The following is a 72089-nucleotide window of genomic DNA, read 5'->3' on the forward strand; positions in this document are numbered from 1 at the left end:
TCTATCACTCCAGACCCCATCTTGGAGAAAATTTTAAATCAGGTTTATGATATGGCACTAGAAGATTAGAACTCTGGGAAAAGGTAGAGCTCATTAGGTAAGACATTAAACATAGATTCACTTGATTATAGCCAGGTCTACTGGGAAGAGAATCTCCAGGAAAACCTTCCCTTCTCTACATTGGTGTCCATGGGGAAAACAGGTGCATGAAGGTTGGAGTAATCAGGGGAAACCCATCTAATGAAAAGGACAGGGCAACTGTAAATGATACCAGTGCTGCTTTGCATGGGACTTGGTTGTTGCTTTTGGATGAAGGACGTAAGTTTCATTTCCTCCTGCTGAAGACAGAGGTGGAGTTTTCCTGATAGACCTTCTCTATCATCAACCAACCCGGTGGAATTTAACTTCTACTCAGAACTTCCCTGGGCTGCCCACCCAGGTGAGTCCAACAACCCATTGAAACCTGCAGGAAAGAGTCAGAATCAAAGCCACAGCTTTTTTAACCGGCCTAGGTTAGGTACTAATGACAGTTAGGGTTTTTAGCTTGCACACCTGCCCATTATTGATTTATGAATAATGCTTAAAAGAAGAGTATCGAGTGCATCAATGCAGGGATGATTGTTGAAAAAGGGAGGGATTCACATTGGAAGGGGAAGAGGACAAAGAAAGTTATTTCAGGTCTAAAGACCTATCCAAGGAACACACAGTGAAAGATGTAGGAAGTAGAGGTATGGCTGGGTGTTTAGAGAAAAGAATTTCTTTTTGATATAGTGCTCTTTGGACTAGACAGATAGTACAGTAAGTAGAGGCTTGCATTGCCTGGGACCCACCTGAGTTTGATCGTTTGATCCCTGGCACTCCATATGATAGATCCCCTGATTTCACCAGAAGTGATCCCTGAGCACAGATCCAGGAGTAAGAAATAATTTGTTCTTGAAATTTCTTGTTTTTTTTTTTTTTTTGCATCACACGTGGCTATGCACAGGGGTTACTCCTGGCTCTGCACTCAGGAATTACTCCTGGCAGTGCTCAGGGGACCATATAGGATGCTGGGAATCGAACCCGGGTCAGCCAAGTGCAAGGCAAGCGCCCTACCCCCTGTACTATCGCTCCGGCCCCTCTTGTTATTTTTGAGATGTGATATATTCTGGCTTCGTATTGAAGACAAAGACCTAGGCCAATGTACTTCCTGCAAATGATCCTTAACAATAGTAGTGCTGGAGAATCCATTTATCATTAAATTTCACTCCCTGAGCATTCACATGAAAAAAAATTTTAATAAGTGACATGAGATATGCTATGCTGCTTTCATCTGCAGTTTTTTTACTGCCTGTGTATATGACTATATTTTAGATGATTACAGTTTTCCCTACTGTAAATATCTGCAGTCATTCTTACAGGTTTAAAAAATTTAGTATAGACTAAAAGTGATAGTAGTTTTGAAAAGTGATAACGTATTATATGGTTATACAAAATTCTTGTACCCCAACTAAAATGCAAAAATGAATTATCATAGAATACAAATGATATTCCAGTCAGTAGGTAAGGCCAGTGGTGTGAGAACACTAGCTACGTTTCATGCTATTTTTCTCTTTCCTGCCAGTCCTCATCAGCATGGAACCAGGGAACCTCACAGGAGTCCCAGATTTTCTTCTTCTGGGAATTTCAGAGGAACCAGAACTTCAGACTCTTATATTTGGGCTTTTCCTGTCCATGTACCTGATCACCGTGCTGGGGAACCTGCTCATCATCCTGGCCATCGGCTCAGACCCCCACCTCCACACGCCCATGTACTTCTTCCTGGCCAACCTGTCCTTTGTGGACATCTGCTTCACCTCCACCACTGCCCCCAAGATGCTGTACAACATCCAGACACACAGCAAGGCCATTACTTATGACAGATGTATCTTCCAGATTTATTTTTCCACACATTTTGCAGGACTGGACAATTTTCTCCTGACTGCAATGGCCTATGACCGTTTTGTGGCCATCTGCCAACCCCTGCACTACACAGTCATTATGAACCCCCGGCTCTGCGGACTGTTGGTTGTGGTTTGCTGGACCATCAGTGCCCTGCATTCTTTGTTAGAAATTTTAATGGTATTGCAACTCTCCTTCTGTACAAACTTAGAGATCCCCCACTTTTTCTGTGAACTCAATCTAGTAGTTCAACTTGCCTGCTCCAACACCTTTCTCAATAACTTGGTAATGTATGTTGTAGCCGTAGTTTTAGCGGGGGGTCCCTTGACTGCTATCTTTTACTCTTACACTAAGATAGTTTCTTCTGTACGTAAACTCTCCTCAGCTCAGGGCAAGTATAAAGCATTTTCCACTTGTACATCTCACCTCTCCGTGGTCTCCTTATTTTATTGTTCAGCCGTAGGTGTGTACCTGAGCTCTGCTGTCCCCCACAGTTCACACTCTATTGTCATTGCCTCCGTGATGTACACAGTGGTCACCCCCATGCTGAACCCCTTCATCTACAGTCTCAGGAACAAAGAAATAGAGAGGGCTATAAAAATTCTTTTAGGGAAAGTCACAGCAAGAGGATGATGGTCTAATGGCTGAAAAAATTACTTGATTTCAAGGATAAGATGAAAAGAAAGGGGTTGGAGCGAAACTATAGCAGGTAGGGCATTTGCCTTGCACGCGACCATCCCAGGTTCAATTCCCAGAAATCTCATATGGTTCCCCAGGCACCATCAGGAGTAATTCCTAAGTGCAGAGCCAGGAGTAGCCCCTGTGTATCACCAGGTGTGACTGAAAGAGCAAAAGAGAAAAAAAAAAAAAAAAAAAAAGAAAGAAAGAAAGAAAGATAGAAAGATTGCCATACTTTTTTCCAGGCTCCTGGTCGTTTGTTTCTAAAATTAAAGTATTTTATTACAACTATTCATTACAATTTATATGAACCTCAAACTAAGATATTTGCTCTCTTTTTAGATGTTTTTCTTCTTGTAATTAAATATTCATTTAAATTACCAAGTGAGGGGGCTGGAATGATAGCACCGCGGGTAGGGCACTTGCCTTACACGCGGCCAACCCGGGGTTGATTCCTAGCATCCCATATGGTTTCCGAAGCACTGCCAGGACTAATTTTTGAGTGCATGAGTCAGGAGTAACCCCTGTTCATCGCCGGGTGTGACCCAAAAAGAAAAAAAAAATTACAAAGTGAAATTAACCTAAGACCTAATGTGTTTATAAACCTTCATTTATATCATGATTTTCTTAAAAACAATCTTTTCCAAGGCCATAGACTATAACAAGTAAACTTTTTCTGTTTGAGAAATTAATTGTGATGTGCTTTACTGATCATATGAAAATCTAAACAACCAATAAATTTGTATGATTTTTGTTAAAGTATAATATATGACACACCTTAATGTCTAACCTTTATTTCTATGTTGCCGAATTAATTATTAGTCCTGATTATTTATATTGTATTTTCTGGATAAATATGCCATTAGGTTTGAAGACAATCATATATATAGGTATATAAAGATTTTATTTAAAATTTAGGGATATTAATACTTCTGTGATGGCTAAAATTTATAAAATCCATAATTATTATCTCTATCATATCTACTTCACATGTATTTATAAAAATATATACATGTGATATCGTTGGGCCCCACGGGTGACTTATGTGAAGCGGGGAGGAGAAAGACTGTCACTTTCTCCCCACCCGCCTCTGCCACTCGGGACCCAGGGTTGCTGGGTTCTTGTCTTGCCTCACAGAAAGGAATTTCAGGAGTAGACAAGCAGTGAAGTAAATAGATTTTATTTGGAGGATTTTTAGGTATGGAGGAAGGGAGAGGGAGTGAGAGAGTAAAGTTAGACATGAAAGCATGAAAGTACACATCTTAAGAGGGGAGATGCGGGTGACACATGTGCTCGGGAACCACATGTGCTCGGCCACGTGGGTGCAAGCAGCACATGGGCTCAGGCAGCATATGCGCGCCCTTCCTTTGTTCCAGGTGCCTTTATAGGCATTCTCCAACCTGCCCCCACGTGGGGCTTCTTTACAGGTAAAAGTTTGTTGCTAAGGAGTTTACCAGGGAGGTCCAAAAAGAGGAATTTCATGGGGAGGCCTATATCCTGAGGGTCTGCGGATGGTCTTATCAGGCCTTTGTTTTCTGTATCCACAAGTTGGGTCATTCCTAGAATTCTTCCATTGCAAAGGGCCTTTCCCTATCTACCTGCCTACATCAAATCCCCCCTAGAGATTTCACCACCTTAAATCTTTAAGGGAAAATGGCAGAAGGTCCATCTTCTGGAGCTGCTTCATGCTGACAATGGGACGCTGGCCCTGCCTACACAAGGAGTGAAATCTCATGCTACCTCAGATTTTTAGTGGCCCTCAGCAATGAATTGGTTGGGCTCCTGAAGTTATCTGAAAGAAAAAATCAGTTTGATTAGATTGAGGGATATCACTTTGAAATGGTTAGACCCTGGGAGGACCCTCTGACCCAGTAAGGACAGAGTTGTTTGCTGTCTTAAAAAACAAGAGTTAAAGCAACAGAAACCAAAGCAACATAATGCCATACCCATATCTATCATTAAAATAATGGAAAGGAATAACTCTACCCACAGGTTTGGCTGATAGAAAAATGACTTCCTGTGTCCAGATTTTTCTACTGGACACAGAAACACCAAGCTTTCTCTGGCTTTCTCTGGCTTTCTCAGTGCAGATTGGAAAAGCTTCTGCCCATACACTGAAGCTATCAATAAGAACCAATAGATATTTATACCTTGAACATATGAGCATTTGATCATTTGCATAAGGTCAAGCTGCTGATCATCCTCTAAGTTCCTTGATGCTGAACAGGTGTTAGGAGAGGAGGTTCATTAATGGCACAGAAAGCACAGGTCTGAGTTACATCTGCCTTACTTCCTGTTCAGTTCCTTCTCATGGAAGATGGTTCTCATTAGTGTTAAAACATAACCCTTTAATAATATTCCATTGCATTGGTCCAGGAGTTAGCAACTTTCCTTGTTGGGTAAATCATCCACCAACTTTCTTTTGGAAACCTCCAATGTCCAGTATGTCCACTGTTCTTCTTCTGCAGAACATTCTGGCTTAGAGGAAATACTCTCTGGTGTTAATCCCATGATGCAACAAAAATTAAGAGCTGTTAACATCCTTGTTCTCTCCAAACGACTGTTCACAGAAAATGAGATGCAATACAAAAAGTATAGAAAGAAAATTCACAGTATTTTAGAACGAGCTATTAATCCATTCTAACTTAACCAGTTTAGATGCCCTTTCTTGACACTTTGGCCAATTCACAGACTGGGGGAAATCAATTCTGCACTTTGAGATGAGCTTCACCCTAGTAAAGCTCTGATCGAACTAGTGACAGCATTCATTTCTCTCCACCTTCATTTTAAAACTTTGCAAGATAGCTTAACAAATCTAGCTTGTTCTTTTGCATAAACACAGTAAGATTAGAGAACTCTCCATTTGGGATACCCCATTATTTACTGAGAAGTCCTGGGGATCGGCTAAAGACAGGAGACACACCAATAGTGGCATTAATCTGATTTGGCACGTCAGAGCTACCCAGGCCTGGCCAGAAGATGTCCCACGACGAACTGGATGGCCTCGAGCCTTCGGGCCTCATTTTCCACAGAGATGTCCTGGCAGAAAGGAGTCCATCCCATCCCTTCTTCAGGGCTGGGAGAAATCCTGATTTCCAGGTTTTTCCTTGACGCTGAGAGTAGGCCCAGACTGAGTTAGTCATTGCGGAGTCCTGAATTCCTCATTCTCCGTAGCAGTGATGATTTCCAGTCTTTCCTTGAGCTGGCCTGCCTCTAGGGTCGCCCTGAGGTTTGTAGGGTGCTTGAAAACAGTACCTGTTAAATCCCTGCTCCTGTCATTTAGACAGATCCCCTGACTGTTCCCTGGACTATGGGGTCCCATAGTTGGTTTTTCCTGTCTGCATGAGGGGTAGACCCTATTACAGAGAGGACAGACTTATCTGGATTTATGCAAACCAACATAGTGCCATGAAACATCAAAAAACATACTGAAGGTACAAAAGAAGAGAAAAGCAAGCATTTCACTTTACTCACAGAGATGTAATACACCTGTTTGCTGTGGGTCTTAGTCAGAGAAGCTAAAGTCTGTAGAAATAAAGCACACCATTTAACATGTTTTAATCCCATGTGGAAAAACTTTAACTTCCCATTAATAAGAGCACTGTATCAGGAGCCCAGTGTACAGTTTAACATGTCTAATTTAATCCCATGTCAAAAACTTGATTTCCTGCAACTTTTGAAAAATTCAATTATCTTAAGAGCACTGTAACAGGAGTCTGGATAATCCGTCCAGTATCTTTCTGACTTAAGACACACGTCTATATTCCCAAGAATCATCCCACAAATTTAAACTCTTATTTTACTGAATTTAGCACAACATGATCTCCCAAGTTTGGATACTAGTTACCAATCATCTCATTTAACATTGACAAAAATACTCTGCAGTACCATTTCAAAAGCATTATATCAGTTCTATAGGTATGTAAAAAGGCTTTAGAAATGCTCACAACTAAAATTCTTACAACATACATTCACTGGGCAAAAGTTCACTTCACATTAGAAATTAACCAAGAGACATCTTAGAATCCTGATTTCTAGGAAAACACAAATACAAAAAGATTAAACACTCAGATTACCATAGAACAGAAAGCATTTCACACTTGTGTACAAAGTTCTCTGAAGGTCAGGACTAGGTTGATACCTGGAGACAATACTTGGCATGAAATAAAGTTATCATAATAATAGCATGCGTTTTCACATACAGGACAGGCTGATTAATAATCAGTAAAAGTTCCCACATTTCCATGAGATTCTCCATTCTTATCTCAAACTCTATACCAAGGCACAATGCTATGGCTTAACTCTATCAAGATGACATCTGAGATCACTTATAATTCTTTGCTAAGTACCTCTAGAAATTTTAGTTACCAAAAGTCTCAGAGATCAAATAAAAACACTAGTAGGATAGGTTTTGCAACTAACTTTATAACTCTAGAAACTCATATTTTAAAATAAACATGAACCTGTTTTTATGTACCACATTATTTCAACTCACAAGATTTTCTAGGTCAAATATTCTAATCCAATGCAGATACAAATATGTGCATTGATATAACAGCATAAAACCCTTGAACCACCAATTAATATAAAACATGATAAAACCCTCTTTGACTTAATTTCAATAGTTCTTATATCTTACTTATTTAAATCATAAGCTTTCTACACCAGATACTTTTACCAATTCCGGAAGAATACAAACATGTTTTCAGGCACAGAAAAAGCCCTTTAGTTTTTTCCCAAACTTTGATATGAGCATAATAAAAAGCACTTGGACTTTCAATGTTTATGGAAACATAAGAAAACTATTAATGAATATGAGGAAACTTTATTTTAGTGGCTTATGTACCTCTGTTGTTTGTAAAACAGCTAAATTCCTCATTACAATTGGCTGAGGCTTGTAAGATAAAGCCTTTCATTCTCTGAACTTTATTTCACTTTAGTTTCAGGCTCTAGTTCCACAGCTCTTCTAGATAGTACAGATTCTTAAGTTCAAAAGGATTTCAACTGTTACTAATCATTAACGTTCTTCTAATAAGAAATCTAGATTGAGAATTCTGCTTTCTCTGTAGGCTCAACCTTCTGATAAGAAATATTCCTTTAAACCTTGTCTAACAAGTTCCAAAAACAACTGCATTCCTTAAATCACTGAGTTGCATATCACTGACATCTCTAGAATTTCTACTTCTGATTTCAACCTGGTTCCAGCACTCGAGTGTTCCAGACAGACAGACAGACAGACAGACAGACAATGAACTGACTAAAGACCACCACACATACATGTGCACACATCTGCAGTTGACCGATCTGACCCTTCAAAAATGGCAGGGAGGAAACTGATGGACTGAGAAAGGAAGAAGCAGTCCCCAGGACAAAGATGCCCTGTCGGCCGATTGGGTACACTGCTCCCCGTTTCCCAGCCTGACCAGCCAGTCTCCTGTTTGTTAAAAATGGGTCAAGAAAGCGCTTTTGTTGATATAAGCCGGCAAAATAAACTATGACAAAGATGTTAAAACCTAAGGTGGTCAGATGTTAGATGTTACCATATTTTGGTCAAGGCTAGTTCTGAGGCAGGGAGCTAGTATCATGATCTTGCATTTTCCTGCCTCCTCTGCTTGATAATCCTATTTCTTTTGTTACTTGCAAAGATCTGACTGCAGAATGATCTGGTAATGCAAACTGCCATTCACTGTATATCCTTCCCAATATTCTAACTTATATTCAGGCCACGTGGTGTTACAGAGGTCAACAAGATATTTCTTATTTAAACTACCTACTTGGAAGCTCTTCCGGTGTTTTAAGGAGCAATCCAAAGGAGAATATTTAGGTACTGATGTAGAATTTCCCATACTTCCTAATTGCAAGCAATAATCTATGAAAAAGATGGTTCCTTGGCAAAACTTTTCTTCAGGTCTATCCAAGGGGACTCAAACCCCTCTACTCTGGCCTCTCCCGAGGGGACTCTAACCCCCCGGAAATAGGCCTTTGGCTTCTCCCAAGGGGACTCTAACCCCCCGGAAATAGGGCTTTGGCTTCTCCCAAGGGGACTCTAACCCCTCGTGGATAGGCCTTCACTTTGGCTTCTCCCAAGGGGACTCTAACCCCTCGTGGATAGGCCTTCACATTGGCTTCTCCCAAGGGGACTCTAACCCCTCGTGGATAGGCCTTCACATTGGCTTCTCCCAAGGGGACTCTAACCCCTCGTGGATAGGCCTTCACTTTGGCTTCTCCCAAGGGGACTCTAACCCCTCGTGGATAGGCCCTTGGCTTCTCCCAAGGGAACTCTAACCCCTCGTGGATAGGCCTTTGGCTTCTCCCAAGGGGACTCTAACCCCTCATGGATAGGCCTTTGGCTTCTCCCAAGGGGACTCTAACCCCTCGCGGATAGGCCTTCACTTTGGCTTCTCCCAAGGGGACTCTAACCCCTCATGGATAGGCCTTTGGCTTCTCCCAAGGGGACTCTAACCCCTCGTGGATAGGCCTTTGGCTTCTCCCAAGGGGACTCTAACCCCTCGTGGATAGGTCTTCACTTTGGCTTCTCCAAAGGGGACTCTAAGCCCTCGTGGATAGGCCCTTGGCTTCTCCCAAGGGGACTCTAACCCCTCGTGGATAGGTCTTCACTTTGGCTTCTCCAAAGGGGACTCTAACCCCTCGTGGATAGGCCCTTGGCTTCTCCCAAGGGGACTCTAACCCCTCGTGGATAGGCCTTCACTCAGAGGCTCATTGGATTTGGACCGTCTCCACCAATGGTCTCTGCTTCCACCGCAGGCGTCCCTGGGCGGACCTGGCATCGGGCAGACCCACAGCTATGTGCCCGAGCCTAACCTAGTGCTGTGGTCTTAAAACTCTGCTCCTTGAAAAAGTTCTGCCTTTTCTTAGCTTGTTACATCTTCCCTGCTTCTTGCTGGTTCGCTGCTTTTCTCAGGCTTCTTACCTGCCTTTTGCCCTTTTTTTTCTTTCTGCCTTACCTCTGGACTGCCTTCATTAGCATTTCAAATGACCTCTAGCTGATTTTCTAGTTAGGCTGGGGAAAAGGATTTTCTAGTTAGACTGGGAAGATTTTCTGTCTGGAAACTGATCTGCTTTAGTTTCCCAGAATCTTCACACTATTGGGCTTTCCTCCCATTCCTCCCATAGTGGACAGTGATGCAAGACAGACAAAGGAGGGGTGCCTCTTTGCAGAGACCATTCAGATGCATGCCTGGCCGTTGGAGAACCTAGCCTTAGTGGTTCAGCATTGTGACTTGCGACCGGCATCTATGCCAGTGCCACCACTGACCATATGTTCTCCGTGGAATCGCAAGCAGCCCACCCGAGCTCCGTGACTTTAGAGGGACTTTAAGAGTGCCAGGTTGTGGAGCTACAAAATCACGCCTGATAGGAGGACCTATCAGGGTGCTCATGCACACACACACATTCATACAGAGGTTATCACATTCCTCCCCCTTCCCCTCCTAGAGATTTCCAAGGGAGCATACCTCCACAGCAGATTTTCCACAGATTACCTCCTTCCTCGTGGATTTCTTCACTGCAAGTCCCTTCGTGGTCGCCATCTGATGTCGGTGGGCCCCACGGGTGACTTATGTGAAGCGGGGAGGAGAAAGACTGTCACTTTCTCCCCACTCGCCTCTGCCACTCGGGACCCAGGGTTGCTGGGTTCTTGTCTCGCCTCACAGAAAGGAATTTCAGGAGTAGACAAGCAGTGAAGTAAATAGATTTTATTTGGAGGATTTTTAGGTATGGAGGAAGGGAGAGGGAGTGAGAGAGTAAAGTTAGACATGAAAGCATGAAAGTACACATCTCAAGAGGGGAGATGCAGGCGACACATGTGCTCGGGAACCACATGTGCTCAGCCACGTGGGCGCAAGCAGCACATGGGCTCAGGCAGCATATGCGCGCCCTTCCTTTGTTCCAGGTGGCCTTTATAGGGTTTCTTCAGCCTGTCCCCACGTGAAGCCTCTTTCCAGGTAAAAGTTTGTTGCTAAGGAGGTTACCAGGGAGGTCCAAAAAGAGGAATTTCATGGGGAGGCCTATATCCTGAGGGTCTGCGGATGGTCTTATCAGGCCTTTGTTTTCTGTATCCACAAGTTGGGTCATTCCTAGAATTCTTCCATTGCAAAGGGCCTTTCACTATCTACCTGCCTACATCACATGTATATAGTATACATAATTATATACTGTATAAAATGATATAAAATACATGTTCATATATTATACTGAGTACATATTGGCATAAAACTACAAAAGTATAAGAAATTTAAAAGTACTGAATGTGTTCATAAAATTATTAAATATAATTACTCATTTATTTAAATAATATAATTTATAAAGAAAATCATTGAGATGCATACTCAAATTAAAATGTGAATGTTTTATATTTATCAATATTAATAAGTAAGTATATGTGATGTATAGAGACAGAGATGGGTTTCTGTATGTCACTACCTATAGAAGTAGACGTCTCTATGTACAGATAGATAGGTGATAGATAACTTGGATGGATAGGGAGAGACGGTGATAGGCTAGCTGGCTGGATAGATAGATAGATGATAGAAAATAGGTAGCTTCGTAAATATTTTGGTTATTTTACAGTCGCAGTGTTTAGCACGTGATGAGGCATGATTGGGAGCCAGAGAAGTGGTAGATAATATATAAGAACCTTTGATGGTAATACTCAGCCACTTTCTGATTGTTTGCTTCACCTTCATTTTTTTATTCTTTTTGGGTCACACCTGGCGATGCTCAGGGGTTACTGGAATCACTCCTAGTAGTGCTAGGAAACCATATGGGTGCCAACGCAAGCGCCCTCCTTGCTGTACTATCGTTTCAGCCCTTCACCTTCGTTCTTGGAGTAAACTTGAGAGCGTGGATAGCTCCATCATCCCCACACCCAGAGATGAGGAGGAAAGGGAACGCCTCATTGTCGCAGGCAGGTAGCATAGGCGTCTGTGAGGATGAAGTCCCAAAAGAGGCATAGCCAGACTAATAATTTATATTGATATGGGCCCCATTTTCTTCTCTAAAGTTAGTCTTTGTTTTTTATCCAAGACACTCAATTTGGGATCCTTTTAAAAGCATATAAGGAAGGATTGCCAGATCATTTATGATGGCTTTAACTTTTTAAACTCACCTGGAGAGATAGCACAGCGTGTATAATGTTTGCCTTGCACACAGCTCACCTGGGTTCAATCCCCACCACTACAAAGTTCCCCCAAGCCTGTCAGGAACGATCTCTGAGTACAGAGCCAGGAGTAAGCCCTGAGCAACACCAGCTGTGACCCAGAAACCGAAGAAAAATCTTTTAATAAAATTCAACTGAAATTTACTTTGAGCCCTAGTTCCTGATTGCCAGCTTTGTAAATAGATCATTTATTGTAGAATAATATTGGTTTGTCCTTTCTCCTCTCCCTTCCCAATGTCCCCAGAAGAGACATCCTTTAATCCTTTAAGCTTAATGTATCTCTTTTTGTGTCCATACAAAATGACTAAAATTATTAAGAAGTAAATTTAAGATGGTAGAGTCTCCTGCCTGGCTGTCCTCGTCGGGGCCCCTTGGAGGAGGGTGGGTTGAGTTTCCCTCCCCGCCCTGAGCAGAGCCCCAGCAGCAGAAGACCTCCAGAATCAGTCACAACCACGCTGAGACCACTCTCCACACGCATGAAGGTACCAGCAGAGGAACAAAGGCATGCGGGTCCCGGGGCTGAGATCTCCAAGCCTGCTCAGATCGGGGCTGAGCATCCTCCACCCAGATCCTCCATCATCCAGTAGGCAGGGATCACACCCACCAACTACCAACCACCCCCCCGCCCCCATGCCTTGTAATCCCATCAACAGCCAAAACCCAGAGACTATAAAACCCAGCTCCCAGAAGCATCCATGGCTGTGTGACATCTTATTATCTCATTCTTGCTTTGGACAACCTGGCAGGCTACGAATGTGACCTGCCCACAAGGCAGAGTCTGGCAAACTCCCCGTGGTGTACCGATATACCAAATACAAGTAACAATGATGGGTCTCATTCTCCTAACCCTGAAAGAGCCTTGAATATGGCACTTTTTAAAATCTCAGGGCTAGGACAAGGAAACTTTACTGGTGCCTGCTCCAGGCAATCCACGAACAACAGGAACAACAGGGTGATTGTGATCTTGAAATTTAAGATGACTGTTCAAATGTCTATGGACAAAGGAAAGGAGAAATAAGGCCTTTGATGGTATGGTATTTTGTCCTTGAGGGGATCTCCTAGCAGGATGAGATCTTTGTCTTTGTCTTAGAAGAAGCTCCAAGGAAGGGCTTTACATATGTTGATTGTGCTATCTCACCCCAGCCTTGGGGTAAGATTGGGCTCTTAACTAATGCTGGGAAGGGGACAGAGTAAGACTAGATTTAAGACTGGATTGCGTTGGTGACTAAGACTGTGAGAGGGAACACAGTGAAACTGTACCACTGTAGTAGCACTGTCCTCCCATTGTTCATCGATTTGCTCGAGTGGGCCAGTAACATCTCCATTGTGAGACTTGTTACTGTGTTTGGCAATCAAATACATCACGGGTAGCTTGCCAGGCTTTGCCATGCGGGCAAGATACTCTCGGTAGCTTGCTGGGCTCTCCAAGAGAGGCAGAGGAATCGAACCCAGGTCAGCCAGGTCCGCCACATGAAAGACAAATGCCCTACCCGCTGTGCTATCACTCCAGTCCACAGTAATACTAGCATGGGGAAAGTAGGAGACTGAAATGGGAGAGGATCATGAGTCTTGAATGCAGATGGAGCACATGGCGACTAATCACCAACCAGCTTGGCAGCCCTGTTCCCTCCTTCATTGGTCCTGCAGCAGCAGTGGCTGCAGGCTGGGCTGGGGAAGCTGCTCACGACCACTGAATTGCATTCAACGTTTTTGAAAACACACAATTTATACTCTGTTACATATCATGTCAAGACACAGGTCTTATGATGATGTCACAATGATATCTGTGTACTTGTAAGACAGGGGAAAATTTCTAATTATCAAATCAATCTGGAAGCAAGCATTGAAGACCCCACAATTCTCTATCAAAGGGGTGTGATTTTTATCTTCTGAAAATTAGGGTCCGTGGCCCCAACACAACTTATTCTTATAAATGTAAATAATTTCAGAGTCCACCTCATATTTAGAAGATGCCCAAACTCATGTTCAGGATAATATGCTGGGAGGTTATCTTCCCCACCCCTCGAAGAGAGGTGAGTTCATAGGAAGTAGTGATGAAAACCTGTTTTCCTTAACTCCTTGTTTGTTCTCTTGCAAATGCAGAATTAGTAGGAAATTTCCATTTGTCCAGAGCATTTACCCACAGGGAAATCATGAGCTAGCAGTCCTAATAACTAGATGGCAATGAGCCTAATGAACAATGGTAGCTGAAAATATCTCCTGCATCATCCCACAGCTTGTTCAACCTCGGGTAGCCAGGACATGGTGGATGCTTTGGAGTCTGGGAATCTGTTTTGAGGGAACAGAGGTTTCCTTCCTTCCTGCTGTCTTGTCTGGGATCCAATCTGCCCAGCCTAGTGCAAGCACCAGGATTCACTGTATTTGGTAAGTCATCAATGAGTGAATAGATGTATTGTTTAGGATGACCAAAATAGGATTCTTATTGCTTTGGAAGTTTGTGGTATAGTGAAGGAAATTAAATTGTGTTAATAGCATAAAAATTAGAAAAGGAAAAGAGATTTAGGTTCTTCCCCCCAAAGCAGAGCCTGAATCCAATGACCTTTATCATGAGTAGAAAGTTCCTACCAGCTGTGTATTCTGCAGTGAACTGAAGACTTTCTATTTTATTTTATTGAGGAGTAATATTTGACTATGACTCCATATCAATGATAAAGAGAAAAGATTGTTTGGAAATATTAACTAGCCACGAAACGTAAAATTTTAGATTGCTGCATTGTTCATTGCTTTAAGTGGATCCCAGACCAATGGGACCATCTATCAGTGTTTGAAAGGTATGTTAATAGAATTAATAATTATTAATCCTACTAATTTTCTTGCTTTTTACAAAAATTTATCTAATTTATCCAAAAGCCAGATGTATCTTCACTATTTCCATGACGTGTCAGTATAGCTATCAACCTTTTAGGTATTTTCACAGATCATTGCTTCATTTTTTTTCTTAGAATATTTTGTCCTTCACCAAATTTCATATTTTATTTAATCAGTTCTGTTTTTACATCCAGATTTTCTGCCTGTATAATTAATACTGAATTATACAAGTAAAATTTTTACATAAAGTTTTCTAAATGCTCCTGTAAAATATGTAGTCTCCACTGAGATTTTCCACAATAACTTTTAAAAATCTCCCAGCTACATGGTTGAATATAACTGCTTTTTTTATTCAATAATCAACCTTGTTCGCCCCAAATAGAAATATAATCTTGTCATCTATTACATGCCTAGAACTACTGAGACATAATTTCTGTATATTTGAGGATCATATAATACAGGGCAGAAAAGGCTGTACATACATGGTTTATTATTGAATTAAAGAATTAAGGTTTGGGGCATCATTTGTACCCTTAGTGGAATGATAGAGTGTCTGGTAGAGCAGCTTCACTCATTTCTTTCCTAATGAATTTAAGTGGGTACTGAAAGGGCAGGGGAAGGTTCTACGTTGGTGTGTGTTTGTGCTCATGCACACAGATTTGGAATCTTGGTGCATATGTGCACACTTACTTACTGTGTGACAACGTTCCTAATTCAGAGAACTGGAATTTATCTATTCCAAGGTGAATGGAACATTACCGAGACTAGAAATTGATGAGCAGATGGTGTTTTGGTGAGTGATAATTCAATTCAGGAGATGCCTTTGTAGTAAAATTTTAAATATGCCAGAGCACAGTTGCGGTGGGGAGGGGGCAGCAGGGTGGTGTTAATGATGGTGACAGACTTAGTATCTTAAAGCTGTAGCAGAGACAATAGTATCAACAGAGATCCCCTCCTTGCACCAAGTTTTCTGAGTTAGCCTTTTCCTCTCCCACCCTGCTTCCTCTGCAGACTCAATTTTCTGGGAATAAGCTTAGAGCATTTCCACTAGCTGACCTACGCTCAGACTCACATATTTGCAGGTAAATCCCTGGTTCCACCCTGTTACTTGTGATCTCCGATGAAATACCCTTTTGACTATTCTCATCTAAACTCTAGAAAAATGATATTCACTCTCTACTGTCTCTTTTTAGCTTTTTCTTTTTGTGGGGATTTGGACCACACCTGGCTGTTCTCAGGGTTTACTCCTGGCTCTGTGCTCAGGGATCACTCCTGACAGTGTTTAAGAAACGACGAGAGGTGCCGAGGATCAAGCCTATATTGGCCATATACAAGGCCTGCATCTCACCCCTGCTCTATATCTCTGAACTCTAAGTTGCTTCTTATCATACAAGCGTTTCTCACCATTTGAGATATTAGATGAATTTTTAGTTACTTGTTTCTTCTTGGCTATTTTTAGATAGGTGTTATTGATATCCTAAATTCATGGCCGTAATAGTTTCTCAAGCATGTTTTCACTCAGATCGTTTTTCCAAAGACATGGAACTTCGGGTAAAAAATGGTAGGCCATGTAAACTTTTGGAAGAAAGCTGAAAAACACAGTAACTCATAAATGATGGAACTGTATCACTGTCTGTAGCACTGTCCTCCGATTGTTCATCGATTTGCTCGAGCAGGCACCAGTAACGTCTCACAACAAATTGTTACTGTTTTGGGCATATTGGAAACGTCACGGGGAGCTTGCCAGGCTTTGGCATGCGGGCGAGATACTCTTGGTAGCTTGCCAGGATCCAGGATCTCTGAGGGGGCGGAGGAATCTAACCCGGGTCAGCCATGTTGGCTATGTTCAATGCAAACGCCTTACCTGCTGTGCTATTGCTCCAGCCCAAATGATGGAACAAGGACTTAAAAAGGGAATAAGGGGGCCAAAGTGATAGTACAGTGGGCAGGGCATTTGCCTTGCATGTGGTTGACCTGGCATCCTATATGGTCCCCTGAGCACCTTCAGGAGTAATTCCTGAGTGCAGAGCCAGGAGTAATCCCTGAGCATCACCGGGTGTGACCCAAGAAGCAAAAAAACAAAAAGAGAGAGAGAGAGAATAAGTTCCATAAACAATTACTGAAATTAATTTCATATTTCATATCAATAAAATGTAAAATGTAAAGCTACATCCCATATTTAATATTTGGTGAATCAATATTTAAGGATCTTTTATATTATTTTTGCTCGAGCGGGGCCAGTAACGTCTCCATTGGAGACTTTGTTGTTACTGTGTTTGGCATATCAAATACTCTCGGTAGCTTGCCGGGCTCTCCGAGAGGGGCGGAGGAATCAAACTCGGGTCGGCCATGTTGGCTGCATGCAAGGCAGACGCCCTACCCGCTGTGCTATCGCTCCAGCCCTATATTATTTTTATCATTTAAAATTGAGATACTGGAACTGGAGCTCTAGTGCAGCTATAGGCCTTGCACGTGGCCAACCTGAGTTCGATCCCCGGCATCCCATATGGTCCCCCAAGCACCGCCAGGAGTAATTCCTGAGTGCATGAGCCAGGTGTAACCCCTGTGCATCGCCGGGTGAGACCCAAAAAAGCAAAAATAAATAAATTAATTTAAAAAATTGAGATAGTATTATTTTATGAAATTGTAGTTAACATTACCATTTCCTGCCTCCTCAAAGTTTATGGACCAAACCACACACAAAACCAAAACACGAATATTTTCTCATTTCCTGTAGTGCATTCAACCACATGGAGCCTGAGAACCTTACAGAAATCATAGAATTTCTTCTTGTAGGATTTTCAAATGCACATGAGCCACAGTCTCTTATATATGGGTTTTTCCTGTCCATGTACTTGATCACCGTGCTGGGGAACCTGCTCATCATACTGGCCGTTGGCTCAGACCCCCACCTCCACACGCCCATGTACTTCTTCCTGGCCAACCTGTCCTTTGTGGATATCTGCTTCACCTCCACCACCGTTCCCAAGTTGCTGGTGAATATTCAGACACACAGCAAAGCTATCACCTACAAGGGCTGCCTCACCCAGATGTATTTTTTCATGATCTTTATAGCATTAGATGACTTTCTTCTGACTGTCATGGCCTATGACCGTTTTGTGGCCATCTGCCAACCTCTGCACTACACGGTCATCATGAACCCTCGATTTTGTGGGCTGCTGGTTTTGGGGTGCTGGGTTACCAGTGCTCTGCATTCCTTGTTAGAAACTTTAATGGTATTTCGACTCTCCTTCTGTAGAAATGTGGAAATCCCCCACTTTTTCTGTGAGCTCAATCAGATGGTCCAAGGTGCCTGTTCTGACACCTTTCTGAATAATCTGGTGATGTATTTTGAAGTGGTGCTTCTGGGTGGCGGTCCCCTGGCTGGTATCTTTTACACCTACTCTAAAATAGTTGCAACCGTACAAGGAATTGCATCAGCTCAGGGGAAGTACAAAGCATTTTCCACCTGTGCGTCTCACCTCTCCATGGTCTCCTTATTTTACTGTACAGCCCTGGGTGTGTACCTGAGCTCTGCTGGTGCTCACAGCTCACATTCAAGTATAGTTGCCTCGGTGATGTACACGGTGGTAACCCCCATGCTGAACCCCTTCATCTACAGCCTCAGGAATAAAGATATCAAGCAGGCACTAAAAATTCTCTTTGGGAAGAAACAATGAAAGGCTGATTGTCCTGTAGATGATGATTCCTTAATTGTAGAACGATGGTTAAAATTTTCCATTTATTTTTTTCAGATTACTTGATTACATTACTTGATTCATAAATGTATTTATTTTCAAAATTTTCACTGATCTCATTTAGCCTATAAATTTATATATGGTTCTCTTTATTAAGATTTATGTTTTCAGTAGTATGAAGACTTTTCCTGCATTTTAATGTTCTTTCAAGTTTTCCAGAGCATAGATGTAAAATATTTAGAAAATTCTATTTAATATGAATTACTTGTAACTCTTGAGAATTGTTTAAGAACAGAGACCATGACAAATGTCACAAAAAATAATGATGTTTACTATTCCATAGAAAAACATTAATTATCTACCAATTAATTATAAAATTTTATAAAATGTATCTTACAAAAAATTATCACTTCTATTTTAACACTAATTTCTATAACACTAATTGTTTATCCTGATAATTTATACTGTTTCTTATTTGGTGAATGTAAGTTTTGTCTACCATTCTATTTGAAGATAATTTCATTATTTATGTATGTATATTGAATATTCTGCCAAGAAGTGTTTTAAGAATAATAAATAAAATCAGTAAAGTTTGTGTAGGATGCAAAATAAATATACAAAATCCACACAAATATTGAACATTATGAAAAATGAATAAAATTGCTAATTTACAAAAGTATAAAATAAATACTTAGAAGTATCAAGGGAAAAATCAAGAAAAAATCAAGAGAGTGAAAAATTTATTCCATATAACTCTGCAAAGACGTTGATGGATAAAATAATAATAGCACACTGGATAATAGTGAAAACTCTTGACATCATTGATAAATATAATGTACCTGATCATTCATACATTAAGCAAAAACAAAAGCCACAGAAGTAAAAGTAAATTATGGGAAAAATAAAATAAAAACATTTTCAAAGGGCTGGAGCGATAGCACAGCGGGTAGGGCGTTCGCCTTACAAGCAGCCAACATGGCTGACCCGAGTTCGATTCCTCCGCCCCTCTCGGAGAGCCTGGCAAGCTACCGAGAGTATTGGATATGCCAGACACAGTAACATCAAAGTCTCCAATGGAGACGTTACTGGGCCCGCTCGAGCAAATCGACGATCAACGGGAGGGCCTTTACCTTTTCAAAGTAAATGAATCTGCAAAGTGAATAAGAAACTTAAGGAGTAGAAGGAATTTTTGGGTGGTGGCCACCTCCAGAAGTACTCAGGGCTTACTCCTAGCTCTGCACTCGGATCAACAAAGGTATCACTAAGGGACCACATGGATCCTGGGGTTGAACCCAGGTCAACTGCATGCAAGGCAAAAAGCACCCTGGTTTTCCCACTTTACTACCTCTCCTGTTCATGGAAGAAAAAATTTTTTTTTCTTTTTGGGTCACACCCAGCGATGTTCAGAGGTAATCACCTTTAATTCAAAATAACTAAATTACATCACCAAAATACATAGCGTGGCTCAATGGATAAAACAAAAGTAACCATTCAAAATGCAAATTCAGCTGCTTACAAAAGATTTACTCGTTTTTGGGGTTAGAACATACAAACATAAAAATCCAGATCCGACAGCTTAACAGAACTTTTTTTATGACATCTTATTGTCTTATTCCTACTTTGGACAAACTTGCAGTCTATCGAATGTAGCCTGCCCACAGGGCAGAGTCTGGCAAACTCCCCGTGGCGTACCAAATATGCCAAATACCAGTAACAATGATGGGTCTCATTCTCCTAAATAGCCTTGAATATAATCTCAGGGCTAGGATGAAAGAGACGTTACTGGGGCCTGCTCGAGGCAATCGACGAATAACAGGATGATGAAATGAAATGAAAAAAAAAAAACATACAAATACTGGAAGTGAATCTTTTGAGGAGAATCCATACAGAGGGAGGTATAAAAAACTGAAAGAATTTCAAAAACATAAGCAACAAAAAAAGTAAACTCCAGATACTTTATAATGAGAGAAAAGGATATTTCACAAATAACACAGAAATTATTAAAATAGAACATGAAATATCAATGCACCAAATATATTCGAATCAAGTAAAGACTTCCAAAAGAAATATTAACAGAAATACAATCACTGTTTGTGATTCTCACCCCAATTGCATCAATAGTCATGATTACATCATTAGATGCAAATGATGTTATATAAAGGCCAAAACTCATCTTGTAATTTTTACATTATTAGAAACATAAAACCTTCTTTGGTTGCCACAAGTATATTTTTAAGAATGTTCTACATCCACAGACTTTAATAACCCTCTACAATTAATATAGTACGGATTATTCAGAAAGTGTGTTTTTAGAAATTAATTTAGACCATGAATAAAATGACAATCTTCAAATAATTTAGACACAAATTTGGACCTACAAAAAAAAGAGTAAGAAAAAATTCCTAATAAAGATATCACTTGATCACTTGTTGCCCCGTTGTTTATCAATTTGCTCGAGCAGGCGCCGGTAACATCTCCATTCATCCCTGTAGCCTTTTTACTCATCCTTCCTAACACTGCTGCACTGGAGGCTCTTCCAGGGTCAGGGGAATGAGACCCATCATTGTTACTGGAATGAAATTCCAGTAACAATTCCAAGGCATATTGAATGACAATCTTCAAATAATTTAGACACAAATTTGTCTAATTCAAAATTATTGAATTAGGAGTAGAAGGAATTTTTGGGTGGTGGCCACCTCCAGAAGTACTCAGGGCTTACTCCTAGCTCTGCACTCAGATCAACAAAGGTATCACTAAGGGATCACATGGATCCTGGGGTTGAACCCAGGTCAACTGCATGCAAGGCAAAAAGCACCCTGGTTTTCCCACTTAAATTCAAAATAACTAAATTACATCAAAATTCAAAATTATTGAATACGTTATGGGCATATTGAATACGTTATGGGCATATTGAATACATTATGGGCAGCTTGCCCAGCTTTGCTGTACTGAAGGGACACTCTCGGTAGCTTGCCGGGCCATAAGATAGGCGAATAAAATATGTCAAATATATTTTATAAGAATTTTAATGGAAACTACATAAATAAATGAATATGTAATTTCATTCCACATTATGATTAAAAATATCAAAATGTCTCTATCTCAATATTGAAGCCCTAAATTAATTAGCAGTGCCTCAGAACCAGGATAATATTGCTTTCCTTGTAGGATGTTCCCAGTGAGAGTTTTCAGAGAAACCTTGATGTCTTTGTTCCTGAGGCTGTAGATGAAGGGTTTCAGCATGGGGGTGACCACCGAGTACATCACCAAGGACCCTGCAATGGATTGTGAGTTCTGGGTGCTAGCAGAGCTCAGGTACACACAGAGCCCTGTACCGTAGAACAAGCAGATCCCTGGGACGTGAGACACACAAGTGGAAAAATGTGTATACTTTCCCTGAGCTGAGGATATTCTGCTTATGGAGTGTTTAACCCAGATTCTGGGTTCCCCGTTCACAGAGAGACCAGTTCCGGAAGTGGGAATGCTAAAGCAAAAGAATCTTTATTGCTAGCTCGAGCTAGAGTCCAAGCCTCATCCAATGCAGTGGAGTCTTAACAAGGACCCTGACTTTAGTTCCAGGGAACATCATATGGCTTATTGTTACATAAGCAACATTGGCAGTTTTCCCAAGAATTGCGATGAAGCAGTCACAAATCTGTGATCTAATTGGTCATGCCCACCTGCTGTGCCCAGAGATATACTACTTATCATAGGACTGGCTAGAGATGTCTAGGGGTTTCCAGCTTTGGCCAACGACAACCTCAGGGAATTATTTGAAGGGAAACAGAAACTTAGATCCATTGCTTGTTCTGCTGAAGTGCAGCCTGTCATGGTGCATATGAGGTTCTTTCTTTCTTTCTTTCTTTCTTTCTTTCTTTCTTTCTTTCTTTCTTTTTTTCTTTTGCTCTTTGGATCACACCTGGCAATACACAGGGGTTACTCCTGGCTCATGCGCTCAGGAATTACTCCTGGCAGTACTCAGACCATATGGGATACTGGGAATCTAACCCCAGTTGGCCATGTGCAAGGCAAATGCCCTATCCACTGTGCTGTCACTCGAGCCCTGAGGTTCTTTCTTGGCCTCACAGGAGGAGACGATCTTAGAGTAGGAGTAAAAGATCCCAGTCAGGGTGCCATCCCCAGAATTTCCACTGAGGAACAGATCACCACATCATTAAGGAAGGTGTTGGAATAAGCAATGCAGATCACAGAAAAAAATAATGAGGGATTTCTATGTCAGTATAGAAGTACAATCAAGGCATCAAAGAATGCAGGGCACTGACCACCTAACATCCCAGAACCAGCAGCACACAAAGAGTGGCTTTAAAAAGACCAAGTACAAAAAGAGAGGGACAGACATAGAATGACTGCACTCATTTGTGGCGTATAAAGTAACATAATGGGAGACTAACACCCACCTAAGGATAGTAGAGATTAGGGCCAGGAAGATCGCTCCACATCTTAGAAGCCGATTTCATGTGCTAGGAGAAAAGGCAGCTGGGATAGAGAAGGGACCAGTAAGTAAATGATGCTTGAAAGGCTCGCTCGGGATGGGTAGACTATAGACCAAATATGATGGATGCTTAGTACCTATATTGCAAACTATAATACCCAGAAGGAGAGAGAAAGAGGGAATTTGCCTGCAACAGAGGCAGGGGGGAAGGAGGGGCGGTGGTGGGAGGACACTGGAAACATTGATGATGGAGAATGGGCACAGGTGAAGGGATGGGTACTCAATCATTGTATGACCGAAACATAATCATTCACGTTTGTAAGTCTTTAACTGTATCTTTCAGTGATTCATTAAAATAAAAAAAATAATAAAATAAAATAAAATGACCAAGTAGTGCAGGGGGTGGCAGATGGCCACAAAGCAGCCATAGGCCATCAGAGTCAGGAGAAAGATATCCAACAATAGAACAACTATGAAAAATACAACTGACCATGGGGAGGCCACAGAGTTATCCTTTCATTGTATTCATTAAAATTATAGAATGTATTCATGGGAATTTTTTTCATTTACTGGAGCAATAGTACAGTGGGTAGGGCATTTGCCTTGCATGCGGCCGACCCAGGTTCAATTCCCCCGCCCCTCTCAGAGAGCCCAGCAAGCTACAGGGAGTATCCCGCCCGCCCAGCAGAGCCTGGCAAGCTACCTGTGGTGTATTTGTTATGCCAAAAACATTAACAACAAATCTCACATTGGAGACGTTACTGGTGCCTGCTGGAGCAAATCGATGAACAATGGGAGGACAGTGCTACAGTGCTACTTAATTACATATGTCAAATTGTACAAAGGAGAATGTGTGAAGACTATGACAAGGTAGAATTGGTATTAGTCTTCCTACGGTGATCTCTTTTGTAGTTTGTTTTTGGAGAGGTCACACCCGGCAGCGCTCAGGGTTGACTCATGGCTCTGTGTCTGGTAGGGTTCTGGAGCTCCTAGGGGATGCCAGTGATAAAACCCAGATTGGCCGCATTGAAGGCAAGTACCCTCCCTGCTGATCCTCCTCTGTGTGCGTGTGTATGTGTGTGTGTGCGCCGCATGGGGGTATTAATTGAAATGTTTTAACTATCACTTTAATGTTGTTTTTGATTTGGTAGAGTGTGTAATCACCAAGCTGCTAGGAAACCCCATGGCTCGTTCTCGCCACCTGCATTCATTACGCGGTCGAGGACTGCTCCCCATGGGGGACTGCCAATGCCATGTGCAGATGGAGGAGGAAATGAGAGCCAAGTTAACAGCATCTGATTAGCATATAAAGGTAATTGACCGGTTGGGGAAGCAAAGCACAAAGAAAGAGATTACAAATAAACACAGAGAAATTGGAGCACTGTGATGGGAGTAACCCAGTAAACCTAAGCTCCCTGTGACAAGGCAGAAAGGATAAACCAATGTTATCCTACAGTAGAGGAAGGAGAAAATTTGTTTATATCAATGGGTCCTTGTAGAAAGGACTAGTACAAATAAATCCCACATATGCACAGATTAAAACTAAATCAAATGGCCCAGAGTGATACTACAGCGGGTAGGGCATTTGCCTTTCACACGGTCAACCTGGGTTCCATCCTAGGCATCCCATATGGTCCCCCAAGCACCTCCAGGAGTAATTCCTGAGTGCAGAGTCAGGAGTAACCCCTGAGCATCGCTGGGTGTGACCCCTAAAGACAAAAAAAAAGACTAAATCGAGAAATAGTAGTTAAAGAGCACATTTTGTTTTTGCTTTTGTACTGTACTGAAGCTGTACTGAGGGCTGACTTCTGGTTCTGTGCTAAGGGATTATTTATGGTGGGCTCAGGAGATACTTGGTAGAGCTGGGGATGGAAATGGGTTTACCGTATACAGGGAAAATGCCCTATCCTCTGTACTATCTCTTCAGCCCCAGAGAGCACATTTTAAAGACAGATCATAGATGCACAGCTACAGAAAAGTTGTGCATAAGAAGGAAATCAGAAGTGTATTATTTTATTAACCTATGATATAGAGCTGACAATTATTTTATTAACCTATGAAATAGAAGTTGACAATTTTAACTCTGTATGTAGTAGCTCTAGAGCAACGTGGGCTACTTGTCTGGACAGAATGAAGATTCTCATTTTGTGTTTCCAAAAGACCTTGTTAGAAACCAGTATGTCTGTGATTACAAATAATGTCTGCAGGGGGCAGCACTAATAACAATCTGGGAAAGATCTTTTCTTGCCACCGGGTTTGTCCTGTCTATAGTAAGATGATTTTATATCCTCTAGCTAGAACATTTCTCTCCAAGTAACAAAAATATCATTGAGCATTGCTCTCTCTCATTCTGGTTGAACAAATCACTGGTGCTTAAAACTACACCATGAACTATCATAACTCACTTTTTTTTTCTTTTTGCGTCACATCCAGCAATGCTCAGGGGTTACAGGGGTTACTCCTGGCTCTGCACTCAGGAATTACTCCTGGTGGTGCTTGGGGGACCATATGGGTTGCCGGGGATTGAACCCAGGTCAGCCGCGTGCAAGGCAAATGCCCTACCCACTGTACTATCGCTCTGGCCCCACATAACTCACTCTTAACTGTAATGAGTGAATCATAGCAATGAGGGAATAGGAAACATCAAAAGTTTAGTTGCAAACAATATAAAATAAATTATTTCAGTTCTTCTTTGGGGCAGGAGTAGGGGTTCAGGATGGAAACATCCAAAATATGGTGGTGGGATTGGTGTTCGAATATTAAGTGTAATCAAATATTGTAAACTATTTTGTAAAAATTAAATAAATTTTTTTAAAGTTTAGTTGTACAGTAATATTATGTAACCATTGAAATGAACACTTTTGTTTATCCATCAACAATGCAATGAACACAACAATTTTCTGTGAATTCACTTGAAATAACTCTCAGGTTATAACAGGTTCTTGGTTTCTGAGTATAGTGGACAGGGAGCTTACCTTGCATTCAACCAACTCAGAATCAATCTCTGGCACTCCATAGGGTCCCTTGAGCCCCGCCAAGGATGATCTCTGAGCACAGAGTCAGGAGTCAGCCCTGAGCATTGCTGGGTGTGGTTCCCAAACAAGCAAAACTAAAAAGTTCTTGGCTTCAATTCTTTCACTCTCTCTCTCTCTCTCTGTCTCTTTCTATCTCTCTGTCTCTCTCTCTCTGTCTTTCTCTATATCTCTGTCTCTGTCTCTGTCTGTGTGTGTGTGCGTGTGTGTGTGTGTGTGTGTGTGTGTGTGTAGCGTATGTTATTTGTTTTACCCACTGGTGGTGCCACTGAGAGAGAAGCCTCCATGTAAAAGCGTGAAATCCTCCTTTGATGTGTGATGATGGATATGGGAAGTCCTTTTCCCAGTGGAACATCAGGAAAGAACAAATATTAGAATGAGGAATGAAACGAAATAAAACAAAAACCTTTTTTTTTCCTTAAGGACAATTTTCCCAAGACATTAAACTCATGTGGATCCAGTTTAATTTCTTAAAATTCATTCTCCACAAACAGCCTCCAGTATTTATGCATGAGACAACTGGCACTAATCACTCAGTTGAAGTTTTCTCTGCATGTGTTCTAAAAATCTGTCTGGATGAAGCCGTTGTGTCTCCAAGCACTGATGTGTTGGAGACACCCAGGTCAGCCTCATGTGCGGCAGGCATGCAGGTCCTGTACTCTCTCTCTGCTCTCCTCAATGCTCATTTTTGTGCACTTGAGGGAGACATGCAGCTAGTGCTGCAGCTTGATCCTGGCTCTGTGCTCAAGGACCACCCCTGGCAGGCTTTGCGGGTATCTGGTGTGTTGGGATAAAACCCAGGTTGGCCCCCTGCAAAGTAAGAAAGCTGTCCACTGTATTTTTATCTCCGTATTTTATTTCTAAACGCTAGATTTTGTTCCTTTTGCCTCTCTGCTGTCTTCCTTCGCCTATTAGCGCTTTTCATAGTGACCTACTTTGATGACACTCTCTCTATGTTATGAGTATCTAAGTAGATCTTTCATGATGTGGTTATCAAATAACTAAATAAGAGAGAAAAAAAAGCAACTAGTTTCAAGATGTTCATATTTATTTCATGCAAAGTCTACACTTTTATTTCATACTCCTGTTTTTATATGTTACTTTGTGTACTTGTTTTTAAATTTTTATTTATTCATGGTGTAATAGAAATGCCAAAAACAGTAACAAGTCTCACAATGGAGCCCGCCTGAACAAATCAGTGAACAACAGAAGGACAGTGCTACAGTGTGGTGCCTATATAATGAACAAGTGTCTTGATTATTCAATTTTGTGGTGTAATAGTCGAAGAAAACACTTAAAATATCACATTATACTCAGAGTGGTCTTCACTTGAACACGAGGCTGTCTTTACCAGTATGTTCGATATATTGATGTTTCATGTTAGCAAATTTTATATTGTGTTTTTAACTTTAAGGTGTCTTTCCACGATTTCTTATTATTTTTGTCAAACTGCAGTGCCCTGTTTCCTTACCTGTTGAGTTGAAAACAATTTGGAATTCATGTTGTTGGGTATTTTATCTGTGGTGCTATAATTTCAGCACTTCAAATCTATTCCCTTTTCTTCTAGACTTAAAATGCTCTTCTGAGAAAGCCAGTAATGATGTTATGGATGTGTCCTCCTCAGTGAATGATGTTATTCTCATAAGTAATATAATTTCTCCTAGTTGGTATATGTTTAATTTCATTATGGGCCTTAGAGATAATTTTCACAAGTGATGCGTGAGTTGATGCTTAATTGTATGAATTTGGTTGACAAAGCCTCTCCTCCAGACTACGGAGTTTTCTCAAACATTGTTTACCTTTGTAAAAGTGTTTTGCTTTAATTCTTGTTTTATAAACATTTTATTAATTTACTATTGGTTTCCAAAACTATACAAGTCCCGGAAGTACAGATTCACCACTTGATTTATGCATATGCCTCACCACTCCAGACAGCAGAGTTTTTGTACCTACCAATTTTTATCTACATCCATTTCTCCCATCATGTTCTTTTATTCTTGTCAACAATCAGTTATAATTATACTTTGTGAATTTTTTCATTTATTTAACTCATTTTCTAATAAACTTATGGAATCTTTGCCTGTTCCTTTTCATATTTACAACTGTTCTTGGACTTATGTTATTGGTTGACATACTGAGTGTAAATGCATATCCTACTCAAATATTAGTGCTCTAATAACCAACATATTTGGGGGGAAAGCATACTATATATTCCATGAATAAAAATACATACTATCTGTAATCTAGGATAAAGTGCTGATGAGTAATCTTCATTTTACTCCCGAAATATTAATAATGTTGCTTAATGCCATTATATGAATGATAAACCTAGTTGAGCCCTTAATCCTATTTAATCCCTTATTTACTTTGATTCACAGTTTAGATGGCAGTGATAGGATGTTCTCTAATTGTGAAGAAGCTAAATGGCCATATATGCTTACGAAGCAGTACTAATAAGTTACATCAATTTGCATGTTTATTCATTAATATTTATATAAATAAAGTAACAGATTTATATTTAAGCAGAAATAAAATGGAAAAAATTAATACATCATAGGTTGTCTCAATATACACAAGCACTGTGGAAATACTAAATAATGAATAAATATTAGAAGCACAATGTAAAGACTCCAGGCTAATTCACACCCAGAAAAAGACAAGAAAAGCTAAGAAATAGAGAGACAATAAAACCCAGCCCATAGGATTAATTAAGGTGAATATAGCTAATGTTAAATAAAGAATATTTGAGGCAGTAGACAAAAAAATTCAACATCCATAGACAAACAATATAATCACATTTATAGCTCTAACATTTACACCTCAACAATTGTGTGTACATCCTTATTCCTAGGACAGGTGTCCTGTACTTCTCTTCACAAACAAAGATTTCAGCGCACTCTTCATTTGGTTATTTCTCAGACTGTAAATGAAGGGATTGAGCATAGGTGTGACCACAGTATACATCACGGAGGTTATTGAGTTTGACCGTGAGTTGTGAGTAGTAAGAATATTAGAGCTAAGATACACTCCTAGGATTGCAGAAAAAAATAAGGAGACCACCGAGAGGTGAGACACACAGGTGGAAAATGCTTTATACTTGCCCTGCGCTGAGGAGATTCGACGTATGGAGGAAATAATCTTAGAGTAAGAATAGAGGATCCCAACCAGGGACCCAACACCCATAAGAACAGCTGCAAGATACAACACCACGTTATTGATTAAGGTGTCAGAACAGGCAAGTAAGATAATCTGTTTGAGTTCACAAAAAAAGTTGTCGATCTTCAAGTCTGTGCAAAAGGACAGTGGCAATGTCAATAAGCTGTGCAACAAGGAATTAAAGTTGCTCAACATCCAGGACCCCAAAACCAGGAGCCCACAGACCCGGGGGTTCATGATGACTGTGTAGTGCAGGGGGTGACAGATGGCCACGTAACGGTCATAGGCCATCACGGTCAGCAGACAGATGTCCAGGCCAGAAAAGAGTACACAGAAATACATCTGTGCAAAGCAGGCTCCATACACTATGGCTCTATTCTGCCTCTGAGTGTTCAATAGCAATGTTGGGACGGTAGTGGAGGTGAAGCAGATGTCCACAAAGGACAGGTTGGACAGGAAGAAGTACATGGGCGTGTGGAGATGAGGGTCAGAGATGACAGCCAGGATGATGAGCAGGTTCCCCAGCACAGTGATCAGGTACAAAGAGAGAAAAATCACAAATATGAAGGACTGTAATTCTGGTTCCTCTGAAAATCCCAACAGAATAATTTTCAGGATGTGTGATTCATTTTCTGGTTTAATATTATGGATGTTTTGTCTAAGAAAGAGGACAACAGCAGGATAAGTTTTCATGTTAACCGGCTTCACTCACATATTGAAATACTGTGATTTATAGCAGCATTCAAGACACTGTGGATAACATTGCCTATATCTCTTTTATTCTTTTCTTCATTCTCCCATTTGATAATAAAGTTTTGTTCCTATCAGCTCTGTCCTTATGTGATCTTGTGTCTTACAATTTTATGAGATACTCTTGTTTTATTTCATGATATTAATAGAGTGCTCTTCTTAACTTAGGCAATAATTAGGCACTAACTAGATAAAAACATACAGAGCTGACTGATAAAAGCATACAGTCAGCTGCTGTGTGATTCCAAAAGGGACAAAGCAAATCCTTTGTCCGTTTTCTTAAGTGGAATCTTTTCACTTTTATTCTGAGATTTTAGGTTTACACATCTTTCTTGCACACTCTAGTCCTGACTTCATCCAACATGCAACAACCTTGCCCACGTCACACTCTATCACTTTGACCACACCGTGTATTTCAAGATGGGTAATCATCTTTATGTGATTATTCCTAGGGCCTTTGTATCATATACACACTTATTTTATCATTCTCTGTAATTATAATATATAATCCATAACATTAGGAACTTCCATTTCTCTGTTCAGCTTTTTTTAATATAACAGAATATGAATACATATGCACTTGTGCAGAGACAACACAGGCATAGGAGAAAACTGAACAAAAGACAGCAAAAGCTGGCTATGGAACACAATTCAAAATAAGCTGTCAACCCAAGGACAGTAGATAAAAGGGCCAGGAATATTGCTTGATGGTTGGAAGCCTGTCTCACAAGCTTGGGGAAAAGGCAGCTGGAATAGATAAGGGACCACTAAGTCAATGATGGTTGGAAGGATTGTTCGGGATGGGAGATGTGTGCTGAAAGTAGATAAAGGACCAAACGTGATAGCATCTCAGTATCTGTATTGCAAACCATAATGCCCAAAAGCAGAGAGAAAATATTGGGGAAATTATCTGCCATAGAGACAGGAGGAGGGTTGGGATTGGATTCGGGGGTGGATACTGAGGACATTGGTGGTAGAAGATGTGCACTGGTGGAGGGATGGGTGTTCAATTATTATATGACTGAAACTCAAACATGAAAGCTTTGTAACTTCAGCTCACGGTGATTCAATAAAAATTTTTTAAAAAGTTGTCAAAGTAACTACCACAATCAAAATTACAAGAAATAAACACTTAAGCAAGTTAACATATAATGATAGGTCACTGATATCAACATAGCAGAACAATTTAACCGTCAAAATCCTAGACACAGAACAATGTAACAATCCTATATATTTTTGCACCATAGGGGATCCTTATTTTCATTTATGGACTCAATTTATAAATTTGGTGTCAGGGGTTACAACTTAAGGCACGACTGTATTTTAGTTGATCTAAGGAGAAGTTTCAAACGACCATCTCCGAATGCAACAGCTATGTGTACCTAGGTCGAGAGGTCAACATGACAAATGACCTGGCACCCGACCTGAGCAGGAGGAAGAGAGCGACTTGGAACGCCTTCAAGAACATCGAAGAAATAGCTAAGAGGACGAAGAACCTCCGGCTCAGAGACCTGGGCCCTACGCAAACAAGATGAGAACGCTATTCAGGTCTCCCAAAGAAGAATAGAAAGAGCTATGCTTGGAATATCACGTTTCACTCAAATGAGAGAAAGAATCCGGAGTTCTGACATCCGTCGACGATCAAGAATCAGGGCCGCTGTCTCATTGGCCAAGGTGTCGAAAATCAGAAGGGCTGGTCACGTAATGAGATTTAAAGACGACCGCTGGACTAGAGCTGTTACCGACTGGATTCCACGGGATGTCAAAAGACCACGTGGCCGCCCACCTACCAGATGGTCAGACTTCTTCGTCAAGATCATGAACTATCGGTTTGAGGCCCTTCATGTTCCCGGAGCAAACAGATGCCATTGGGCTACACTAGCACACGACAGGGACAAATGGAGACGTTACTGGTGCCTGCTCGAGCAAATCGACGACTAACAGGAAGTTAAGTGATTAAGTGATTAAGTGAAGGAGAAGTTTCAAATAAAATTGGGATATTTCTGGAGAAATATGAATTGTACTTTCCCTTACACATTTGACAAGTATCAAGAGTAATTAGAACTCAGAACAATAGTAACGAACAAATTTACATTTGAAATCACATACTCATGGTACATGGAGGGAAACCTGTAATTTAAACAAAATGAGAAACTCAATAGCTAAAATTTCAAAAATACTTAAATAAAAATTTTAAGTTGTTATAGAATATCCTGCATTTTTGGTAATGTGGTAGGCACTGTGGTGTGGAATCATATACTCAGAGAGTATAATTATAGTTATGAAAACTACTGTCATCACAATAAATATATGTGCTCCAAAAGCTAATAAAAATCAGCAGAAATTATCTGAAATATTAACTGTAGGAAAAAATTAATGTGTGCATATGAAAAAATGGGTCAGGGGCTGGAGCGATAGTATAGTGGGTAGGGCGTTTGCCTTGCACACAGCAGACCTGGGTTTGATCCCTAGTGTCCCATAAGGTCCCTCAAGCACCACCAGGAGGAATTCCTGAGTGCAGAGCCAGGAGTAACCCCTGAGCATCGCTGGGTGGGTGGGTGGGGAGGGTCAATTAATACAGTTAGCAAAGATAATAATCTTATTGAAATTCAGCATTTGTAAATTTTCTTTCACATTTTCTCTCGCCTAAGCAGAGGGCTTACTCAGTAATATGCTTCCTGGACCGTTAAAGTTTTAAAGGCTTCCTGGTCACATTGTGTGTGCTTAGGGGACCCAACAGTGGCAGGAATTAAACCGAGGGTCAGGCGTGTGCTCCTGATCCTCAAGCTTTCTACACAATTCAACACTGGGAATATTTTAAAATTAAGAAAATAAAAAAAATCTCTTTGAGATCCTTGTATCAGGGAGCTGGAGGGAAAAAAATTTCCATCACTCTGATGGAGTTGGAGATGCACTTGTGTGAGCAAAATCAAAGTGCCACAAGGTTAGAGAAAACCTGAAGACAACTATAGCATATTACGGTTAATGATTTTTTTTAAGTTAGGATTTTCAGTTTATCACGGCTTACTTTCTGAACTAAATATTCTCAGTAATGTGGTCAGATCAATGGATGGACGTTTAGAACCAACCAGCTACCTCCACTGTACTATACAGAAATGTTTCTGGAAGTTGCTTGGTGAACCCTAGTTGACATTATCACCTCTGCTTCTGACCATGAGTGAATTTGAGACTCTCAACCCAATTTTCTAGCATTGATATAATAGCAGTGTATCAATAAGAATCAAAAAGAGGGGCAGAAGTTTGCCTTGCATGCAGGGTTTGATTCCTGGAATTCCTTATGGTCCCTTGAGCACTTCCAGGAACAATTCCTGAGTACAGAGCTAGAAGTAACCCCTGAGCATCACCAGTATGACCCAAAAAGCGAAACAAATAAACAAATAATCATTTATTTATTTAAAAAAGAATCAGAAAGATTACCAGATTGTGTATAATACTGTCACACTGAAACATTTTTAAGCTACTGAAATAAATACATTCATTCAATAATCAGATTATCTAACCTTCAGTGTCCTGCCTCTGGGCTCCTAGTTGGATTTTTTTTTTTGTTTTTTGGTTGTTTTTTTTTTTTTTAAATATGGAACACTTCACGAATTTGCGTGTCATCCTTACACAGGGGCCATGCTAATCTTCTCTGTATTGTTCCAATTTTAGTATATGTGCTGCCGAAGCGAGCACTCTTAGTTGGTGTTTAAAGAGACTGCAGGTCAGTGCCCTTGACTTCCTCTCTCAGTGACTCTGACCAGATCAAGGTCAGTTATTGAACTCACCTAGATGTGAACTCAGAGAGGGAGGTCTCCATAGAAAGGTCTGAATTCCTCATCCAGTCGTGGAGAATGAAGATTGAAGTTCCTTTCCGTGGAATAAAAACAGCAGGAAGCAACTTAGTGTCTTTTCTCCCAGCAATAATTTGGAATGAAAACAAACAAGGAACCAAATTGTCCTCTCCAGCCCAAGTGTGCTTGTGTAGCTGAGACACAGGAGATATAAAGATATTTACAGCTCCCCCCACCTGCTCATTAGAGACTTTTGTGTCATGTTTCTCCCATCTCTAAGTACGCGATTCCCTTGTGGAAAACACCACTGGACAAAATAATTTTTCGTAATTCTCTTATCCCAAGATATGACTACTCAATGAATCAAGTTTAGTGGTTGTTTTTAACTTCTTTAATTTCTTCTCCGTGAATAGCTGGCCACCCACATGCCGCAACAATTAGCCTTCATCTTCTTTTGAGTTGAAAGTTTTCTTCACTTCACAAAGGAACCTGTCTTTGTCACTTCAAAGCATTGTCCTGGTTGGATGCGTTACTTAAGCTTTAATGCCACGAAATTGCGTTCTCCTGTACAGGAAGAGGAAAAAAAACTGATTTTAAATCTCCTGGTCCATTCACTGGCTTCTTTTGGCTCACTGTCTTTTAAGCTGTAATTATTTTTTTTCTTTTTGGGTCACACTCAACGATGCACAGGGGTTACTCCTGGCTCTGCATTCAAGAATTTCTACCCCTGGCAGTGCTCAGGGAGCCATATGGGTTGCTGGGAATAGAACCTGGGTCACCCACGTGCAAGGCAAAAGCCCTACCCGCTGTGCTATCATTCCAGCCCTCAATAATAACATTTTCAAGGTAGAATGTGACTTCTACAGATGGGAAGAAGCCCTAAGTGTCTTTGAGGATGGGGCTATCCCTAGATAAAAATTTTTTTTTTCAAATTGCCTTGGCCTTAAGTCTTCTGTAGGCATGAGTGTCAACCAGGGTATTATCACAGAAAAAGAACCTTTATGTTCTTAACTCAGCATTTTTCGTTCTGCTGAAGTTTCTCCTCTACTACAGAAGAGCAGTCTGTTATGCTCAGTTCCTGTGGCCAGTATGGAATTCAGGCCTTCATACTTTGGAGTTAGTGCAAGAGGAGCTGGAGCCATAGCACAGTGGGTAGGGTGTTTGCCTTGCACATGGCCAACCATTCCCAGTATCCCATATGGTCCCTCGAGCACCACCAGTGTAATTCCTGAGTGCATGAGCTAGGAGTAACTTCTGTGCATCACTGGTTGTAACCCAAAAAATAAAAGAAAAAAAGAGTTAGTGCCAGAGTTCTTTGAATCCCTTCTTCATTTTATTACTTACTGAGATATCATTGCCAAGATATTTCTTTCCTATTGCCACCCTACCACCAATCTATCTGTCTTTAACATGAAGCAATACATTTCCCAAATGGACATTTTGATACTGTCTGGAGGTATCTGGTGACTTGGGTACACGGAGCTGATTTCGATGCAGTCCTTGACTAATGGTCGACAGACACGGACTACAGGCTGATGGCACTGTAGACAATTTTATTTAGTATCAATAGTGATGTCACAGCTGTAGGGCATTTGCCTTGCGCGCAGCCAGTCCGGCCAAGCTGGGTTCAATTCCTTCAACCCTCTCAGAGAGCCCGGCAAGCTACCAAGAGTATCTCGCCTGCACGGCAAAGCCTGGCAAGCTCCCCTGACGTATTTGATATGTCAAACACAGTAACAACAAGTCTCAAAATGGAGGCGTTACTGGGCCCACTAGAGAAAATAGATGAACAACAGGAGGTCAGTGCTACAGTGCATCAATAGTGATGGGTAAATGGAATACAATCCATGCAGGACGAGGGAATGTTGTCAGCTGGAGATGAAAATCTAGATCAATGATGACATGGGGAAGATTGGTATAGGCAGAAGCAAAACTATTTATCAAAATTCCATCACTATTGCCAACCAGTTATTTGTCTAGATTCCATTATTGCCAGTTATTTGTCTAGATTCCATAGGTGTCAACATCCCATGTTTCAAACACAACCATGGTGATTGCCAATCATTAATCTATCCGAGAAATATCAGCCCCATTACTCAACTCTGTCACCCCTGTCAGTGTCCTGGGAACATTCTCACAGTTTAACAAGTCCACTTGGTTTCAAAGCTTTGCCAGAAGAAGATCCAACCATGTTTTACTTTTTTTTTTTGGTTTAAGAACTCTTTGGTGACAGTAAATAAAACATGCATTTGAAACAGTAGTCCTAATGTATTAAACTTCCCGAAGATGCTCACATCAGTGACCCCGATTATTTGATTTTTACAGTGAGAGGTACTAAGTTAGCAGCTGCAATAAATACTAAGTTGCTTATCACCTGAACAACTTATGCAAGAAACCAGGTGGTAAACATGCCTCACTATGCACTCCACATTATTCAATCAGTGATTGGCCACACACATACACAGGTCGTTCTGATTTCTTCATGCACAATAACAGCATAGCCATAACAACACTGAATGTCATGCTTTTTTGGTTTGGGTTTTGGGTTTTGTCTCCAGGTATTTTTGTTTTGTTTTTGCCCAGTTTTATGCTTTGGATCATTCCCATGTGACCACAAGACCCTGGGATTCAATCCTGGCATCCAGCATCCAATGCATAACTTAGACCACGGAATCATCTCTATTTTTAATTTGAAGTGTATGCTTTTTTAAATTAATTTTTATTTCTTTATTGTAGCACTAGGAATTGAACCCAGGGCCTCAAATCTGCAAGGCAAGTACTTTATACCTGAATGGCACCCATAATCTCCCCCCACAGTCACACATTTTATGTACATGCAGTTGGTGACATATAATGCATTTCAATAAATTAGTTATAATTAAATTTCTGATCATGCATGATAAAAATCAAATCAAAAACATACATAACTGAGTCACATCTGAAAGTGGTGGATATATGCCTTATAATAGGGAAGAGATTGATATAGAAATAGTTAAATGACAGAAATTCATATTTTATAAATTATTTGTCCATAACTAGTAGATCAATTCACATATGAAAATGTCATAATTTTCAGAGAAATACATGCAATAAAGATATACACATCACAGAAGAACTACAGGACTACAATATAACTAGAAACAAAAACACTAGTAGGAGCTATAAACTTCTACATTGGATTGTTATACAGTATTCACTAACTTCTAAAATATCCAACCAAAAATAACTGAGAAAAATTATAATGATAGCTATTAGTTCCTATTTGAAGACAGCCTTCATTATGACTCTGCTTTTTAATTTTATTTGGAAAAGCTGCATTCAAACAAGATTTTATTTACCAAGACAGGCATATATTTTTGTTCCAAATTCATAATCTAAGTTACATGAATGGACATGAAGTAAAGTTCTGAGAGGGTCAGTATTTCACCATGAAGATTCAACAATGATGGTTATGTCAAAATTTACAGAAGAGGAGATATTTTGTTTGCAGAAATAAGAGTCTTAATTATAGGTCGTACTGGAAGTTTCAAATATAAACACAAAGATAAATAAATAAAAAATAATACACCCACCAAGCAATTTAATCCCAATGGAGGAAAACTTGTACATATAACCCCCATTCTATGTTGACATGAGTATATATACAAAGGAAATATATAGTGTTTGTGTAGTAATAAACAACTATTCTTCATATTGAAGACTGTTGTGGTTATTCAAAGACCACGTTAACTTTGTTCATTTCAAGTTGTATTTTCTGCAGAAACCTCTTGGATTCATGTATTTAGTAGTTTGTTAACCACTCTGGTAGGCAGAATACATAATAAAAGAACCTGATTGTAACAAAAGGAATAAAACTCAGCAAATCACTTCAGGGAGTGATTACAAAAGTGAATGATTATGGCTTCAATTTCTTCTAGGATAAAATCACATACAATGCTTTGACTGACCAGTGAGTTTTATTTACCAGGGTAAAGTTACTTACACCATTAATTCTAACTAAATGATAGATAACTAGGATGATAGATGACATCTGATAAATTATTAGTATTAAATGCACTGTAGCACTTTAGCACTGTCCTACTGTTGTTCATCAATTTGCTCAAGCATCCCAGTAATGTCTCCATTGTGAGACTTGTTACTGTGTTTGGCATACCGAATACGCCACAGGGAGTTTGCCAGTCTTTGCCATGTGGGTGAGTTACTCTCAGTAGCTTGCCGGGCTCTCCAAGAGGGGCGGAGGAACCGAACCTGGATCAGTTGGACCGATCGCGTGCAAGGCAAATGTCCTACCACTTGTGCCTAATGAAATAATTTCTTAACATTTTTTATTTAAAACGTGGAATAAATACTTTGGGTAAATAGGAAAATTAATAATGGGGAAATAAAGTCTAAATATCAAAGAAGAAAAGTTAGTAGTGTGATTTTCTTTGCTTCCAGTCCATTTCGCAGTGGCCCCACTCTCCCTCCCAACAATCTGGAATTCTATGCCTGTAATCTACTGCCCAGCATTATTTATCAGTTGACATTATTCATGCCATTCGTTTGTTTCTCTGTATACACAAGTTTCACATCAGTGGTAGGTCTTGGGCTCATGGATGGTGGCTAAGTGAAGTAACAGTATGCTCTAAAACCATAAGTGTCAATCAACAAATAGTGGGACAAACCATAGGAGAGGAGATGCCAAGGTAACATGGGAACAATGATGGAGGGCCATGGACATCTGTTGGCCGTGGTGTACAACATCTGTTGTCAGTGTTGCACCCAACATTATAAGCTTAAACATTATTGTAACCCTATTAAGGTTACAGTTGTTTTTAAAAACCTGTGTTTTAAAAGTAGACTTTGTGCAGGCTGGGGATATAGCAGGAAGAACAATTGCCTTACCTGCAGCAGACCCAGGTTCAATTTCATGCACCAAATATGGTGTCCCAAGCCCCACCAGGAGTGATCCCTGAAAGCAGAGGCAAGAGTAAGCCCTGAGCACTGCTGAGTATTACCCTCCCAAAATTAAATTTAAATAAAAGTAGACTTTATGTAGTAAAATATTTAAATGATTTTTTAAAACATAGTGAGTTACTCAAAATATGAGACTAACACTCAAGAGTGGCCAGGATTAGTACCAGGAGGTTTGCTCCATGGCTTGGAAACCAGCCACACATGCTAGGGGGGAAAGGGAGCTCAGATAGAGAGGGGAGCACCAAATAAAGGATGTTGGGAGGATCCTCCCAGGATGGGAGAAGCATACTGAAAGTAGACTATAGACCAAACATGATTGCCAATCAGTGCCTCTTTTGCAAACCACAACACCCAAAAGGAGAGAGAGAACAAAAGGGAGTGCCCTGCCACAGAGGCAAGGTGGGATGGGGGGGTGGGGGGTGGGATGGGAGGGTTACTGGGATCAGTGGTGGTGGAGAATGGGAACTGGTGGAGGGATGGGTACTCGATCATTGTATAACTGAAACCCAAGCACAAAAATTTGCAAGTCTACAACTGTCTCACTAATAAAAATTAAAATAAATTTAAAAAAAGTAGTGAGTTACTTTTATTGCATGGCGCAATTAGAGTAAACGATAATAAAATCCTAAAAATTAAGTGGGAAGACAAAGTTCTATTATTCACCATGTAGTTAAAGAATAATCATTTCTGTCCTCATTACATTGGACTTGAATCCTGGTTACTTTTGAGTCCAAAAACAATTTACTTTCAGTTAGTTGCCGTTTCAAAGAATCTTTTCAGAGAACCCTTGATATCTTTGTTTCTGAGACTGTAGATATAAGGGTTCAGCATGGGTGTGACTACAGTATACATCACTGAGGCTGTGGCACTGGAATGTGAGCTGTGAACAGCTTTGGAGCTAAGATACACACCTAGACCTGTAGAGTAAAACAAGGAGACAACGGAGAGGTGAGATGCACAGGTGGAAAAGGCTTTGTACTTGCCCTGAGCTGAGGAGATTCTCAGGATGGAAGAGACGATCTTTAAGTAAGAGAAAAGAATCCCAGCAAATGGACCTCCGCCCAAGAGAACAACAGCAGTATACATCACTGTATCATTAAGAAAGGTGTCAGAACAGGACATTTGGGTCAGCTGGTTGAATTCACAACAAAAGTGGTTGATGTCTGAGTTGTTGCAGAAGGAGAGACGCAACAGCATTAAACTATGTAACAAGGAATTGAAAACACACAGCATCCAGGACCCGAGAAGCAGAAGTCCACACACCCGGGGGTTCATGATGACCATGTAGTGCAGGGGGTGACAGATGGCCACAAAACGGTCATAGGCCATGATGGTCAAGATAATGTCATCCAACACTAGGAAAAGTTGGAGAAAGTAGATCTGGGTGATGCAGCCCGCATAAGTGATAACTTTGCTCTGTGTCTGAATGTTCACCAGCATCTTGGGGATGGTGGTGGAGGAGAAGCAGATGTCCACAAAGGACAGGTTGGACAGGAAGAAGTACATGGGCGTGTGGAGGCGAGAGTCAGAGATGACGGCCAGGATGATGAGCAGGTTCCCGAGGACAGTGATCAGGTACATGGAGAGAAAAATCCCAAAGATGAGAGGCAGCAGTTCTGGTGCTTCTGTAAATCCCTGGAGAATGAATTCCTCAACTTGTGTGGCATTTTCTTGTATCATGAGGTCGAAGAAACTGACAAAAGAAAAAATATATAGACAATGTGACTGCCTTTCATCCAGAAAACCATTACTGGGGCCAGAGTTATAATATGGTGGGTAGTTCTTGCTTTGCACACGACCAACCCTGGTTTGATCCTCAGGACCCTATATGATCCCTCAAGCCCACCAGGAGTGATCCCTGAGCACAGAGCCAGAAGTATGTCCTGAAACACTGCCAGATGTGGCCCCCCAAACAAACAAAATCAACACTACTAATGCTGTGGGCATGTTACAATTTCTTTCTTGAAACATCTATATTGGTTGAAATTCCCAGTTTGAGGGCTCTCCTATGTCAGCTCAGTTGGGAATTCCATTCCACACTCATCTTTCTGCCGGTGCCATAAACTCACACTCTCCCTCAGAAATTCTGTACTCACTGGGGAGATACAGGTTGAACATTGCACAGAAAGGAGACAAGGAGATTCATGGACAAAAGTCCCTACAGTTCAAAGATGGAATGAAAATAAAGGACATCAATGCGAACTACTGACAGTACAGAGATGGAAAAATAGGAACAAGATGCTCTGAAAGTTTAGATGGTGTATTTCCCCCCCATCTCTGGCTATGAATACCAGCAATTAGATAGGTAGAAACTTTCTGAAAGAGAGCAAAGGAAACATGTTTTTCCTGTGAAATGTGCATCAATTAGAAGTACCAACAACACAAAGATTTTCAGGGTTATACCACTTTCAGAAAATCATGGTTCAAAGAAAGACAGTGCATGGTGAGAAGTAGCAAAATGAGAGGGAAAAAATGTGGTGTTGCAGCAGATAAGTACATGGTTTCCATGCCACTCCTACGGCTTAAAGAAATGACTATCCATGTCCATGATTTTCTCCATACTTTTCTGTTTCAGAGAGGGCAAATAACTCCTATGAATATTGTTTAAATTTCCATCTGGCAGCTAGGTTTCTAATACATGATTTTTAAGGTCACAGATTGGAATATAGAACCACACCTACTCCTACCTTGGAAGTTGTTCTTACACACACACACACACACACACACTGAAGCACATTAAGACCTACTGGACCTATGTAACATCTTAAAATTCCTTATTCCTGGTAATAATCAGGTTATTTATAGTACTCATAAGTTGTCAAAATTTGATGTTATTTACCATAAAGAATAAAAAAATTATGCCCGCTTTCCAGTTTTGGTGAACCTTCACAGACATGAAGACAGAGAATTTTGTTTTAATATGACTATTACATGTCTTTATTTATTTATTTATTTATTTATTTATTTTTGCTTTTTGGGTCATACCCGGCAATGCACAGGAGTTAGTACTGGTTCATGCACTCAGGAATTAGGGACACTGGGAATCGAGCCTAGGTCAGCTGCGTGCAAGGCAAACGCCCTGCCTGCTGTGCTATTGCTCCAGCCCCTACATGTCTATATTTAAAGAAACATAAAATCAGCTATTACTGTTAACTGCTCCCTGAGAGAATATGATGAGAAAAAAAGATTCTGTGGTTCTGTCAGCCTACAAACTATTACTTTGATACCACAAACAGACATCAAATAAGCTAAAAATTGAGGCAGAGTGAGAGTACCTGAGCATACCCAGGTGTGACCCACACATGCACACACACACACACACACATACACACAAATAAAAGAGCTGATTCAACAAAGAAATACATATCTTTACAATGTCAAGATATGTTTTATGGAGGTTGTTCTTTTTGTTGTGGCCATATCAACTGTGATCAGGCTACTCCTGGTGTTGTGTTGAGGGATCACTCCTGGCAGTTCTAGGGGATGCCACAGATTGAACCCAACTTGACTGCATACAGTTCAAGGGCTTACCCACTGTACTGTCACTCCAGCCCCCAAGATAACTTCTAGATGGAAAAATTCCTAGAGCAAAATGAGAAAGAGGACTAAACATACAGGAGGACTAAATTTCCCTAAGAAACATATAATGCTCAACAGTGTCACCATTAATTTCAAGGTTTTTTTTGTATTGAAAGATTACAAGATGCATTGCTGTATCATGTAAACTATAAAACTGCTGGACCCAAGGAAGTCAATTTTTTTTTCGCTTTTTGGGTCACACCTGGCAATGCACAGGGGTTACTTCTGGCTCCTAAACTCGGGAATTACTTCTGGCAGTGCTCAGGAAACCATAGGGGATGCTGGAAATCGAACCCGGGTCAGCCGCGTGCAAGGCAAACACCCTACCCACTGTGTTATTGCTCCAGCGCCAAGGAAGCCAGTTTTAAGCCATGATAAGACCTCTTCCATTCTGGGTGTGAATATTCTTACCTAAACAGGTGTGATAACACAATCCACTCTCTCAGTGGTGCAAAGGTTTAGTCAGTGTATAGTAAGTCTTTCTTTTAGGAAAGAAATCATAGTTAATTGTGGAGAAATTAAATACATCTTCACTTCTCTCCCTCAAATGTCTTCATTATTATTATTATTATTATTATTCCTCCAAACACCCCATTTTTTAAGAAGACACTTCTTGGGATCTATGAGTAGAGCGGGCAGGGCACTTGCTATGCATGCAGCCGGCACCACCATACGTTCCCCCAAGCATGGCCAGGAGTGATCGCTGAGCTCAGCACCATGAATAAGTTCTGATAACAGTCAACTGTGGCACCTCCCCACCAAAAAGAGTCAAAAAGACACCTCTTCATCACTGCCCACACTCCAAGCAAACAAACATCACCTCTTGTCTGTAGTTAGATGCTCTGGTGACGGTGACCTCTAGCGTAAGTTTCAAGTTTCCTGATCTCTGAGTCTTTCCTCAACCACACAGTGGCTCCTCAGACCCAGCCGGATAGAGTCATGAGGGGTCTGAGAGGAGAGTCCTCATGTGGAAGGAGAAATTGTTCACTGGGTGGCTAATGATGGGGAGAGAAGATCGATTTTCCCCATGCCACAAGACTGTAGGAAGGAGTCAAGTCCAGCTCCCCAATCAGACTCAGGAATCAAGAGTAATGTAGTTCCTGCCCAGCCTCAGGTTGAATAAATTTAGGGGCTTTGGTACCATATTTACCTCTCCAAGGTTCTGCTCATTAGGCACATTTCCATCTCATTACTCCTATGCACCTAATTTTCCCATGGGGTATCCATCTGAACAGCATGGAACTTTTATAACTGATCCCAAGAGAAAAGGTCATGAAGTGAATGTGTGCTTTATTACACTTGGGTGAATTCTCCTTCCTTCCAGATACCTAACTTCTAACGACCTTAACCCAACCTTAATTAAGGTTTTCAAGTCTAAGATGGAAGATTCCACCAGGATTAGTGCCATTGGGTCTTTAGAGCTCTGCCTTGTGATGGGGATCTGGTCCTTCCTCTCTCATTAAAAAAATGTCATTAGCACATCAAAGAGAGAAAAACTGTATCCTTGGAAAGAAAATTTTAGGCACCTCAGTCCTTTCTGCATTGTTTACTTTGGCCAGAACAAGAGTAATTTTCTGCTTATATCAGAAGAAAAGTGATAAATATTAAATGTAATCAAGCAATCACTAATATTTGGGGGTACACCAAGTTGTGCTGAGGGTTTACTCCTGGCTCTGCACTAAGGGAATCACTCTTATTTGGGCTTGAGGGACCATATGAGATGTCAGGGATCAAACCTGGGTCAGACAGTGGCATGGCTAGTACCTTACCCACTGTGCTATCTCTTCAACCCCTGTACTTACTAACTATATCAGTTGGGATTTTTTCCCCATTTTATCTGTTATCACCTTGTGAATAGATCTCTTCTTACATTTTTATACTCTATTCTATAAGGTAATATTAGGAATCCAATTCACCACTTCCTTTTTCCTTCAGTGGTAACTGAATGAATTTACTACTTTATCCCAAGTTGTAATCTAAGTGAGAGCTTGCCACTAGAATTCTGTCAGAAAGCTTCCATTTTTCAAACCTGTGTCAGTGGATTGAAACCAGAGATGCATTTTTTCCTTGAGGAGATTTGGCTGTGTCTGCAAAGACACTACACATCTCTAATGCAAATAAAGCCCCCAGCACTCAAAACTGTCTCATCCCAGAGACCAATAGGTCTTCTATACAAGCAATTTCCATGTTCAATGTAAGACAACTCCAAATGTAGATTCTGATTTAGAAACTCCTCAAGAGTGCAAAGGTGTTACTCCTTCGATAACTTCCCAGTTGGGGCTGAGGTTTCCAGTCTCTGGTTTAAAGAGAAAAACCATGTTCCTGTGTGAAATAAGGAGCTGGAGAAAGTCTTCTAAACCAAAATGGCCTTTTTGCAGATCATTGGAAAATAATACTGCCTGTATTCATTCTGATGGTATTATAAATCCTGTGTCTAATTCTCTCATTCAAGGTTGCTTGAATGACACTGTGAAGTGGGGACAAGAGAAGCAGTTGCCCAGCATGGTCAACTCTGTGTGTGAAATAGTCCCGGCCACACACATTCTCAGGGACCTGAGAAATTCTAGCATGGAATTGCTCTTTTCAGGAAAAAGAAAGATCAGTTCCAACTCCTAACCAGGTTCTCTATAAGTCTCTTGCTTATCCTTGCCTAGAAGAATTTCTGGAAGAGATGAAGAGTGAAGGAAGACAATTTCTTTTAGAGATCATGAGGAGGCAAAGGGAACAATTAAGATGTTCAAGAGGGAATGTGACTTTTCCAAAAGGAAAAGAGTCTTAAGTGACTTTAGGGGTGGGTTTTTATGTGAATATTTTTAAAAAATTATTTATTTCTTTTTTGGGGGGTCACACCCAGCAATGCACAGGGGTTACTCCTGGCTCTGCACTCAGGAATTACTCCTGGTGGTGCTCAGGGGACCACATGGGATGCTGGGAATCGAACCTGGGCTGGCCGTGTGCAAGGCAAAAGCCCTACTTGCTGTGCAATTGCTCCAGTCCCTAGATGATTTTGAATATTTTATTTGATTGCATATTTTTCAAATCACCTTCACCTAGTTTTCTGCTGACATCAAACTTAATCTGTGTATTATCACAGAGGAAAAGCTTTGAACATTTGTTGGGTTTCTTCAATATTTTTACCGCAGCCTTTGAGCTCTGCTTACGTTTCTCCTTTACTATGGGGAGGTCAGAGCCTGGCAAGCTCCCTGTGTCGTATTCGATATGCCAAAACCAGTAACTATAACGGGTCTCAGTCCCCTGACCCTGAAAGAGCCTCCAATCATTGGGAAAGTAAGGAGAGACTGCTAAAGTCTCAGGGCTGGGATGAATAGAGATGTTACTGGCACCCGCTCGAATAAATTGACGAACAATGGGATAACAGTGATATAGTGATGGGAGGTCAGAACACTAAGAACTTAACAGTTATTGTTCCTATGTCAGAACACTAAGAATGGCCTTCATGCTTTTGAAATATTTTAAGACTAGAGACAGAACAATTCCTTCAAATTCCCCTTTTATTTTATTACTTCCTTATAACTCATTGCCAGAATGCCACACCTCCAAAATCTACCTGCCTGCTTCCCATTAAATAATACATGACCCAAAGAGACTCTTTTACATTATTTTTATCTCATAGATCTTCAGTAACACAAAATGGGCCTCTGGAGCTCTCTGAAAATTTTGGGACAAAAAAAATACAGACGTCTTGGAGCACCATGTATCACTGTATCACTGTCATCCCATTGTTCATCAATTTTCTTGAGCAGACACCAGTAACGTCTCTATTCGTTCTAGCCCTGAGATTTTAGCCAGTGCCACATTGGAGGCTCTTTCAGGGTCAGAAGAATGAGAACCATCATTGTTACTGGGTTTTGGCAATCAAATACACCACGGGGAGCTTGCCAGACTCTGCCATATAGGCAGGATACTCTCGGTAGCCTGCTGGGTTCCGAGAACAAGAACTAGACTATAAGAAGTAGCGGCCACGTGCTTTTAGGAGCTTGGTTTTATAGTCTCTGGGTCTTGGTTGTTGTTGAGATTACATGGCGCTGGCGGCAGTTGGCAGGTGTGACGCCTACCTACTGGAAGATGGGGGATCTGGGTGGAGGAGGCCCAGTCCCAATCCGGGCAGCCTTGGAGATCTCATGAGCATCTGGAGCACCATGAGCATCTGGAAAAGACAGTTGGGCTTCCTGGAGCACTGTGAACATCTAAGTATGACAAAATAGCCATCTGGTACATTCTGATTGTCTGAGGATTAAAACGTGGTCTTTTGAAGCACCCTGAAGGTCAAGGGATGAAAAACAGGAGCCCTGAAACACTCCGGAAGTCTGGAGGAGAAAACTGGATCTCCTGCAGCACACTGAGATCCTGAGGATGATGAATGGTTCTCTTTGATAACCCTGAAGATCTGGGGAAGACAATCAAGCCTCCAAGAGCTCCTTCAAGGTCTGGGGATGACAAACGGGCCTCCTGGACCAGTCTGAGGAATAGGGGGTGGCCTGAACTCCTAGAGCACCTTGCATGTCTAGTGTGAGGCTGAAGTGGAGCCATGACAGGCTCCACTTAAAGACCCAAACTCAGCAGGCCTAAGTTTCGGTTTCCCCTATCAGAAAGTTCCCGACTTCTCAGAAAACAGTATCATCTGGACAGATAACTGACCCTTGGCAACAGCCTATCAGAATGGAGGGCTGGGCAGTGGCGCCACTGCCCAGTCAGATGGAGGTGGCCAATGGAGATGAGTCATGAGAGAGGACTAGGATCAAAAATTGGAAACATATTGTCAGTTCCTGGAAAAATGCTGTTATGTAACCAAACCCTATATAAGCTACTCAGAATTCGGAGTAAGGGTCCTTGTCAAGACTCTACTAAATTGGATGAAACTCTAACCCTAGCTCAAGCAAGCAATAAAGAGTGCCTTGCATTTGCATCCGAGAGTCGGGTCTGGTCAATGTGCGAGTGAAACTCCCTTCCCGGGATATTACACTAGGATTGAAAATTGGGCCTTGTTGAGCACCCTGAAGATATGGGGGCAACAAAATGGCCTCCTGTGGAACATGGCCTTCTGAAGGTTAAACCAGCCTTGGGACCTTTGCTAGTTAATATTAAGAAAGTTCTTGTCCTGGGGACGTGTTGTCTAAAGGCTGGTTTATTAAAAACCATTGTCTTGGGGTTACACAATCTAAGGACTGACTTTCTTGTTTTTTCTAACTGGCTCTTTCCCCGTTCTTGTGGCAGAACATGTTGCTAAGGTGTAACAATATATAGCCAAGGAAAGTATCATGGAAACCATGTAATTATAGAAAAACATCATTGATGTCTAGAAGCACATCAGTATAGAATTATAGAAAAATATAAAGGTAAAGGTAAAGGCCCTCCCGTTGATCATCGATTTGCTCGAGCGGGCCCAGTAACGTCTCCATTGGAGACTTTGTTGTTACTGTGTCTGGCATATCGAATACTCTCGGTAGCTTGCCGGGCTCTCCAAGAGGGGCGGAGGAATCGAACTCGGGTCGGCCATGTTGGCCGCGTGTAAGGCGAACGCCCTACCCGCTGTGCTATCTCTCCAGCCGAACGATAGAAAAATATAATTATAGAAAAACATCATTCACATCTAGAAAAACATCCTTGGCATTTACATTCTAAACATATGTATCCTGAACATTCCTGTATATTTTTCCAATGTCTACTTCCTTCTAGAGACCTACAAAAGTCTTTCGCTTGTTCAATAAAGACACTGCATGAGCACTGCTTGTCCAGCCCTCCTTACCCCGTTGACCTTCTCCCTTCACCTCGGAGACCCTGTTCAACTTAGCCTTATGAGATGTGGTACTGGAGCACACTGAAGGTTTGGGAACAACAAAAGTGTCTCCTTGAGGATGTACACTTGGGGGTGACAGTCGGACTTCCTGGAGAACCTGAAGATCTAGAAATGAGAAAATGGCCTCCTAAAACACGCTGAAGATGTGGGGATGAAAAAAGAGCTTATTGGAACACTCTGAAAGTCTTGGGATAGAAGACAAAATGGGTTGGTCAGCGGCAGGCCCAAGGGAATTGGGCAAGGGGCAGGACTGGTGCAGGTTGGGCCCCAGGGTCCTGGGGTTGCAGGAATGGGGCGGGGGTGGCGTTGAACAGGTGGAGGGCGCTTGAAGGCCTGGGAACAACAAAATGGCCTGTAGCAGCCTGAATTCTGTGGGCAACTAAGGAGTCCTAGAGCCTTCCAGAGTTCTGGAGACAGAAATGTGCTTCTTAGACCACTGTGAATAGTATTCAAGAAACTTACTTATCCATCTCGTTTTTTGAGGTTACTTAACAAAGTTCCAGATAGTTGGGCCAGTGGGTAGGGAACTTGCTGCATTACACATGGTCCACCCATATTCCTTTTCCAGAACCCCATACGGTTCCCTGAGCCCCACCAGAATGATCCCTGAGCACAGAGCAAGGACCAAGCCCTGAGCACCGCCCAATGTAGTCCCCCCCCCCAGTGTTCAGATTCTGGTCCAGAGAGGGTATTGCAAAGCTTAAGGCACTTGTCTTGCATGGGATTTGATCCCCAACACCACAATTGCTTTGCAAGTACAGGCAGAAGTGTCCTCTGAGCACAGAGCCAGGAGCAGCCCCAAGCACCAACAGTTGTACCCAACCCCCGCAGATTAATAAAATAATGTTTAGACTCGAGTGTTTGACCTTCTAGTGAGTTGAGTCCCTCCCAAATCCTGTAAATTGGATTTTAAATTGTACAAACCAACAATATTTTGAACATTTTCTAAAGATACCACTCAGAAATATAAAGTCGGGCTGGGCAGGGTGTTTGCCTTGCACGCGGCCCATCCAGGTTCGATTCTCAGCATCCCATATGGTCCCATGAACCCCGCCAGGAGTAATTCCTGAGTACAGAGCCAGGAGTAACCCCAGTGCATCACTAGATGTGACACAAAAAGAAAAAAAATCAAGAAATGTAAAGTCATGACAGAAGATTTTGAATTATCTATTTTTCAGCCAAGAGAACGTTAATTGTGTAGTTAAACAAAAAGCACCTATTATTTTAGTATACAAAGAAGCACTACCCCATCTTAGTTTATAATTGATGTGAAGCAAACTCTGAGGGAAATTAGAGTTTCTGGAGAGCTGCTTGTTCCCCCATGGAAACTGGGTGCCAATAGTTCTCCAACATCACGTCCCTGTACAAATCCCACTGAAACTGGCCCAGGAATTCCCACTCCTCCTGAGAGAACTATGTGGCCACATCTGTGAACATCAAAGGTTCCTAAAATGTAAAAGCACATTTACCAAGTTTATGTAAAAGAACTGTTTCCAATTTAGAACATATACTTGAATGATCCATAAAATATCTTATCTTAGCATTATTTTGGTTTTAGAATCACATTAAGCAGTGCTCAGGTGTGACTCCTGGATCTGCGCTCAGGAATTACTCCTGGAAGTGCTCGGGAACCATATGATATGGCGGGAGTTGAACCTGGGATGATCAAGTGCAAAGACCTCCCTGATGTATTATTACTCTGGCCTGGAAGTTCTTCCATTAGTCCCAACTGGGGCTGGAGAGATAACTCACAGGTGAGCACTGGTTTTGTATGCAACAGGCTTGGTTTGGTCTTCAGGATGCATGGTCCCCCAAGCACAGCCTAAGGGTGGTTCCCTGCCCCAGCAATGCACTTGGAGTACAACTGAAGATTGCCTGGGAGTGGCCTCCACCCCTCCCAAAAAAATAATCCTTCCAAATAAAATGGCAACAGCTGATATAAATCAACTGCAGAGGGCATTCCTTCATATTCTTCATATCTACACACATGTTCTTCAAAGCTGTAGTATTCAAATGATCTGGATCCCCTGTCCACAGTCTATTGGCAAAGAAGATACTGAGGGGTCGAAATAAAGTGCAGTGGGAGGGTGTTTTGTCTTGCAACCTACAAACCCATATAAATTTCAGAAGGATTAGAATATTTCCCAGCCATCATACACCACCAACTAACCCTTACTAATCAATCAATAACATTGTAACACTGTCCTCCCGTTGTTCATCGATTTTTTCAAGAGGGCCCGGTAACGTCTTCATTGTGAGACTTTGTTGTTACTGTGTTTGGCATATTGAGTACGTCATGGGGACCTTGCCAGGCTTTGCCATGTGGGCAAGATACTCTCGGTAGCTTGCTGGGCTCTCCGAGAGGGGCGGAGGAATCGAACCCGGCTCAGCCGGGCCAGCTGCATGCAATGCAAACGCCCTACCCACTGTGCTATTGCTCCAGCCCCAATCAATAAGTCAAAATTATAGCCAGAGGGAGGAGGGAGCAATAGTGCAGTACATAGGATGCTTGCCTCCCATGGGGCCACCCTGGGTTCAATCCCCGGCACCACCTATGATCCCCAAGCACTGCAGGTGTCACCCCTGAGCAGTGTTGAATGTGGCTCAAAAGATAAAAATAAAAAATTAAAGCCAGCAACAATATTATTAGCTTTAAGCATAAACAGAACATTTATATTTAGAGGCGAAAAAAAAAAACCCTCCCAAATGTAATGGCAAATAAGAACTGTATGTAATGAAAATTATGAAACTCAAGACACTGAATGAGAATTGTAATGAGAACTGAGACACTGAAACCAGCCCGAAGATCAGCCAGAGAAGGGAGGAAGTGTTGTTACTTTGTCTGACCCTAATCAGGTAGGATAAGGGCCCGCCAGATGGACAGATGGACACAAGAGCATGAGGCCTGCCAGATTTAGAGATGCTTGGAAGGCCACACATGACGGCCGCAGTGAATTGGCTAGAGATACCGACACAGACCTTTTTTGGGCACCTGAAGGCTGGGAAAAATGCTTTTTTTTTTCTTTTTGGAGATTACAGCTCACTCTTAGAGAATTAAAAGAGAGACCCTCTCAGCAGATGGGGCTCCAAATCTCTTTTTTCTTCCGACTTGGGGTCCTCAGTGCTGAGCATCTAATAAACTCACTAACTAATCCTGAGCTAGCTCTCTCTCTCTCTCTCTCTCTCTCTCTCTCTCTCTCTCTCTCTTACTCTCTCTGTTCATTCACGGCTAGTGCCAGCACAACAGCAACACCAAGGAAAAGATTGAACACAAATAAAAAGACAAAAATTATATTTTCTCTTTTTCCAAATTAGTTTTATATTAAATCTATTTTTATGGGTAATACCGATTTTGATTTAAAAATAAGCAAAGAGGGCTGGAGCAATAGCACAGTGGGTAGGGAGTTTGCCTTGCACACAGTCAACCCGGGTTCGATTCCCAGCATCCCATATGATCCCCCAGCACTGCCAGAAGTAATTCTTGAGTGCAGAGCCAGGAGTAATCCCTGTGCATCGCTGGGTGTGACTTTCCCCCCAAAACACAAACAAATAAGCAAAGAACACCAGTCACTGTTATCAACCGTGTCCCATAATTATACAAGAGTAATTAAATATTGGTTCTATCAGGAACTAAACTTTGGATTATTTCTCTAGAGCACAACTATTATAAAATTAATTATTATCAAGCTATCCCCCAAACACATTGAAAAGACCAGCATAAAACAACTCAAAATAATTAATCCAATCAAACAACAAATTCCACCACTCACACACGAATTTAGTCCACCATAATTAGTAAGGTTTTGAAGAGGGAAAAAATCTACATCTAATCACAAATATAGTACTCATAATAGTATGCATGTGTGTTATCCTTTTTCCCACAGGAAATATAACCATCACTAATGATATTGGAATTATCCTTGTTATTACTGGGCTGGATAGATAATACAATGGCTAGGGTGTTTGCCTCACACGCAGTGACATCAGTGTGATCCTGGCATATATGGTTCGTTAAAGTAATTCCAAAATGCAGAGCCAGGTGTAAGCCCTGAGCATTGCTGGGTATGGTTTTAAAACCAAAGTCAAGAAATAAAAATGATCCTTGTTATTTTATTTTGTTTTTTTTTAATTTTTTTATTTTAATAAATCATGCTGAGACACAGTTACAGACTTATAAATTTTCTATAGCACAGTGGGTAGAGCGTTTGCCTTGCATGTGGCTGCCCCGACTGACCCAGGTTCGACTCCTCTGCCCCTCTCGGAGAGCCTGGCAAGCTACCCGTGATATATACGATATGCCAAACACTGTAACAACAAAGTCTCCAATGGAGATGTTACTGGGCCCGCTCGAGCAAATCGAAGAACAACGGGAGGACCATGACCATGACCGTGACAGTAACAACAAGTCTCACAATGGAGTTGTTATTGGGCCTGCTCGAGCAAATCGATAAACAACGGGAGGACAGTGCTACAGTGCTACCATGCTACGTTTCAATCAAACAATGTTTGAGTACCTATCCCTCCACCAGTGCCTATTCTCTAACACCAATGTACTGATGTTCCCAGTGTCCTTCCCACCACCCCACCATTTCCCACCCCCTGTCTCTGTGACAGACACATTCCCTCTTACTCTCTTTCCTTTTGGTTGTTCTGATTTGCAATATAGGCACTAAGTAGACATCATGTTTGGTCCATAGCCTACTTTCAGCACTCATCTACCATCCTGAGTGGCCCCTCCAACCATCAAAATGATCTTTGTTATTAAATTAATGATATTGATGAAAATCACCTAGAAAACCACCTTGTTAATTGTGGGAAGCTGACCTCCATGACCCTCCGACCCTGGCAGATGCACATCTGGCCCTATAAACATCTTGGCCCCTCTTACACAAATCCGGAGCTACGTATAGATAGCTCCGGGAAACATCTGCTACTGCTTCTCCTTGTGACTGAAGGTATTCAACTATGCATATAATGTAAAGATCCTGTGACATCTTTATTCATATATGGACATGACCCTTTTGTGTAACTACCTCATGCCTGGTATGTGAAACTTTGTAACTTTGTAACTTTCCTAACCATATATGGACATGACCCTTTTGTGTAACTACCTCATGCCTGGTATGTGAAATGTATAGATTTTGTAACTTTCCTAACCATATATGGACATGACCCTTTTGTGTAACTGCCTTATGCTTTGTATGCATAATTTCCTGTACTGATATATATATACCCTGACTGCCCCCAATAAAGGTCTGTCCGTTTTTCTCTATGCTTCTAAACTGCACTCTGTCTCTTGTGTCTTGTGTTCGTTCGGTCGGTCTCTCATTGCACCTACGGACCCGAGGGCCACCTCCGTGGGCCAGAGGAGTGGTCTCACGGGACCCCCCGCAGCTGGCGCTACAACGTGGGGTGGTGTCTGGGAGACGACCTTCGAACTCCCCTTCAGAAGCAGCAGCTCCCGGGACACACTGGAGGTAAGTGTGTGCCGAATCTGGAAGTCCCCATCTCGTGATCGAGACCGAGAGGGCAGTCTGATTTTCGCATCTGGGGAGAATTGAGTGTTCAGTCTCATAGTAGGTTTATAAGAAGGTCACTGGACAGGAAAAGGCCCCCCTGCACCCCTTTGTCGTGTCTTCTGTGGAATGTGTGTGTGAGTGAATGAGCGGTCAAAGGCGTCATCGCCTCTGATTCGAATCTGTGGTTCCACGGCTAGGGCACCCTTAAGGTCCCCAAAAGGTTACTGAATCCGAGTGGACTGTCTGCAATTCTGTGGGAAACATATGGTCTAGGGTGGTGCTGACTTAGACGTTGGTCGCAAGTCACCTTTGGCTGATCCACTACGGCTAAGTTTCCCATTGGCAAGACGAGTACCTGAGTGGGCCCCTTTGTCAGGGCCTTCCCCCTGTCTCGCGTCTGTTTTTCCCAGTTATTCACGTGGGGGACGGCCTCCCAGTGACCCATCTTCTGTCCTGTCTCTCTTAGCCCTATTCTTTTCATGTCTTGTCTTTCTTCTATTCCTCTCGTCTGTCTTACTCCCTCTCCTCCCTATATTTCTCATTCTTTGTTTCATGGCCTGTATAATCGTGCGTATCTTTGAACGCTGTTTTGCCTGACCTCTGAATATGGGTCAGAGTTTAAGCAAGAAGAAATTGTTTGTTCATGGTTTAAAGACTGCCCTTAAACACCGGGGAATCCGGGTCAAGAAAAAGGACCTCATAGATTTCTTCCTTCTTATTGAGGAGATTTGTCCCCGGTTCCCTCAAGGAGGGACCATTAATGAGAAACTTTGAGGCCATGTGGGAGACTGTCTTAAAGACTATTACAGGACTTTTGGTGCCGAGAGGATCCCCGTTCCGACTTTCTCTTATTGGAATCTCATCAGTGAGGTCCTTCGCATCCAACATATTCAGTTGGACACCCATCAGGTAGTCCAAGACTCTGAGATCTTTCTTAAAGATTATTGCCCTTCTAACCCTCAGTCCCGCGTGCCTTCTCGCCCGCCTTTTGTCCCCCGCCCCGCCCCCCGTGGAGACAGAGGAACCTCGTCAGTCCCCGTGTCCCTCTGTGTCCATCCCTATGCCCCCTGAGGAGCCACCTGAGAAACCTCTTGCAGACTCTCAGTCCAATCCCTCTGAGTGTTTGATGCCACACTTATATCCAGTTATCAGGGATCCCCCCCAAACACTCCCCTCCGCGTTCCTCGTACTCTGATGCCCTTCCCCCTGAGAACGTCACTGACCTCGGGGATGTGGCCCCACACTTTCGTGCACCCGAGTGGCCCCCCGGCAACCCCCCCTTACCTCCCTTCGCCGCACCCCTCCGTACAATCCCGAAGTCTATTTCAGGACGGGAGATTATCATTCCCCGCCCCTCGTGGGCTCCGCCTTTTGTCTTGCCACTCAGCGTTTGGTGCTGGATGCGCAGATGCTCCTTCTTGCAACAAAAGAAGGAATTCCTGGACCTCCTGGGGCAGATCAGGCAACTTGATCTGTCCCCCAATCTCCCGCCGGATTCACTATGCCCGACGCCTGAGGTTCAGCCACAAGCCCCTCAGAACTTCCCTGTCTGGTAGACGCTGCTCACCCCGTGCTGTTCTCGCGCCCCCTTATGGAAGGATCGAGAAGGAGCAGCCCAGGAGGCAGACTCCCTGGAAGACTGTGAGGGCCTTGAGGAGGCTCCTGATCCGGGCGGGGACCCAGGGGACCCCAAGCCCGCGGAAACCCACACAGAAGTCCATGGGCGACAATGCTATGGCCAGCTGAAGTTTAGAGATATCAAAGATCTTAAGGATGCTGTTGCCTCCTGTGGTCCGACCGCCCCCCCCCCCCCCCATTACTCTGAGCCTTTTAGAGTCCCTTAGCGAGGTCTGGCTTACCCCTAACGATTGGTTTTCCCTGACCCGTGCTATTTTAAGCCTTGGAGACTATCTGCTCTGGAAGGCGGACTATCATGATCGCTGTCAGGACATGGCCCGGCGGAATCTCGCTGCAGGAGGATCCTCCTCCTCCTGGGTACTGAGCAAATTCCTGGGTAATGCTCCCTTCTCCTCTAACGAGGTTCAGGCTCAGTTTCCTCCTGGCCTTCTCACGCAGATTCAGGCAGCAGCCTTGAAGGCTTGGAAGGATCTCCCAACCAAGGATTCCGTTGTCACCTCTCTTGCCAAGGTCCGCCAGGGCCCTAACGTGCCCTACAACGATTTTATCAGCCACCTGATGGAGGCTGCTGAATGCCTCCTGGGGGGAGATGACACTGATAACGAGTTCATTCACCACCTAGCCTATGAAAATGCCAATTCTGTCTGCTAGGGCGTCCTTCGCCCTCACAAACGGGGCAAGACCCTCTCTGACTACCTCTGCCTGTGCGCCAACATAGACCCCACCTCTCACAAAATTGGACTGGCTATTGGGGCAGCCTTTAAAGGTTTGACCAATATTCCCGTGACCGTTCCGGCCGACCCTAGAGTCTGCTTTGGCTGCAACAAGCCTGGTCATTTCTGGCGCAACTGCCCGGAGCGGGGGCAGCCACGTGTGCCCCAGACATTATTCCCCAAGAGTAAGGAAGGGTACCATTGGGCATTCGAGTGCCAAGTTGGAGTTGCCCCTTGCCTGGGAAACTTGTAGCAGGACCAGCCTCAGGGCCCCGTATTGCAGCAGGCAGCTGGGGCAATCCCCTTTCTTCCTCCCCTAACTCTGATACTTACCGGCCATTGTTTCACCTTCGGCTTCAATTCCCTCCTGCGTGCCATCCCAGGCAGCTCCAAATTGGACATCCATACCACCTCCCCCACAATCTTAACCCAGGCTCAGGGACCTCAGCCCACCCCTGTCAATTTCCAGGGGCCCCTGCCTGCCAGAATGGTTGGCCTCATTATTGGGAGGGGGAATCTCATACTGGAGGGATTCCAGGTCCTCCCCGGCACTATAGCTGATACTCTCACTGGCCAGTTTAACGTTATGGCCGTGACTATGTTCTCATTTCTGAGTATAGATCTGGGTGCCCGCATTGCTGAATTGCTCCTCATCCCACCTGGCGCCGCCCCTGGTGCTACCAGCCTCCCGCCACCAGGGGTGTTTTAAGACTATAAAGGAGTGTAAGCCACACCTGACCCTCGCCATCTTAGGCAGACCCTTTACCGGCCTTATAGATACTGGAGCTGATACTACCATCATTACTACCAGGGACTAGCCGCCTGAATGGCCACTCTCCCCCTCTTTAACACACCTGCAGGGGATTGGCCATTCAAAAATGGCCGATGTTGAGTTCGGCTGAGCTCAAGTGGCGGACCCCCAAAGGAAAGGAAGGCCACGTCCACCCCACGTCCTTCCTGAACTGCCTGTTAATTTGTGGGGAAGGGATGTCTTGTCCCAAATGGACCTGATCCTAGTGGATACCAAAGGCCTAGATCTTTTACTTCAGCAGGGCTATCTTCCCACCAAGGTCTGGGAAGGCACTCCCAGGGCCTCACTGAACCCGTGATGCCTTCCCCCTCTGTGGGACAACTAGGACTGGGCAATTTACCATAATGGCCATTGACTTGCCTGTACCCCACACTGATAAGATCATCTGGCGATCGGATGACCCTGTGTGGGTAGATCAATGGCCCCTGTCCTCAGAAAAACTGGCCGCAGCTGGACACATAGAACTGACCAATTCCCCCTGGAATACACCCATTTTTGTGATCAAGAAAAAATCGGGGAAGTGGCGACTGCTCCGGGATCTGAGGGCAGTGAACAAGACCATGGTGGTCTTTGGAGCATTGCAGCCTGGCTTGCCATCCCCTGTAGCCATCCCCGCCCTGTGGCACAAGATTGTTGTTGACCTAAAGGATTGTTTTTTCTCCATTCCCCTCCACCCTGCTGATCGTTCTTGAGTGTCCCTGTTACAAATTTCAGAAGCCCGATGAAGCATTTTCAGTGGAAGGTGCTGTCTCAGGGAATGGCCAACAGCCCCACCTTGTGTCAGAAGTATGTTGCGAGTATTCTGGCCCTGGTTAGGGAACGATACCCAGATCTTTACATCGTCCATTACGTGGACGATATCCTGCTTGCTGGCCCGCAGCCAGATGAAGTTATGCATTGCTGTGGACATATGATTGACACCCTGATTCACGAGGGGTTTTCCATAGCTCAAGACAAAATTTAGATGAGTGACCCCTACTCCTTTTAGGCTTTTAGATCGACCGATCCAGGGTCAGAGTCCAGAGGGCTCAGCTCATGACTTCCAAATTGAGGACTTTAAATGACTTTCAGAAACTGCTAGGCAATATTAACTGGCTCCAACCCTGCCTTAAGCTGACACAGGATGACCTCAAGCCTCTGTGTGACATTCTTCAGGGTGAACCGGATCCTAGTTCCCCCCGTACACTCACGGATGATGCCCGATGCACCCTTGCCCTCATAGAGTGCACCATTGATGAACAATTTATCGTTGCCCTGGACTATGAGCTCCCCTTTTCTCTGATAATTTTTGCAACCCCACACTCTTCTACAGGTCTTATTTGGCATACCCATCTCGTTTCCTGGTTGTCTCTGCCCTCGACCCCCAGACGAGTCCTCACTCCCTATTACTTCCTTGTTTCCTCATTGATTAGACAAGGGAGGGAATTTTCAGAAAATACTTTGGCTTGGAGCCGACCACCATCATTCAGCCCTACAACCGGGACCAGGTAACCTGGCTATTCCAGAATTCCGATGACTGGCCCATAGCCTGTGTCTTTTTCAAGGGACTCATAGATAAACATTACCCTCCTGACAAATTGATTCAATTCTGCAAGATCCACAGGTGGATCTTCCCCACTGTCACTAGAAAAAAAACACATCCCCGGGGCTCCCACTATCTTCACTGATGGGTCTTCTAGTGGGATGACAGCGTATGTGCACCGAGAGAACGTTGTCTCCTCTTGCACGGACTATATGTCCACCCAGTTGGTGGAGCTGTCACCCATCTGTAAAGTTTTTCAGGACTTCCCCCAGACAGCCTTTAATCTATACACAGATAGTGCCTATGTAGCCTTTTCCGTTCCGCTCCTTGAAACTGTCAGCTATATTAAGGAATCCTCTCAGGCGACCCGTTTGTTCTTACAGACGCAACAGTGCATCTGCTTCCGTCGTCTCCCCTTTTTCGTAGGGGAGGCCATCTGAGAGCCCACTCCAGGCTGAAGGCAACGACAGGGCTGATCGGGCTACTTGGCTGATTGCAGCCTCTATTGCCAGTCCAGATCCCGTATCCGAGGTCACTAAGGCTCATGCACTTCATCACCTAATACTTTAAGAATGATGTTTAAAATCTCTCGAGATCAGGCCCGGGAAATTGTGAAGCAATGCCAGTCGTGTGTCACCTTTTTGCCAGCACCCCACCTGGAGGTCAACCCCAGGGGATTAGTGCCTAATGCCCTGTGGCAAATGGACATTACCCATGTTTCCTCCTTTGGATGGCTTAGATATGTCCATGTGGTAATTGATACCTTTAGTGGATATATATGTGCTTCTGCGCACACGGGCAAGGCTTCTAAGAATGTCATTACTCCATGTCCTTCACTGCCTGTCGATACTTGGGAAGCTGCAGCGCATTAAAACAGATAATGGCCCAAGTTACACGGGAAAGAAATTCCAGGACTTCTGTAGGAAGTTTCAAATTCAACACTCCACTGGTATCCCCTATAATCCGCAGGGTCAGGGTATTGTGGAAAGAGCACACTCCACTCTTAAGATGTACATCTCTAAGCTAATGAGGGAAAAGGACCTGTATGTGGCCTCTAGCTCACCTAAAACACTCCTGTGCCATGTGCAATTTGTGCTCAATTTCTTGAGCCTAGACAAAGAAGGTCGCAGTGCGGCTGACTGTTTCTGGCACTCCAATTCCAAACAGTCATATACCCTGGCCAAATGGAAAGACCCCTTACTGCTCAATGGCACGGCCCCGACCCGGTTCTGATCTGGGGCAGGGGGCACGCCTGTGTCTATGACACCCGTGAAGGCGTGGCACGCTGGCTTCCAGAGCGATTGATCAGGCCCATACATCAAGTAACAGTTTCCAGGGTTCTGCCCGACCCTGAGAATGCCTCTCCTTCCTCCACAGATGCTGCTGCCACTGCTCAACCTCCGACTGAAGACCGGGACATGGATTTGCCTCCTACTCCTGCTCATTCTCAAGAGCCTCGCTCACCCTGCTCCCCATTGCCCGTCCCTGCTTTGCTGGGAAGTTTTCATTGAGTGCCTAGCAGCCGTAGGTCAGCCCTCCATTGGCGCCTCTATCCTTGTTGGCCGCAAGTGCACCCCCCAGACGCTCTCCTGGTTCCCTGATTTGGAGGTCCATTACTGCCACGCACTGTTTAACATCTCCCTTACGGGCTACGGTCCTCTCCCAAGATGCCTGGCGACCTCTGCCAACAGAGATCTGTGATGTCGGCTGGAAGGAATCTGCAAATTACTTCCGCCGGGAACACTCCCACCGATCTGAATGCGGAGACACATCCCAGTACTTCTGCAAAGCCTGGGGCTGTGAGTCATCTGTGGCGGGCTCCACCTCCTCCCCCTCCGAGCCACTTTCCGACTTCCTGACCTACCGCCTTCACCTCGCCCTCCCCCCCCCCCCCCCCCCCCGTGTGTACCGTCCTGTCCTTCACTCCCCAGGGAAGGCAGCTCCCCTGTTCTCACTGGGGGTGGGGGTGGGGAATGGTCTCCACTGGGGGATCCGTCTGTCGGCCAGCACCCTGGCCAACCATCCCATGAGATACTTCCTTGGTGTCCGGAGAATCCTCCCCCTGGCCCTGCTCATGGAGAGAGACGCCAGCTACGACTCCCGGTCCGGTAACGATTACCCCCCACACACACCCCGTACAATACACCCCCCCCTCCCGCTTGTGTGGGCTGCTACTTGGGCACCACCAGGTGCACCTATGGCCCCGATGCCCTGGCTCCCGGGACTCGAGACTCAGCCCAGTGACGCCCTGCGTGCCCTAGTACTTGCCGCGTTTGATTCTCTGAACAGGACCTCACCCAACGTTACCCGCAGGTGCTGGCTTTGTCTCCAGCCTCCTCCCCCCTTCTTTGATCTCCTCGGACCCCCCTCCCCTTATTCAGTCTTGACTACTGGTCGGCTGGGACCCCGAGCCGTTGCGTCCGCCGCAACCCCTTCACAGCAGTTACAGTGGCTTCTCTCCTGATTCTGAGCCTCGTCGATGCCGGCACTGGGATTGCCTCCCTGGTCACCCAGTATTCGCCCCTCGCGTCTCTCCACGCTTCCGTGGATTCTGACCTCGGCCGCCTGGAACACTCTGCCACCCACCTGGAGGAATCTCTGAATTCCCTTTCTGAGGTGGCCCTTCAGAACCGTCAAGGCTAGGACCTGCTTTTCCTGCGGGAAGCAGGACTTTGCGCCGCATTGGGGGAAGAGTGCTGTTTCTATGTCAATCATAGTGGAGTCTTCAGGGATTCTATGCGGGAACTTCGGGAGGGCCTGGAAGTACAACGCCACCAGCGTGAGTGAGGTGAACTGGGCGGGGCTTCCACTAATTACTTCCCTACCTCTTTCCGCTCCTGGGCCCGCTGACCGCCTTACTGTTGTTAGCCACTATTGGCCCTTGTATTTTTAATTGGATTATCGCTTTTGTTAGGCAGCAGGTTGCCTCCTTGTCAGCCGCACCCATCCAGGTACATTACCACCACCTGGCCATCGATGATGCAGTCGGGGCTTGTGCCTCTGCCAGGTTGGATGGTCCCGCACAGAATCCCGTTTGTTGGGTCTCACCCCCAAAGCTCTAGAGCTCCCCCTGATACTGCTCCATGCGGGGGTAGGGGAGCCGGACCCCACCCCCTCTCCGTCTTCTATGCCCACCAGGTGCCTGGCAAAGCACTGCAAGAGAGGTCCTTTGACCGTCACTCCGGCTCTCTGTGGAGTATACTAGGCCTGCATGGGGGTTCCCTCTGCACTGGGCCAACCTTTTCTCTCGGCTCCCCCTCAGCTAGTAGTGGGACGACTGAAAGGGCTCGCTACCTCTTCCTCCTCCCTAAAATAGAGGTCTACTTTATTGGAGGGGCCTGGTCAATGTTCCCCCTGGATGTGGCTCACAGTGGCTCATAGTTAATAATGAAGGGAGATATGTGGGAAGCTGACCTCCATGACCCTCCGACCCTGGCAGATGCACATCCGGTACTATAACCATCTTGGCCCCTCTTACACAAATCCGAAAATACATATAGATATCTCCAGGAAACATCTGCTACTGCTTCTCCTTATGACTGAAGGTATTCAACTATGCATATAATGTAAAGATCCTGTGACATCTTTAACCATATATGGACATGACCCTTTTGTGTAACTACCTCATGCCTGGTATGTGAAATGTATAGATTTTGTAACTTTCCTAACCATATATGGACATGACCCTTTTGTGTAACTGCCTTATGCTTTGTATGCTTAGTTTCCTGTACTGATAGGTATGTATATCCTGACTGCCCCCAATAAAGGTCTGCCCCTTTTTCTCTCTGCTTGTAAACTGCACTCTGTCTCTTCTGTCTTGTGTTCATTCGGTCGGTCTCTCCTTGCACCTACAGACACGAGGGCCACCTCCGTGGGCCAGAGGAGTGGTCTGGCGGACCCCCTCCCCCCCCCAGTTAATCCAAACCATAAAAAATTGTGTTCATAGTTCAGCTCTGGTTCCGGCTGCCGGAACTTGGCAGGGTGCTGGAACCCTGCTTAGGAACAGAGACACGGCTACTACGAATGCCAGAAGGGGAGGGAATAATGGTAGAGCCCCATCACCACCGGACCTGGCACAGAATCAAGACTGTAACCAGGAAGCAAACGGGCAGGACTGACCATGGGAGACCCCACCCAGATTCCGGATCCAGAGACTGGGGTCAGGAACTCCCAGGAGCAGAAGCACAGGGCTCCAGGCCTAACCGGGGAGGGGAAGTCTGGGGTGATGGGAGTGGGGAGACTCACAAGCACACAGGTGGGTTGGAACCCGCCTCTTCAGGGATCTGTGGGGGGCTGAGTCACTAGTGAAGCCAAGGACAGAGTCTGATGGTGCTTCGGGAACAAACGTCCAACATGTTAGGGTCTGAGAATGGGAGACATCCCCCCCCCCCAATGTCGCACAAAGTGTCCAGTCAGTAATGCAAGCCACACACAAAGTTTATTGAAGCCAGCTAGCTGGGGTCGAGCCGTAAGGCACATAGGCCAAGGCAAGATCCTGTGTTAAAGAAAACTTCAAATCTTATAGTTGCTGTTTGTGTTACTGTTTGCACTTCTGTGGGTTACACACTGCAGAGAAAAATCAGGTCGCCCAGAGGTGCCCTCTCACTTATCCCAGGATGTTCTAGTGGTTTCTCACCCTTCTTCACAAGCCTAGATATCCTCCAAAGATAGCGACTGCAAAAGAAAGAACAAGTTTGCAAGTTTGCTTTAGCTTCTCCTTCCTGCCCAGATGGTCCGGAAGTGTGGGTGGGGGTATCTGCTACTGCAGGCTGTGGGGGCTTCTCAGGCTTTGGCTCCTCCTGAGCCAAAACAACACACCTCTATTGAGTCAGCCTGCTTGATTCACTACCCCTCTGACCCCAGAGAATGGCCCCTAAAAGCTCAATAGAGGTCAAGTAGCCTGTGGCATGGAAACAGACTCTCTGCCTCCTCACTTCCAGGCCTTCCATCAACTCAGGACTTGGACTTTTTCCCTAGAAATTAGTTCTGAGCCGAAGTTTTCCCAGAACACCTGGTGGATGGACTAGACTCCAGCAGGATTTAGGTATGAGAATTAGAATCTAGCTTCCCTCTCTCCCTCTGTCCCTTCCTCCCCCCTCCCCTCCCTCCCTTCCTCCCCATCTCCTCCCTCCCTCCCTCCCTTCCTTCCTCCCTTCCTTCCTTCCTTCCTTCCTCCCTCCTTTCCTACTCCTTCCCTCCCTCCCTGTCTCCTTCCTTCCTTCCTCCTTTCCCCCTCCCTCCCTCCCTCCTCTTTCTTTTTATCTTTCTTTCTTTCTTTCTTTCTCTTTCTTTCTTTCTTTCTTGTCTTTCTTTTCCTCTTCATTTTTCTTTTGGTTTTGAGCCATGCCCAACAGCTCAGGGTCTACTCCTGACTTTGTGCTCATAAGCCCCTCCTATATAGTGCTCGGGAGATCATATTAGTTGTAGGATTTGAATCAGCATTGGCTGTACTCAACCTATCCTTGTGCTGTCTCTATCTGGTCTGACTAATTAGGACTTTCACTACATTTTCCACCACAAGGACATTTAGTTCAGATTAGGATTTCATCAGAGTTTATACATTAGAATAGGAAAAGGTTTCATTTCCTTTTACACATTGTATACTAATGTGCTTATAGATTCATGAATGTTTAAAAAGTATGAAGGTGATATTATGTGAATTATATCCTGATAAAACATAAAATTAAAACTCAAGATTACATTACAATAGCCATAATAAGCCTAATTCTTGCAATTCCATAAACCATCTTATTTTAGGATATTCCCAAGTGGTGCTGTGGGGGGGTCCTCAGACCCCACCCAACTATCCTTGGTCAACCAGGCAGCCAGTTTAATGCAAGGGCCAGAGGGTTCTAGACCACCAGCAGTACCCCAGAGTAGGTGACATATAGACCATAATAAGCAGAACACCTGACGAAAAAATGGAATGTTACGTTTTTCCAAGCAACATAATTACAAATAAATAATGTGGATGTGCAAAATAAATGTAAATGTTTTAGGACTGCTACCTGATGAGGAAATCCAAAAGCAAAGTGATTTGGGGAGGGAGAGGGTCAGAACTGGGAGAACTCAGGGCTCACTCCTAGTTCTGTGCTTGGGGACCATTTCTGTTCATGATGATTTGTTAGAGGTATTCAATATCCCAACACCAGAAGAACCCTGTGTTAGATGTTCATTGGCCGTTTGTCTGCATTTCCAACTGACTTAGAAACATGTTCCATACATAATCTGGACACGAGGGGTCCTTCATCAAATGTCAATTTTGACGGTACCGCCTATCTTTTCATTTTCACTATATTTTTGTAACGACTTGTTTTGAACTGTGTTGAAACTTACGTGGGGTTTTCAACTGCTGATAGCTTTGTGCCCGTTTCATAATAATCAAAACAAGGAGGAGTCCTCCCACCTCACAAGGGCTCACAGCAAATAACAGGGACCATCTGTGCAAGTGTGTGGGTGTGGAACCCGTGGGAGGCGAATGTGGGGGTGCCTCCCCCAGGAAATCTCAGGGAGAGGGCACAGGTGCCTGAGAGGCTTGAGAAACTAATCAGTTTGTGTTTTGGATTGCAGAGACCCAGCAGGGAGAGACAATGTAGCACAAGAGATGTGGGGGTGGGAGCGAGGAACAGGATGTTTTTGCAGTTTCCCAAGGACCCCAAGGTGTGGCTATAAAAGCAAAAAAAATGGAAAAAAGAAAAAAGCTCAGACTGAAGAAGAGATTCGGGCATTGGTCGGCTCAAGATCCCACACACAGAGTACTGGCGTTTCTACTAGAAGAGGTCATTTGGGGGAGCAGGGGCTGTGTGTATGTGTGTGTGTCTGTGTTGTCTGTGACTGTGTGTGCTGTGTGTCTCTGTATGTCTGTGTTTGTGTCTGTCTCTCACTGACTCTCTGTGTTTGTCTATCTCTGTCTCTTAGTCTCTGTCTCTTTCTCTCTCTGACTCTGTCTCTGTCTCTGTCTCCTCCCCCAAGGCTCCCTGCTGAGATTTCTGTATTCGCAGGTCGGTGCGTCTGGGAGAGAATGGAGGGGACAAACCAACAATGACAACATTCTCTGGGGGTGACAGTGCAGCACTCTGAGCACTGACTTGTGGTCATTTCTCTGCAGAGCTCCACGCGGGAGGAGGACCCTGGTGGGGGGGAGAAGCCCTAGATTGTGGTGCCTCAGGCCATGCAGAGACCCCCCAAACAGGAGGCCCCGGGCGGCCAGGAAACGTCTTTGCCCCAGATGTTGGTACCACCGGTGTGTTCGACCCTGCCCATTCCAGGTACGAAAGGGAGGGAACCAACAGGGCGAGTGATAACGTGTGTGATTCTGTTCCCGTGGATAGAGGAACTGGGGGAGGCCACTTCCAGGGGTGTCCCCAGTGCCAGAGTTGTAACAGCTGGTTATGGGTTTGACATCCCATTCTGGGGAAGCCTGCTAGGGCCAGCACCATCTGGTTGGCCCTGGGCTCCACTTCTGTGGGGGATTACTTGGTGGCTCCATGTCTTGTGAGGTCCGTAGGGGGACCAACTTGGGATGGGCACAGAAAAACGGCTGTGTGATGACGTGGATGACGTGGATCAGAGTTAGCAGAAAAAGCATGGGGCTGGAGAGATAGCACAGCGGGTAGGGAGTTTGCTTTGCATACTGTCGACCTGGGTTCGATTCCCAACATTTCGTATAGTTCCCTGAGCACTGCCGGGAGTAACTCCTGAGTGCTGCACCAGGAGTAACCTCTGTGCACCGCCAGGTGTGACCCCCCAAAAAAAAAAAAGCAGGTGGCTGCTAACCACAGGACGAGCTACTTCAAGGACGTAGGAACAACATGCCCAGAGAAAATCCATGTCCACATGAGATAACTGTCTCTCACGGCTCTTCTTCAGCTGCCAAGTAGAAAAAGTTACTTAGTCGTTCAGACTCACTGCCAGTGTCTAGTTTCTGTGCTGAAATGCTGCTTGCTGTGCTTTGAGCTGATGAGAACGTGGATTGTTACAGTTAACTAGAGCAGAATGCGCAATTAGTTAAAAAAAAAAAATCTTGGCCTTGGTGGGGCAGGAGCCATAGGACAGCGGGGAGGGCGTGTGGCTGCCTTGCATGCGCCCAATCTGGGTTTGAGCCCCTGCATCCCATAAGGTCCCCCCCCCAGTACCATCACGAGTAATTCCTGAGCAGTGCCACGTGTGACCCAGAAAGCAAAAAGAAGAAACCTTGGCCGGGACATAGGTTCGAGGCCGTTCGCTACACCGAGACGCTTGGCTCAACCCTGCAGTTTCCTAAAGGCACTTCAGTTTGCAAACCAGTGTGCAGGAGACTGCTTCGCTCATCTTGAGCACCCCACAGCACGCCCATGGTGGGGACCTTCTCTCCTCTCGCCTTCACAGCTGCTGCTCCGGGAGCAAACCTGTCTCCTAGATCATCGGAGGCACCAGGTGGCATCCGAGAAGCCAGCAAAGCTCCTGGACCTTCAGCTGCCCGGCCGCCTCTGCCGGGGACTGCACAGCCACAGCCGACACCCTCGGGGCCATCGTCTATGGCTCCGGATCCAGGGGTGTTGGCAGAGCCCCCCGAGTTCCAGGAGGATGTGCTGGCAGCACTCTTGGCAGAGCCGGATGTGGATCCAACAACAGAGCAGCGGCTGGGTAAGAGTTGTGTGTGATGCCTCGGTGGAAAACAGAGGCATGGGGCATTGTTCGTGAGAGTGTTGTGTGGTGCCCCAGTGGGAAATGGAGGCATGGGGCATTCTTTTTTTGTTTTTGGGTCACACCCACCCATGCACGGGGGTTACTCCTGGCTCTGCCCTCAGGAATTACTCCGGGCGGTGCTTGGGGGACCATATGGGATGCTGGGAATCGAACACGGGTCGGCCCTGTGCAAGGCAAACGTCCTATCTGCTGTGCTATCACTCCAGCCTCCATGGGGTATTCTTAGAAGGTTGGAAAAGTAGAGAGACCCAAGCAGAGAGAAGAAGCCCAAAGCAGGTTTATTTGGAGTGCTCCTGAGGCAAGCTTCCTGCATCTCTAAGGGGCCAGTGAAGTCCCCTCCCAATAACCAACTTGGGGCATTGCTTAGGGCAGCTCGCCAGGGGTGAAGGGGGTAGAATGGCATGAGGGAGTTGGAGCTTCTGGGCAAATTGTTGCCAAAGAGCTTCTGGGCATGGTCCAGGAATTCCAACAAGATGAAAAATATTTCCGGTGGTTTCATGAGCCCCATCTGTTGGTGCCCACCAGCGGGTTCAAGATGCCCAAGGGCTGACCTAACAGTTCTCAGCAGCCTTAAGAAATGTGTTGACACAGTCTTGGAGGATTCTTTATTTTCTCAGTTTGGGGGCCACACCTGGGGATTCTCAGGGCTTACCCCTGGCTCTGAACTTGGGGGTTAACACCTGGAAGTGCTCAGGGGAATCTTCTATGGTGTCACAGTTTGAACCCAGGTTGACGGTGTGCAAGGCAAATGCCTTTCCTGCTGTACTGTCACTCCGGCCTTATGATCCTTACCTAAAGCTTAATACTGGCTCAGAACTCCCAAATACCATGGCCCTCTGTTCAAAGACTTACAGAAAGACAGTGGGGCACTGGGGGGACCCAGGGTCAGAGCCCAGTGAGTTGGAAGACGCAAATGACACCCTTGATGTCCTTAACGGCCGTCTCTGCTCTTTCCCCCACAGCTGCGCTTCCGGCTCTCACTCTCCATCCTCTGTCACCTCTTCAGGAGGTTTGGCTGAAGGAGGGGAGTGGGGGATCCACTTCTGACAGAGACCTAACGGCCCCCGGGACTCAGGGACCGGTGAGCAGCAGTGAGCAGCTGGGAATGAGCAGACGACTCGCTGCCTCCCGAGACCCCACCGATGCTGTCCCGGTAACGTGCGACATCCCAGGTACTGGACACTGGCCGCTCAGGTCTGTAGCGTGCTGCTCAGATTTATGAGCCTTTTCCCTCCCTCCTTCACGCCCCCAAATGGAGCCTCCTGATACTGTTCCGGGATGGTTTACTGAGAAATTGAGGCACCTGAATTCTCAGGAAACACTTTGTTGTTGCTATTGGGGAGTGTTTTGGGGGAGGCCCATACATGGCTTAACTCCTCGCTCTGGACCCAGGGATCACTTCTGTGTGATCTTGGGGGACTTCTGGTCATGCTTGGGGGACCCTGTTAGGTTCTGGGGATCAAACCTGGGTTGACCACATGCAAGGTAAGTGCCTTCCTTTCTGTACTGATCACTGGCCCCAGGAAACAGCTTTCTTTTTTTTTTAATTTTTATTAGTGAAACACCATGAGGTAAAGTTGTATGTGGACTTACACATTTTGGTGCTTGGGTTTCAGTTATGCAGTGATCGAGTACCCATCCCTCCACCAGTGCCCATTTTCCACCACCACTGATCCCAGTATCCCTCCCACCCCCAATACCCCCTAGCCCACCCTGCCTCTGTGGCAGGGCATTTCCTCTTGTTCTCTCCTGAATCTGGAGCAATCATGCAGCAGGGAGAGCATTTGCCTTACATGCTTCTAACCCAGGTTCGCTCTCCAATGTCCCACAGGGTCCCCCAAGCACCTCCAGGAGTCATTCTTGAGTGCAGAGCCAGGAGTAACCCCTGAGCACCACCTATCCTCCAAAAAACGTGTCTCCAAGGGCTCAAAGGATTCTATCCTTATCCTCTGTAAGAGAGGGTTTTATTCTAGCAAGTGAGCTCACAGAAGCAAACAAAGCATCATTGTATTATTAGCTCACTCTAAGTTTACATATTTTGCTATCCACTCAGTGCCAGCCTCTGAGCCCAAAGATTGAGTTCAGTTTTCATTTCCCCAGTGTCAGGCTCTACCCACAGAGTCAGCCTTATATGCCTTTTCTAACACTGCCTTTCTCCTAATCTTTCCCTCTGATATCCTCCAGCCTAGAGCGATAGCACAGCAGGTAAGGTGTTTGCCTTATATGCGGCCAACTCGGGTTCGATTCCTCCATCCCTCTTGGAGAGCCCGGCAAGGTACAGAGAGTATCCAACCCGCACAGCAAAGCCTGGCAAGGTCCCCGTGGCGTATTCAATGTAACAAAAACAGTAAACAAGAAGTCTCACAATGGAGACGTTATTAGTGCCCGCTTGAGCAAATCAGATGAACAACAGTAGGACAGTGCTACAGTGCTACATCCTCCTGCCACATTCACCCCTTGAATCAGCGGGTCAGAGGGCATTATCCTGGAGTTCATATCTCCACTGTCCTCAAGGGGGCACTCTCCTTCCGCTGGGGACTCAGATCGTCAAGATGCCTTTGAGGGTGCTGGCATCCCCCAGGGCTGGCTTTGTGCATCCTGTGTCTAGGAGCAGAGGACTTTAAGATGAACCTTCAGCCGTCCAAACTCCTGGGAGATATCTGGGCTCTGTCCTTCCCCAATCATACAGGGACCCCGCTCCTTGGGGTGTCTGATTTCCTCTGACTTTTCTCTTCCTCTCCACATGCTCCATTTGTGAGATTTACCGGCCACTCCCCCTTACAAGGCCAAGACCACCTAGAGTCAAGCTGTTTCTCAGACTGTGGAAGTTCCTCATTCTGTTAATCTGAACCTAGTTCACTGGCTTCTGCCATCTCCCCAGGGAGTGTCCCCAGCACGGCCTGGAAGAGAACGGTCGGGGTGCAGGAGCTCCAAGACCCATGCTCCACCACTAGGAGCAAGACCCCAGCGCTGCGGGATTCTCTCCTTGCTTCAGCCTTCCCTGCTGATGTCTGTACACTCTTCGTCACTCACAGGGACCCCCAGCGCTCCCCTCAGCCAAACGGACAAGAGGAACAGTGGTGAGCCGAGTGACCCTAGCAGCACCCAGGCCCCAAAGCAACACTGTGGCCTCCAGTCCCAAGGTCAAGATCCAGGTCAGTGTCCTGCTGCAGAGGGGGCGTGGGGAGCTAGACCATGGCCTCTTGTTCTGTGGGTGTATAAGATGGAGTCCTCTCCAAGGGGGACACTAGCTGGACAGTGGTCTCTGAACTCAGATCAGTTGCTAACAGGCAGGACCGTCTCAAGAGGCCATGTCCAGCTGTTGACAGTCCTGCCGGACCCCTTTGTTCTCAGACTTTGGAACATTTGGGGGACCTAGGGCCGAGGTGTGAGTGGGGATTGTATGTGGGGGTGGGGGGCTCTAATGTCCTTACAGACTCTTCCCCTGTCATCCTAGCGGGACTTCCTGTCCTGGCCCCTCTGTTGCCCCTTCATCCTGTTGGACCAAAAGAGAGAGGGTGGGGTTCCGCGTTCGGCAGGAACACGCTGACCCCCAGAACTCACGGATCTGCCGGCAGCAGTGAGGGCATGGAACTGAGCAAGCAACTCGCCCCCTCTCCGGACCCGCCTCGCGCCATCCTTAAGGCGCGTGACAGACCAGGTATGGGCAGGGTCTGCAAATCTGATACTCCCTTCCTGATATCCATTGCCTTTTTTTTTTTTTTATTAGTGAAACACCATGAGGTACAGTTACAGGCTTACAAATTTTGTGCTTGGGTTTCAGTTATACAATGATCAAGTGCCCATCCCTCCACCAGTGCCCGTCATCCATCACCACGGGTCCCAGACCCCCCCCACCCCCCATCCCCCCCTCCCATCCTGCCTCTGTGGCAGGGTATTCCCCCTTGTTCTCTCTCTCTTCTTTTGGGTACTGTGTTTTGCAAGAGAGGCTTTGAGTGGCAATCATGTTTGGTCTATAGACTACTTTTAGCATGCTTCTCCCACCCTGGGAGGGTCCTCACAACACCCTTCATTTGGTGCTCTCTTCTCTATTCTGAGCTTCTTTTCACCTAGAACGTATGGCTGGCCTTCCATTCATGGAGCAAAATTCCTGGTACTAATCTCAGCCATTCCTGGGTGCAGGTCTCACTGCTGGGAATGCTCAAGAGACAATGTGGGATGCTGGGGGTCATACCCAGGTTGGATGTGTGCTAGGCAAACATGTACACACATTCTATCTCTCTCTCACTCTTTCTCTCTCTCTCTCTCTCTGCTAAAAGTTTTGTGCTGGGGATCATACCCAAGTTGGATGCGTGCAAGGCAAACACGCATACACACACACACTTTCATGGCTAAAAGTTCCCTGCTGCGGATCACATCGAGGTTGAATGTGTGCAAGGCACACACACACACACACACGCCCACACATGCTCTATTGGTTAAAAGTTTCCTGCTGGGGATTATACCCAGGTTGGATGCATGCAAGGCAAGCACAACACACACACACACACACACACACACACACACACTCACAGCTAAAAGTTCCCTGCTTGGGATCATAGCCAGGTTGGATGCGTGCAAGGCACGCGCGCGCGCACACACACACACACACACACACAGCATTTTCATGGCTAAAAGTTCCCTGGTCCCATCCTTAGAAATTAATGAGTGTGATTCCATGTTGGCTGCAAAGAGCAACAATCTGAATATCGCCTTTTTTGCAGGATGTCCTCAACCTCTCCCCTCCCCCTTCTCCCTCCCTCCTCTCCCAGGGGAGCTCACATGAGCTTGAGACCCCATTGTGAGCTCTCTGCTCAAGAAGACCTGATTGCGGGGTGGGGGGGCGGGTGCCAATGGCTCAGTTTCCCTGCAGGTTCCCAGTTGGGGGTCTGAGTGGGAAAGGGCCGTGGGTGACCTTCTCTCGTCACTCCCACAGCTCCTTCCCCAGGAGCGAGCCCAGCTCCAGCCGCGCTCCTAGCAGAAAGGGCTCTGCCTCCGCCCTCCCAGCCACCGCTGAGTGACTCGAGAGCACTTCACTTCTTCTACCCGAGGCTGGTCATGTGCGCCCTAGGGACTGTGTTTTTCTTCTTCTTCTCACTCTCCTTCGTCTTATGGGTGATTTATTTCCTGTGTACGATGTAAAGGTCAATAAACTCATTGGTTAATGTCACTGCAAATGCTCCTCTCTGTGGAAGTCATTTGGCCTTCTGTGGATGCTATTCAGCTGGCACTGAATCTGTTTCCAGTGTGACTCATGCCCCTTTGGGATTTGGTATCCCACCACCCAACAAGTCTCCATCCTCACTCCCCGCACACCCTTCCCCATCACCTTCCCAAACATTGCACATTTCCTGCAG

The 72089-nt window shown here is 44.3% G+C and overlaps 4 protein-coding genes and 1 non-coding gene across 5 annotated transcripts; 2 read left to right on the forward strand and 3 right to left on the reverse strand.

Annotated features, from left to right (window-relative positions):
* The first annotated feature begins 1614 nt into the window (after positions 1–1614).
* On the forward strand, positions 1615–6347 carry LOC130021981 (olfactory receptor-like protein OLF4). The gene is made up of 2 exons (XM_056112712.1): positions 1615–2541; positions 6300–6347. Exons 1-2 carry the CDS (start codon positions 1615–1617, stop codon positions 6345–6347), a joined length of 975 nt encoding a protein of 324 aa, XP_055968687.1.
* Positions 6348–17355: 11008 nt separating this feature from the next.
* Positions 17356–18285, forward strand: LOC130021982 (olfactory receptor 7A10-like). The gene has a single exon (XM_056112713.1). The coding sequence runs from the start codon at positions 17356–17358 to the stop codon at positions 18283–18285; it is 930 nt and encodes a 309-aa protein (XP_055968688.1).
* A 10350-nt stretch (positions 18286–28635) lies between these two features.
* On the reverse strand, positions 28636–29637 carry LOC130021984 (olfactory receptor 7A10-like). The gene has a single exon (XM_056112714.1). It carries the CDS (start codon positions 29635–29637, stop codon positions 28636–28638), a length of 1002 nt encoding a protein of 333 aa, XP_055968689.1.
* Positions 29638–33283: 3646 nt separating this feature from the next.
* LOC130022551 (U6 spliceosomal RNA) lies at positions 33284–33390 on the reverse strand. Its single transcript, XR_008792280.1, has one exon. It is a non-coding gene; the product is annotated as a U6 spliceosomal RNA (small nuclear RNA).
* Positions 33391–39191: 5801 nt separating this feature from the next.
* LOC130021985 (olfactory receptor 7A10-like) lies at positions 39192–40124 on the reverse strand. Its single transcript, XM_056112715.1, has one exon. The coding sequence runs from the start codon at positions 40122–40124 to the stop codon at positions 39192–39194; it is 933 nt and encodes a 310-aa protein (XP_055968690.1).
* Between the last annotated feature and the right edge of the window lie 31965 nt (positions 40125–72089).

Source organism: Sorex fumeus, unplaced genomic scaffold (genome assembly GCF_029834395.1).
Source record: "Sorex fumeus unplaced genomic scaffold, SorFum_2.1 ptg000019l, whole genome shotgun sequence".
In the NCBI taxonomy this organism is placed as follows: Eukaryota; Metazoa; Chordata; class Mammalia; order Eulipotyphla; family Soricidae; genus Sorex; species Sorex fumeus.

Bases quoted from the DNA above. Each gene is read 5' to 3' on its own strand.
- LOC130021981 (XM_056112712.1), top strand. From the start codon at position 1,615: ATGGAACCAGGGAACCTCACAGGAGTCCCAGATTTTCTTCTTCTGGGA. The intron at 2,542-6,299 runs GCAAGAGGATGA...TTATCTTAAGAG, and splicing joins TTCTTTTAGGGAAAGTCACA to CACTGTAACAGGAGTCTGGA.
- LOC130021982 (XM_056112713.1), top strand. From the start codon at position 17,356: ATGGAGCCTGAGAACCTTACAGAAATCATAGAATTTCTTCTTGTAGGA.
- LOC130021984 (XM_056112714.1), bottom strand. From the start codon at position 29,637: ATGAAAACTTATCCTGCTGTTGTCCTCTTTCTTAGACAAAACATCCAT.
- LOC130021985 (XM_056112715.1), bottom strand. From the start codon at position 40,124: ATGATACAAGAAAATGCCACACAAGTTGAGGAATTCATTCTCCAGGGA.